The sequence below is a fragment of the Melitaea cinxia genome, chromosome 7 (genome assembly GCF_905220565.1).
Source record: "Melitaea cinxia chromosome 7, ilMelCinx1.1, whole genome shotgun sequence".
Lineage (NCBI taxonomy): Eukaryota > Metazoa > Arthropoda > Insecta > Lepidoptera > Nymphalidae > Melitaea > Melitaea cinxia.
Genome location: NC_059400.1, coordinates 2,413,586 through 2,485,674, shown reverse-complemented (window position 1 = coordinate 2,485,674; position 72,089 = coordinate 2,413,586). Strand labels below are relative to the sequence as shown.

The following is a 72,089-nucleotide window of genomic DNA, read 5'->3' as shown; positions in this document are numbered from 1 at the left end:
TGCTGGCTTTGAAATACACAGGCCGAAGACGGCCAGCAGCGTCTTCGGTGCGACAAAGCCAGTACTGCGGTCACCAACCCGCCTGCCCAGCGTGGTGACTATGGGCAAAACTCATGAGTTCACGTTATTTTTGGCGTAAACTTGTGGAGGCCTATGTCCAGCAGTGGACTGTATAGGCTGTAATGATTGTCTAGATAGCTCGCTACATTCACAATTACCATTTTTTTTGTTTCACTCTCCCTTCCAAAGGAACTGACTTTCGAGATTGAGTATCGTAGCTCTTAGTGTAGACGCAAATTATATCGAGTTTAATTCAAAGCTTTTTGGTCTATCTAGCTGTGTGATATCTAATATCTGTAAAGTATTTAGTATTTACTCATTTAAAATCCACGAATAATTATTTTAATAGTTAGTTTTAATCTAAGATCAGCGCTCATAATCCATGTCGATGCATATTGATATGCATATATCAGTATTGATTACTGGACCTCTCATATATCTTTTTTTTTTTTTTAAATCTTTATTTGTATAATGTAAGAGGCTTTGGTCGCTTAGCGACTATGTCAGCCCCATTGATCATAACAAAATCACTATACTCTTAAACTAACCAATCTTAAAAACATCCAATACACCTTAATCGCCAGTGCCGACGTAGGATCAGAAAGGATAGCATTACAAATTCCCACACATCTAAAGTCAATACCAATTTCCTTTTCCAAGCCTCTGCGTTCGGCTCCGACCCGAGCACACTCCACTAAAGCGTGGTATACATCTTCTCGCGTGTTACATACTGTACAGTTAGGAGACTGAACAATTTTCATCATGAACCCGAATGCATTTAATGGGACGTGCCCGGATCGAAGTCTTAAACTAGTAACCAACATTTGTCGACTTAATTTTGCATTATAAAACCAGGGTATCTTGGGCGGCTCGTTTTGAATTGTTTTATACCATATACCCTTTTCAACCGATCTTTTGTTAAAATACTCTTTCCAGTTGTCTAAACACTTAATTTTAATTTCTCTCAAAAAATTGGTAAAAAAAGGTACATGGTTCACAGATATACCGTCCACAATCCCCATTTTTGCCCCCATATCTGCCGCATCATTGCCAATCAAATTTATATGAGATGGGATCCACTGAAATTTAACATCCTTACCATAATCTTTTAAATTCAAAAATGTTTCCAATATACAATAAGCTACAGGCAGTCCTCGTTTACCTGAGGTGCACCGAGCTATATGTTGTAGGGCACTTTTAGAATCACTAAGTATAACAAATTTATTACCTTCGCACGAATAAATGTAGGATAAACATTCAGATATTGCAACTAATTCCGCTTCTAAAATTGAAATGTTGCTATTTAGCTTAAATTTTGCAGTTATATTAGCTTGTGAATCGTAAAATGAAGCCCCAATTCCATTATTATCCTTAGACCCATCCGTATAAATTTGATAGCAATCAGAATATTTTCGTTGAATAGTATTTAAAGAATTTTTTAATAATTTATCAGAGCTGTGGAATCTTTTAGATCCGTGTACGTCATCAATACATAAACATAAATGTGTCCTTATATCTATATTAGTAACCCAGGTTGGCAAAGAATACATTTCTAAGATTGGTGATTTTTGTACAGTAACATCAGACAACTCATTGAATAGAACAGAAAGCAAAGGTTTTCTTTTATTAATCCAATACCGAGAATTTTCACACACTGAAGCTAGTTTAGAAATTATTGCTATGGAATCCCCATTTTTGACAGACATAGATTTTAATAAAAATTTATAAGCCAGATAATTTCTTCGAAATAATAATGGTGGTAAACCTAATTCTGATTCCATGACGTGTATGGGACTACTTTTTATAAAACCACCTATAACTCTCATTGCCCGATTTTGGATCTTGTCTAATTTTACTAGATTACTTAGAGGACTGGTATTTAACAGAAAACTTCCATAATCTAACCTACTTCGTATAATTGAGATGTATAATTGTCTTAAATGCACAGGATGAACACCCCAAGATGCCCCAGCTAATACATTAAAAACATTTAAGAACCTACTTAACTTACTACATGTTTCTTTAATTTGTTTTCCCCATCTTAATGACTTATCCACCCAAATACCCAAATATTTAACCTCCTGTACATTTTCAAGATTGACATCTTCAATAGAAACCTTAACCTGTTGATGTATTCGACGCCTCGTAAACAAACATAACTTACTTTTATTTGGCGATAATTCTAATCCTAAATCTCTTAATATTATGGATAAGCTATTTAAAGCATTTTGTAATAAAGTCGTCATGAATCTTAAGTTTTGACCTGAGACATACAACACAAAATCGTCCGCATACTGAGAAATATAAACGTCTTTAATATTTCTACAAATATCACGAGTTGCGATGTTGAACAAAATCGGGGACATGGGATCTCCCTGTGCCAGACCCTTGCAAGTCCATCTTGTGATGGATTTATTTGTTCCTGATTCATATATAGTTATATGCCTTTCCTTCAGATACATCCAAATATACCTGCATATATACGACCCAACTTCCAACTCATCAAGTTTACGCGTAACCTGCACGATGTCAATATTATTATATGCATTGTTTACGTCAACAAAACATCCTAATGTTTCCTGTTTAGTTGAAAATCCTATTTGAATTTGAGAAACTAACCTGACCAAATTATCTAAGCTTGATTGTGTCCGTCTAAATCCTACCGTTTTATTAGTCAACAATCTATTCCTTTCTATATACCACTCAAGACGTTTTGTTATGATATTATGTAGTATTTTAGCCATACAGGATATAAGTGAAATAGGTCTCATAGAAGACGAACTATTTACGTCACAACCAGGTTTCGGGATTAGAACAATCTTAATGTCTCTCCATTGCGGTGGTATATGTCCTTCAAATAATATTCTATTTAATACATTTATTAATATTTGTTTATTGGGAAAATGATATATCATAGAATACGAAATAGCATCTATACCTGGAGCAGTATCTTTCATTTTTAAAGTGTTTGTTAGTTCTTGAACGGTAATAGGTAACTCTAATTGCTGATTATTCGATTGAAATAAAGGTGTTATAGGTATAACATAATCTGGTGTTAACTGTTTTAATAACATACAAGCTTTTTCCCAATCTTTTAACTGAGGTAGGGCACAGCAGGAATTTCCTGCTCAAAATCTGGAGCAGCCCGACTGGGGTAGTACCTCGACCTTACAGAAGATCACAGCAAAATAATACTGTTTTCAAGCAGTGTTGTGTTCCTGTTGGTGAGTAAGGTGACCAGAGCTCCTGGGGGGTTGGGGATTGGGTCGGCAACGCGCTTGCGATGCCTCTGGTGTTGCAGGCGTCTATAAGCTACGGTAATCGCTTACCATCAGGTGAGCCGTACGCTTGTTTGCCGACCTAGTGACATAAAAAAAAAAAAAAAAAAAAAAAAAAAAATCTAAATTACTTTTAACGCTCTTATAACCCTTAAGCCATCGCATTTTTTCCCACATTTCACGACTAGTGGCTACATGTGAAATACCATCGCAAAATTGATGAAACGACTTAGTAATAGACTTTCGGATGAGCTTTTGAGCACACGAAACCTTTTGTCGAAAATTTATCAAATTATTAGGTGTAGGATTTCTTCTTAGTTGTGCTAACGCACGCCTTCGTTTAGCCACAGCTTGTGATAATTCGGCTGACCAGTAGGGTTTTGGTCTAAATTTAGAAGTGGGTTTTTCATAAATATTTGTAATAGGTATTGATTCATCGGCGGCCAAGTTAATAAGGTTTATAAATTTATTGTAAATTTCTAAAATATCACCCGTAATATTAAAATTTTGTAATTTTTCTTGTAAAATACTTTTATATTTTTGCCAGTCAGCTCGTTTAAAGTTACGCTTTATAATATGATTCCCCGTATATAACGCCATATCTGTACTCATACAAACCATTAAATGATCACTACCCAAGCTTTCATTTAATATAGTCCAATCGAAACGAAGAGCAATATCTGAAGTAGCAAATGAGATATCAGGTGAACTTTTCTGCCAATTATTTAGTACAAATTTAATTCTGGTTGAATCGCCATTATTAAGGGAAACATAATTATATTCAATCGAGGCATCATATATTTGTAAACCCCTACTATTATTTTTAGTTGACCAATTAGAGTGATGCCCATTGAAATCCCCCCCTAAAATTGTTTTACTAGACCATTTAGAAAACAAATCTTTCCAGTCTTGGCCAGATGTACTAACGTTCGGTGGACAATATATTGCAATTACATTCTCTAGATAACAACAATTAAATATTTTAATATGAAGTGCTTGTATGTATCGATTAGGTAAAATAATATTATTACACTTCGCTTTAATAGATTTATGAACAACTATCGCGATCCCTCCATATGAGTCATCACGATCCTGTCTATATATGTTATACGCATCAATTTTTAAACTGCAATTTGGTTCTAACCAAGTCTCCGATAATATACATATATGAATTTTTTCCTGGATTAAAATATTTTCAAAAGCATTTAATTTCGGTCTTAAACTTTGGGCATTCCATTGTAATAATTTCACTTTAATAATTTTGGTGTTATCCATTAATAAACTTACTTATAAACTCTAAAATGCAATTAACATATGGCCAATCAGAAATATTACCAACTACGACAAGTATTAAATATTCAAATACACATTTAACACAGTTATGAACTTTTTCACCTAAAGTAAAGTTTTTAATAAACAATATATCTTTTAAGCGTAATATGAGCTCGCTAAACTGAACCTTACGATCGTTGTTTATATTATTACTATGCGCGTCGGTGTCATCAGATGATCGCTGTGGAATGCGGTCCGGTTGGTTGCATCTATCCTGCTCTAATTGATTTATATTGCTACTCGTATCGCGTTTATTGTTGTTATTACTCGGCGATGACTTAGGCCGCTTTGGAGTAAACAATTGTGAGAATTCCGGTAATAGTGGAGTATATTTATGATTCGTATTTTCATCACATGGCAGATTCATAAAACTGTTTGAGGTAGTGATATCTTGATTTTCCACCGAATTTTTCATGGTTTGGTGTGGCTCTGCTATTGACTCCGGGCGCACATATAAGCTGCATGCTCTTTTATAAGAACAATTAAACTCTGCCATCAATTCTCTTAGTCTCTTTTCTCTCAAATAAACAGGACATATTCTGTTCAATGCCATATGGTCACCATTACAGTTAACACACCTATATTGTATAGTTTCGCAATTTTCATGAGAACCACAGCATTTAGGACAGACGATCACGCGTGATGCACATCTAGCTTTAGGGTGACCGAACTTCCAGCATCTTGAACATTGTGTGGCAGGAAAAATATATGGCTCAACCCTAACTCGTAAATTATCGATGTAAATATATGCTGGCAAGTAAGAGCATTTAAAGTCAATACGCGCCACTTCACTCGGTATCCATTCACCAGCCTCGTTTCTTCGTTTTAACCGTTTAAAAGACAAAACCTGCACATTATTAGGGCACTTAATTGCTTCTAAAGCCTGGTCCTCAGTCAACTCAAGATCCACATGTTTTATAATTCCATGCGATACGTTTACATCCATCTCCCGATGTACTCTCCATCCTCTTTTTTCAAATTCCGAACAATTGATAACTTTAGTCGCATAATCCTCGTTAGGAACTTCCATCTTAATTCTATATGGGTTAATATATTTGATCTTAATTATGTCGATAAAGTTAAGAGCTGTAAATAACTTAGCAATCGCAAACTGTTTTGGCAACTTTTCTTTACTCGAAATTATAACTTCAATCTTATTTTGTCCCTGTTTCTTAATCTTTTTTTCCACCTTTGTCCATCCTATATCATCTTCCTCTCTCGTTCGCTTTGATGGTCTGTCTGTACTTAAATTCTCTTTCTCCTTACCACTATCCTGACAATTGTTTACTACCTCTATAAAAAAGTGCTCCTGTTTTTCTTTATTTTTCTCCGTCGAAATTGGTGATCCCCAATCACGTAATTCTTCTTCCTCACTCATGTCAACATATTTCACTTCCTGATCACACTCAGTCTCATTCATTCTTAAACTTCAGCGGCAACCTGTTAAACAGGTGCGCGAATAAAACTAACTTAACTCACTTATTATCTACGATACTTATGATCGGCCGGCGCGTGCGACATAAACGAGTATCGCGACGAGACTGCTCATATATCTTCTATAAACATAATTTGTTACAATTTTCCTGTAATTTTAGCTGAAATTTTGAAAAATTATTTTATAAATGACTGTTAAATTTTTGATTGCACACCTAGTTCTACACTAAACTCTTTTTTTATTCGATAAAGCTAAACAGGCCTTTGGGAAGAAATTTCAAAGTTGACTTGTTTATCGAGTGTTCTCTTCTAATTAGTTAAATACGAAAGTAGACAATTACGTACATTAAGAAGATACCAGAAGTAACCTGACATTTCGTGTGTCAACAAAACAACCTGAAACGATTATGAGACGAATGATTTGGGGCTTAACAGAAATCTTTAGATGGCTTCTGATACAAAACAATATTCATACGATATATTATTACACAGCATAAATAAGCTGTATTTTATTTATTTATTTATTTAACATTTTTTTATACGTACAAAATTATATACATAATATATTTGTCATGGAGATTCACGTATGATGGGTGTGCTTATCCCTGTAAGAGATTTCTTCCAGCACACCAAAAAAGAACGGTTACAGACAGAAGTTAAAGTAGGTAAACGTACACTAAGAAAACATTAAGTCATTGAAATATATATACATATATACGCATACACACTCACATGTACGCGTAAACATATACAAATATACACATAAATATATGTTATACCCACATAGTTAAAATAATAATAAGGGAAGAAAATGCTCTTTTAAATTTTTTTTAAGTTCTTTTTTTGTTAAGTTAATTTTTTTTAAGTTTCAGTTGCGCGCGCGCCGCGCCTCGAGACGGTCGTGTCACACGTGATTACAGTGAAACCGTTACGGCGGCGGCGTTACAAGTTTCGAAAATGACGTTAAAGTGTAATAGTTGTAATATAGTTATTAGCGAGTTATTAGCATACGTGCAAAACAAGCTGTCTGTAGCAGATGAGGACAGCATTGTTAGAATATGTGCTTCTACGTTCTCATCGGAACAAATTGAGGATGCAAAAAACTTGCTCGTGAATTCCCTACCGGCGGATCAGCGCAAAACTACGAGGAAGGGTAAAGGCAAAGAAAATCGCTCCATGAACGATATAATCGGCCTTTTTAAGGTCACCGACCCTGACGTTTTGCCAATTTTCGTGGCGAGAGATTTAGATAAATTGCCTCCGATTACATTTGATCACCTGGACGTATCTAAACTACTGAAGGACCTGGCTGTTGTGCAGGCTGACATTAAAAATATCAAGTCTTCATACGTAACCGTAGACCAGCTGGAAGAGCTTAAAAGGGAGTGCCAACATTTTAAGCAAACGTCGCCGCCCTTTTCGGCGGTAAAGGTGAATATGCGAAGAGGAGCATATCGGGACAGTGGTCCGATTGGATTGTCGCAATTCGATGATACGATTATTACGAATCAAAGTCAACATCTTAACGAGGAACCGTCATCTCCGAAAGATTGTAATCTGAATTACAGATGTATAAATTTTATGGAGGGTAATTATAAATCTCAAGTAACGGTCAGCAGCGTTGTCTCAGCTGGTGAAGGAGCGCGCGTCGCGGAACAAGTAATCGGTGCGGTAGCGGGTGCGGGCCGGCCGAGTATTGCATCATCGCCGACGCCCGCGCCGACCGAGCCACGAGCCAGCCCGCCAGCCAGCTCGGGGGCAGCGTCGAAACAGGCAGCGGGTGCAATTGCGCGGTCGTTCGCCGAAGTAGCGAGCGCGGAGGGGGAGTGGAGAGTGGTGCGACGAGGCCAGAAACAAACGAGATACCGTTATACGGGAGCCGCGGGTGTCTCCAACGAAGAAAGTAATTTTAAAGCGGCAGATCGAAAAGTGCCCATATTTATAACGATGATTCATCGGGACACGACGGAAAACGATATTGTGCAATACGTTTACAATAAAACGAGAGAAAAGATAATACTCGAAAAGATTTCCTTTAGTAAAGAAAACAAGGACTACAACGCTTACAAATTTTTTGTATCAGAGCGGAAAATAGATATTTTCTTAGATAAAACGCTTTGGCCCCAAGGTGTGATTTTTAGGCGCTTCGTCAACTTCAAGCGCAACCATAGCTCTGGAACGAACGGTACAGTGAATACCGTGAACGGCCCGACCCCAAATGGTAATGGATAAAATTTTCCCGTGTACTTTTGTCAGTTTTAATTGTAAGAGTATAAAACGATCAGCTGAGCATGTGAGGCAGTTGTGTCAGTCATCGGTTGTTATTGCGCTTCAAGAAACGTGGTTATTTCCACACGATATTCAGTTTCTTAGCGAGATTGATGACCGTTTCGGCAGTACGGGCACCTCTGCGATAGATACGGCGGAGGGCATGGTCTGCGGTCGACCTTACGGAGGTGTAGCGTTATTGTGGAATAAAAGTGTATTTCAAAGTGTGTCAGTAATAAACTGTGATAATCCGCGAATATGTGCGATAAAAATAGTGCTGGGTGATAGGTCCATCCTAGTGTTTAGCGTATATATGCCGACGGATACAGTGGTAAATCTCGCGGAGTTTACGGACTGCCTCAGCTCGGTGAGTGCTATTATTGATAATATTAATATAGAATGTGTCTATATACTCGGCGACTTTAACGCGCATCCAAACGAACGCTTTTATGAAGAGTTGACGTGTTTCTGTGACGAACAAAACTGGTCATGTATAGATGTACAGTTTTTAGGAGTGAGCGCGGACACATACACATTTGTTAGTGAAGCCCACGGGTCGAAAAGGTGGCTAGATCACTGTATAACCACGAAATCTGCGGTATCGTCTATTTTGAATGTTAGTGTAAAGTACGATGTGTTGTGGTCTGACCATTACCCTTTAATAATTAAATGTAATTTGGATATTGTTAAACCGAAGTATACGAGTACATATAAAGTTGTAAACGGGATTCTGTGGGGAAATAGAAAACCGGAGGATATTTTATTATATACGAAATTATGTCATGAAAAATTGAGATCAATCGATTTCCCCGAAGATTTTCGTTCTTGTAGTGATTTTACTTGCGAGTCTACCGATCACACTTTACTTATCGATAAATTATATGGCGAAATTATAGATATTTTGACGGTAGCCGCAACGGAATCCAACACTGTAAGATTGCGTGGCGGGGGGCGGCCGGTGGTTGGGTGGAACAGATATGTGCGCGATGCTCACGGGGAGGCCAGATCTAAATTTTTAATGTGGGTTTGGTGGGGTAAACCAGATAGTGGAGAAGTATATGAGGAAATGCGGCGTAGTCGCAATGTATTTAAGTCACGCTTACGCTGGTGTCAAAACCACAGCGAGCAAATTAAAATGGACATTGCGGCTACGCAGCATTCGAACAATGACTTTAAGAACTTTTGGAAATCTACCAATAAATTAAATGGTAGACCTGGCTTACCAGTGAGCGTTGAGGGTATTAATGACCATAGTATTATAGCGGACATGTTCAGAGACCGTTTTGCGGTGACGTCACCGTTGGGACCATCACAGCTTGGAAGAGATGACGGGTGTACGGGTGGTCAGGAGATTGAAATCCGATTTACAGCAATGGATGTCAATAATGCTATAGCCTCTATGTCCCGTGGCAAGTCTCCTGGCCATGACGGTCTGAGTATTGAACATCTAAGATATGCGGGTCCTCATCTGCCCGGAGTGCTTGCCATGTTTTATAACTTGTGCATGGCACACTCGTACTTGCCTTCAGCGCTGATGAGAACTGTGGTGGTGCCAATTGTGAAGAACAGAACGGGGGATGTGTCTGATAAATCCAATTACAGGCCTATCTCACTAGCCACGGTTGTTGCGAAGGTTCTTGACAGTTTGCTTAGCGTCCACCTTGATAAATATATAAGCTTACATGATAATCAGTTTGGTTTCAGGCCAGGTTTATCAACTGAGTCGGCCATACTATGTCTGAAGCAGACTGTTAAGTACTATTCGGTTAGACGTACATCTGTATATGCCTGTTTTCTCGACCTTAGTAAGGCTTTTGACCTGGTAAGTTACGATATCCTATGGCAGAAATTGAAAAATACTGGACTGCCTGAAGAAGCAACCAGAATCTTCAAATATTGGTACCGTAACCAGGTCAATGTTGTGCGATGGTCCGAATCTTATTCGCAGCCATATAGGTTGGAGTGCGGAGTTAGACAGGGAGGTCTAACCTCCCCTAAGCTCTTCAACTTATATGTCAATGCCCTCATAGAGGAGCTCAGTGGCACACATGTCGGTTGTCACATTGACGGAGTATGTCTTAGCAACATCAGTTACGCTGACGACATGGTGTTGCTGAGTGCTTCTGTTTGTGGCTTAGCGAAACTGTTGAGCATATGTGAAAACTATGCTCACAGTCACGGCCTTATTTATAATGTGAAAAAAAGCGAATGTATGGTCTTTCAGGCCAAAGGAAAAGCATTACCATCAATTGTACCACCCATTAAATTATATGGTACGCCGTTAAAGAGGGTGTCGCAATTTAAATATCTTGGTCATGTGGTAACCTTTGACTTGAAAGACGATGCTGATATCGAGAGAGAGCGCAGAGCATTGTCGGTTAGGGCGAACATGATAGCTCGCAGGTTTGTTCGTTGTTCCACCCCGGTTAAAGTAACGCTCTTTAGAGCTTACTGTACTTCATTTTACACAAGCAGCCTGTGGATCGATTTTACGCAGAAACAGTACAATGCTCTGCGCGTTCAGTACAATAATGCTTTCAGGATGCTGATGGGACTGCCTCGATGCTGCAGTGCGTCGGGTATGTTCGCTGATGCGCATGTTGATTGTTTTCACTCGACCATGCGCAAGCGGTGCACATCCCTGGTGCGCAGGGTTAGGGATAGTCCCAGTGGCATCCTGAGGGCATTTGCTGACAGACTGGATTGTCAGTACCTGAACCACTGCCGTATGGTTCACGTGCTGACAAATCAGGGCTGTATTAGATATAAGATATAGATTAAGGTAGTTTTAAGTTTACTAACATTAGACTAGTGTTTTTCTTATATATGTTACTAACAAATATGATCTTTAAGGTCGAAATAAATGATTTTTATTTTATTTTATTTATTTATTTAAAGTATATAATTATAGTCATGGTTGTATTTAATTATTATTTAATTATAATAATTTTGCTTATTATTATTTATTATTTTTTAGCTGTATCGATTATTATTATTTTTTGATTATTTTTCCGAATACGAATATAAAGTAATGATGAAGTGGATAAAACACGTGTATCAAAATCGAAATTTAAGTTCACAAATACGTTTCTGAATTGTAATTTGTTCGGAATTCATCTTGTATTCAGCTGTGAAAGTTTCATCGTAGTAATCATGCATGTGTCAAGGGAAATTCTGGGAATACAGATCCACGAAATTACAATGTTTGACCCAAGAGCTGCAATCATTTTAATAATATTGATGTCTCTATAGTAATATTTTTATATATATTCAATACTAACAAGATGTAGTGGAGGGGGAGATGACAAACGACGCTGATGCGGCACGACACGACGACACAAAGACACGATAACACAACGACGTAACGACGATAAAAAAATACTTTATTGCACACTTTAACAGTACATGAAATAAAAATACAATATGCATACTTCAAAGGGTGCATCCCTTTGAAGTATGCATATTGTATTTTATTTCACACTAACAGCGTTAATAGTGCACTATTACCGCTGTTATTGATTTGTAACAGACAACTAATGTCTATAGAGAAAATATTGGTAATGCTACAAGCTCACTCTGCGAATAGTTGTAGAATTAAAACACAAACTAATTCAAAACATTATAATGTTAATGTATTTTTTAAAAACATACAAACATTTTATATATTTAACATTTATTTATTAAACATTTTATATATTAACCTACTAGTGGTCGCCTAGTGGTCGAAATTCGACCATAATCAAAAATTTAAATTATAAAAAGACCAAAAAATAATGAAAATAAATAACCCTTTTTTTTTAAATTTCAATTTGACGTCAGATTTTAACAATAAAGAAAAGAGTTTATATATTTATTTTTTTTATTAATCGATATTTTATGTATAATTTAAAAAAAATATTAGCCTTCTGCACTCCTTTTCTATATAAACTATAAGTGTGCGAAATATATATATAAGATATTTTACATGCATATAATATCACTTCTCCTAACCTTTTTTTAAAGGATAAAAAGAAGTAATCCAATATATGTATGTATGCAAAAACATTTGCACACAACACAGTTGTTTGTCAGATAAAAAGGTGTCAGGACCTTCTTAGAGTGGTTATGGCACCAATTTGAGAAGAATCCTACCTCCATAAATCATGCGAAAACTGGAAGGTCTGTATAAAATGGATAAATCGTGCAAACGTGATTCATTTAAGCGCTTACGATGCTCGAATGCTTACAGAGAGAAAATGAATTTGCTTATTACTTTTTACCTTGTTACGGAATGATGTATATTCTTGTATACAAACAACTATAGATATATGGGAGATATAATAAATCGTATAAATTTGTATTACTTGATGTATACAAAAAGAGTTTCCTTTACGTATAAAAAAGGAATTAGGAACTACACAATTTTGAAAACAAATTGAAACAATTACGCTTCAGCCAGTAATATGCCACTACTGGGCATAGGCCTCTTTCCCCATGTAGGAGAAGGATCAGAGCTTAATCCACCACGCTGCTCCAATGTGGGTTGGCGGATATATCCCTACTATGAGTAACGATCGCTATCAGGTGTACATGATAACAACCGGGACCGACGGCTTAATGTGCTCTCTGAGGCACGGTGGGGAGACCCACAAGGACAAACACCCAGACCACGAACGTGAAACAATTATGTAACCTTACCGAAATTCTTTTTCGTTCTGTAAAATAAATTTCTTTTACATAATTATATAAACAACGAAATAAGCATAAAAGTATTCTTGATTTGTAGCCGACTTTGTTCGCAAATTCACAGCATCTGGCTGATACGTTAGTGATCGCGAGTCAGATCTATGAAAATGAGAATTATTTCTGTAATATGGATATTTGTTGTAGTTTATACGTTGTAATATGGATAATTATTGTGGTTTGTACGTTTGTGTTTTGTGTGTAATACGATTCATATGTTACGTATATAAACAAGGAAACACTACGTCCAGTAAACGCAAGGGAAACATCCTGCAATGCATCTTATCAATTGGAACATTCTACTGTTTTCAAAAGATAGAGAATATTACAAAAAAAATTGCGTGCGTACAAAGTACACATGTCAGAAGTAAAACTTCTTTGGCAAACTAATTTAAAAAAAACGAATTGAATAATTGAAAAAAACATGTACGAACTATTTACCGCCATCTATTGTTAACTAGACACATATCGTATCTCGAATTTCTTTAATACACTTTACTCTAAGTATCTATTCTAATATAAATTGAGTTTCATAATGTAACCTTTATTTTTTATGTTAAGCTAAATTACGAAAAACTTGCAATGAGAATAAATTATATTGTCATATTCTTGTAACGACATTTTATAAATATTTATAAATATTTTCAAAGTATTTGTTGATCACAATAACGTAAAACCAAAGTAATTTTAAAAAGTGTTAAACATAATCTAAATCTCTACTATGATAAAATTATATTTATAATACTGAATATTTTTCTCTAAATATAAAATCCTCTACAATTATTTGAAATCAGATCAGCATTTCGATATTAGAAGATGTTTATATACGTTGATAGAATGTGTGGGTAGGTAATACGTTCCAAATGGGCGTGGGAGTATGAAATCAAGCTGAAGTTACAACGATTTCATTGAACTATTTTTGTAATAATTTGTTTATTTTTAATGATGTTTAAAAAAAAATATTGATTAATTATAATCAAAATAAAAGAAAAAAAATATCTAAAATTATAAAGCTGTTTGTTTATTTAATAGTTTATTGTACAGAGGTCGCATATATTTATTTTGTATTAAACGATAGAAAGAATCTAGTTGCATTGTTATAAGATGTTAAATAAACCGAAAAATTCCCAAAACAAACAAGAAAACTCAGTAAATACTTACCCATGTACGGTATGTATGTATTGACGCAAATCATCATCATCAATATGGAGCAGCCCGACTGGGGAAGTACCTCGAGCTTACAGAAGATCACAGCTAAATAATACTGTTTTCAAACAGTATTGTGTTCCTGTTGGTGAGTAAGGTAACCAGAGCTCTAAGGAGCCAGAGCCAGAGAGATTGGGGATTGGGTCTGCAACGCGCTTGCGATGCTTCTGGTGTTGCAGGCGTCTATAAGCTACGGTAATCGCTTACCATCAGGTGAGCCGTACGCTTGTTTGCCGACCTAGTGATATAAAAAAAAAAATCTGACAAAATTTCTATTGTTATTCTATCACAAAAAAAACCCCTTCACTGAACACAAAGTACCTACACAAATAGCTAAAGATATATTTTTACAGAATTATAAATACGAGTATTCTCATAAAATTATGAATTTAAAGGCAACTTAGAAATAAATGCTGTGTGGTTACGGCAGCAAGAATATAGCCCCCCCCCCCCCCCCCTCCTCCCATGGGTGTCGTAAAAGGCGACGAAGGAATAGCACAGTTTCACTACCACCAACCTACCTGCGGTCACCAACCCGCCTGCCCAGCGTTGTGACTATGGGCAAAAAACATGAGTTCACGCCATTTTTGGCGCGAACTTTTGGAGGCCTATGTCCAAAGGTGGACTGCAATAAGCTGAAAGGATTAGAAATGAAACTATAAAAACAATATACTATTAATAAAACACTTGACTTTATTTATTTGAAATTTAATAACAAGAATAGAACTTCGTTTTGACGTGACAACGTCTTATAAATTGGTTTGCCGGGTGACACTTCAAGAAACTGCGTTACGCTCCGCTCACGTTATGCGCTCACAATGAGAGCGAGTGAGAGGCACGCGTCCCTTCCACTCGGGCATGGTTAGCCCGCCTAAGAGCGAGAGAGACAGACATAAAAAGTGAATGAAATTCAGTGCGAGATTCTTTGTATAAATTAATGTTTTAAATATAATTCTTTGTATAAATAAATGTTTTAAATTGTTACTATTATTTCATCCTTCTTCCTACTATACGAATGAATATTCACATTAAAATTATTTTACCACTCAAAGTCGTTGTCACGTAAAACTTTCGCCCGTATACCGACTTTACAGGCAACCAATTTTTTTTTTTTTTTTTTAATGTTACAGTTAACTTAAGCTGTTCCTACAACTAAAGTCTAGTAATAAAAGTCCAACAAAAAACTAACGAGCTTCTAACACTGTTACCAAACACTCATCCACTAATGACAGACAACAACAACATTTTTGATCACTCATTTATACAAATAAATAAAATTGGAGTGTATGTTTGTAATATTAAAATAACCGCTTTTTACTAAATGCATACACGATACATATACCAAAATAACATTTTTTTACAATTTTAGTCTGTCTGTCTGCTTGTTCCGGCTAATCTCTTAAACGGCTGGACCAATTTTGGACGAGACTTTCACTGGCAGGTAGCTGATATAGTAAGGAATAATTTAGGCTACTTTTATTTTAGAAATTTATTTATTTTATAACTCTGGGAACTGAACAATAACTTTTTTGTTAAACTCCACGCGGACGAAGTCGCGGGCACAGCTAGTCTATTTATAAAAAAAAAACCGTAACGAGAAAGCGGGTAACTAAGTTGCTTACTTACTTACGCTGTAACTTAATTCGTGCTCACGCAACAGAATAATTTTATTTGGTTTCGAACATATTCCCATCTACAATTTCGTGGGACGTAATATCGAAGAGATGAAAATACACACGACGAACAGACTTACGACAAGACAGTGGATAACAGGTCTTGGTATATTTCTGACAGACTTTCTGTTTAAGGTAATACTTGAAATAGCCTGAGGGTAAATTATTCTTTTGAAGTCTATTACTTTAAATACGATATTCGAAATAATTTTATACTTAACTGAGGTAGAATTTTCTGGAATATTCGTGTATAAGATAAACTAATTAGAAATTAATAGAGAAGAAGCTTTGTTACGGAAGAAAGATATTTAAAAGCAAATGTGCTTTTAGTAACAACCGTTCTGGTGTAGTGGTACGAGCCTGAAACACCGACGGCTGCGGGATGGATGTTTGTTCTTGTACAAATATAATTATGTAAGTCTATCATATCGTAGTTTTTATCTATTTATAATTGATCTTTACTCCTTAATTTGTGCCCACCTTAACCGCTGCTACTGTATCGTGTCCAGTTCCCAAAGGTTATCTGGAAGAAATCGCTATTTAGCGATAAGATCGCCTTTGTACATCTTGTATTGTATCTTTCTTTATATGTGTACATTAAGAATAAATAAATAAATAATAATCTGTATTTTGGTGTACATTAAGAATAAATAAATAAAAATAAAAAAATCTTTCCGGTTTGGATATCTGTCGTTGTGGGTCACCCCACCGTGCCTCGGTGAACACGTTAAGCCGTCGGTAAGGCCTGATAGCGATCGTTACTCATAGTAGTTTCCTACTTACATATCCTCCAACTGCTCCAATCCTTCTCCTACAAGGAGAAAGAGGCCTAGGCCCAATAGTGGGATATAACAGGCCAAATGCACACTTTTAATATAATTAGCGATTTTTTTGTTTTAATGAACTTGTTGAAACAAAATAAGATATTTACGGGTTAATTTGAGAATCGCAGGAAAATAGTGATAAAAAAATATTCAAAAATGGGATTTAAAAAAACGTCAAATCTTTGAATTTTTGTAAACTAACCACTGTCTGTAATTTGTATGATAGAGCAAACCAGACGGCAAACAACTAAATAATCAAACTGTCGCGCTCAAAGACTGAGCACCGCGGTTCAGACGCAACACAAGCGTCTTGGATACAACGCCACAGGGCAATTGAGTAAAGACTTCAATTACGTTATTTCTTAGCGAACTTAGAAAACCAAATATTCTTATTTAAATCTTTTTATTTTATTCAATAGATTTTAAGTACATAATTTAATTTAAATTCTGCTTTAACTGTTTAAGATTATACTTTTCTTTAATGGTGACTTTTTAATTTCAATCGTTTCGTACTTCATTATTTACCAATATAATTTATATTTAGGACATGTTTATCCTGTAAATAAGTTACGAATAGACTTTGACAATAGGAAGTAGAATAGGTAATTAAAACCTACTTCTCTTCAATTGACAAAATACACATTTATATTCACATTTGCGAACAGAAATATCTATAAGGTAATGTAATGGAATTCAATGGTATAGTAAATATAATGAAATTCAATGGTAAAAAAGATTAATAATCAAACAATTTTATCTGTTAGATATCGTTTTCCGTCAAATAACGTAACTGGTGAAACAGACCCCTACTGATTTTGCTTTTGTTGCATTAATAAAAAATAGCCTAAACAAACTATGTTTGTCTTAAGAATCATCGAATGGCTATAATTCATCACAATTCGAGTTATAAACCAAACACAGGCTATGAGTAGATATAATTAGTAGACTATTGTACGAGTACCACAACGTAGACAAAAATACGCATTACATATAGCGTAAGAAATATATGTAAAAATAAAAATACATACAAGCTATAACAACAACCAAAATATAAATTTTAAATCACTACTTAGTATAAAACAAAGTCGCTTCCCTCTGTCTCTATGCTTAGATCTTTAAAAGTACACAACGGATTTTAATGCTTTAATAAATAGAGTGATTCCAGAGAAAATTTTATATGTATAATACATGCATAATATTAGTAGAGGAACACTGATGGTTTTAGAGGTTTCTAATGTGATGTCGTAAATAAACACATTTTTTGCGCTTACATTGCAAATATTTATTTATTTTTTTATTTATTTTATTTATTACTTCTTGCATACATATAATCAAACACTTTTACGTATTAAAAAAAAGAAAAAAAAAAACAACAGAACAGAAATAAAATTAAACAAAAAGTAGTTACAATGACAGCATGCAAAGGCGGTCTTATTGCTTTAAGCAATCTCTTCCAGACAACCCCAGGTAAAAGGAGATTATTAGTAACAAAGTGCGGAATTGTGCAAAAGTAGATAAATATAAATAGAATTATAAATACATAAAGAAAAAATACATACATACACTTACAGAAGAATAAGATAAACATACAAAATCATGAGAATAAATAAATTTACGTAAACCATACGTAAGAATATAGGTACGCATATTAAATACTTACAACATACAAAAAATACATACATACATACATACACATACATAAATACATACACACACATACATACATAAATACATACACATACAACATTTATTTTATATTTTACTAACGAGCCGCCCCGGCTTCGCACGGTTGCAAAAACTACCAGTATTCCTCTACTATATTATGCATGTATTATACATATAAATCTTCCTCTTCAATGACTCTATCTATTAAAAAAAACGCATCAAAATCCGTTGCGTAGTTTTAAAGATTTAAGCAAACATAGGGACAGAGAAAGCGACTTTGTTTTATACTATGTATTGATATTTAGTATCAGCTTTGCACCTGTGCAAAGCCAGAGCGGGTCGCTAGCACATAATTTGCTTTGAATAGCAATAAATACGTTAAAGTAATCAAATTCCTGTACAATAATAGTTACTAAATGTTACCATAAGAACACAATTTCTGAATTCTGCACGCTTACAAACATCCGCTCTTGTACGTCCTAAGGCTGGCTGGTAAAGAATGCTTTTAGCATTAAGCCCGCCTTTTGTACAATTCTTTAATGTATTGAGCAATAAATAAATGAATATGACTTTTTCATACGAATGTTGAGTCTGCATCAAGAAAAATGCAAGCATTCATATTTTAAATTATTTCTTCATAAAATGTTCTTTGATTATTATTTCGTTTTGAGAAGCAATGTACAATAAAAAAGTAATGGTTCAAAGGTCACTGCTATCGCTTTTAGCGCTCGCAATAATTGAAATGGTTACAATTTTCTACAAAAGTTTTCTACAAATAAATACCTAATGTTGCTTTGATCGTAAAATGTAACACAAAGATATTCCAATATGAAAACAGTACCAATCACTTAACACGCTTCGCTCTTACTACACGTACGTACATAAACGGATATATGCACATACATTTGACGTAAATGAAAATCATTAGCGCGTATGTATACTAATTCCAAACATTCACAGGAAATTGTTGATATCACAAAATCGTTACACTTATAACTGAATTGAAATATCATAATATAATCTGGCGGGTACATCGTTCCATGCGCCGACACGGTCAGTCGGAGACGCGGGTTCGAATCCCGCTGGAGCGGTCAATTTTTGATATGATATTCAAAAAATGAATTGAAATAGATTATAAATATTTTTTTTTTTTTTTATAGAAGAGGGGGCAAACGGACAGTTGGCTCACCTGATGGTAAGTGAAAAACAACATCCATAGACACCCGCTACATCAAAGGATTAGCAGGCGCGTTGCCGGCCTTTCAAAAAGCAATATGCTCTTCTTTTGAAGGTCCCTAGGTCGTATTGGTTCGGAAATACCGTAGATTGATTGTTGTATTCATGTGTTGTACAATGAAGTATTTAATGATAATAAAATTATTCTAATGATAAAAATTTATTTAACTGAGGTAGGGTACAGCAGGAATTTCCTGCTCAAAATATGGAGCAGCCCGTCTGGAGTAGTACCAGGACCTTACAGAAGACCACAGCTGAATAATACTGCTTTCAAGCAGTGTTGTATTCCTGTGGTAGAGCTCCTAAATGGAATTGGGGGTAAGGTCGGCAATGCATTTGCGATGCTTCTGGTGTTGCAGGCCTTTTATGAGCTACAATACAATACAATACAATACAAATATACTTTATTGTACAACCAAAAACAATACAAATAACATAAAAGAGAAAGAAAAAGAAACAAGTGAGAAATAATAATAATAATAACAAAAAAGGAATGTACAAAAGGCGGTCTTATCGCTAAAGAGCGATCTCTTCCAGACAACCTTTAGAAAAAGGACATGAATAAGAATAAAGCGGCATAGAGGTGTACTTTAAAATAATATATGTAAACACATATAATTATATAACTATACATACACTTGAATAGATATAATTACAGGCATGAAACTACATATAAGAGTACATACATAAACATACATATACATACATACATACATACATACATACATAGATTCATACATACATACATACATACAATATAAACAACTAATAGATATTATAAATATAAACGACAGAGTACAAGAGAAATATAGCACTAAATCAGTAACGATATTATAGCAACTTTAAGTAATGGTCTTTCAAATGGCTCTTAATGAGCTACGGTAATCGCTTACCATCAGGTGAACCGAACGCTTGTTGCCGACCTAGTTATATAAAAATAAAAATAAAATAATAATTTCACCATACATTTTTGTTTGTGATGTTTGTCATACTTATATTTTTATATAAAAAAAATTGAATTTATTGAAATTATTTACTGCTAATTTTTTTTTAATAAAATATTTCTAAATATGATAATTCTTAGATCTCTACACGCTATTCCCCTATGGGCTTAATTTGAGATAATGTCCCTTAGCTAAGCTTTATATCCCCTCCTTAATACTTTAGGAGGACTTAAAAGTGAGCACGAAAACAAAAAAAAAACTAATACTTTTAAAAATATACATAATTTCCAAGAGTGGAAGACCGAATCAGTAATACCACTAAATCTGAAAGTTTGTCCGAGTACAATTTCTAAGATGTCAAATAATGCCCATGTGACAAACACATTATTATTTTTTTGAAATCATCATCATTACAGCCTATACAGTCCACTGCTGGACATAGGCCTCCACAAGTTTACGCCAAAAATAACGTGAACTCATGTGTTTTGCCCATAGTCACCACGCTGGGCAGGCGGGTTGGTGACCGCAGTACTGGCTTTGTCGCACCGAAGACGCTGCTGCCCGTCTTCGGCCTGTGTATTTCAAAGCCAGCAGTTGGATGGTTATCCCGCCATCGGTCGGCTTCTTAAGTTCCAAGGTGGTTGTGGAACCTTGTTATCCCTTAGTCGCCTCTTACGACACCCACGGGAAGAGAGGGGGTGGCTAAATTCTTTAGTGCTGTAGCCACACAGCACATTTTTTTGAAAATTTATATCTAATTATAATTTTTTACTTGACAAGAAATAAGTGATTAAGAATAAATAAACAGGTGACAACAACATGGACAATGTTTGTAATTAAAGTATTTTTAATTACATACACTGTTATCATAAATACCAATAGAACAATCATAAGAAAATCCATGAGCACGTGTATAGTAAAATGAAATCCAAGAGTAATTCGTAAAACCGACCTCTTGTAAAGAAATCTATCAATGACATCGAAACGTTAACAGACGTATACAAAAATAAAAATACCAATTAATCAACTTAATGATAAAAACTCGATGTTTCCAGCTCTTAATGAAATGTCCTTTACCGTGAGATAAGACTCAATATAATAATTACGCAAGTCTAGCTTCGAAGAATATTGTAAATTACGAAGTGTTACTGTAACGCTTCGGGGGTCTAATAATAATATTTCGAAGAAAAGAATACACACTGCGTTTGCCAAGACGCGGTATCCACTCCAGGACACGTCTGCTCCATCGGCCATCGGTCCTGCGACATAGGTGACCAACCCACTGCCACTTCAACTTGCTAATTCTGTGGGCTATGTCAGATACTTTCGTTTTCTCGCAGATAGTCTCATTTCTAATCCTGTCTCTGAGAGAAACTCCAAGCATAGTCCGTTCCGTTGCTCGTTGAACGACTTCAATCTTGTGGACCAGTCCCTTCGTCAGTCTCCCCGTCTCGGCTCCGAATGTTAAAACAGACCTTCTGTAACATAGCTTGAATGTAAGTCAAGTTTTAGTTTTTAAGAATCTATGTATAATTGTTGGAGAACCTTATTGATAAAAAAAGTGTTTTAATGAAATGACGAATGATGATGAAGGACTTATTAGGAATATCTACAATAATATCTACAGAAAGAAATTTTTTGTTTTATTTTGTACCACCTTTTTACCACTTAGTATGTCAATTTGTTTAACAGTAAAATTCTAAAAAGGGGCAATGAACGAAAAATTAAAACTCGAAACTTATCTTTTAAAATATGAGTATAAAGGTGACCGTAACTATGTGTATGACAGCTTTTTGGAAAAAAAATTGAAACTTACAAGCCCGAACGAACGTTACAAAGCTACAAAAACTATTAAAATTTGATATTTTGGACATACAGAAGTTGACTTCAAAAAACACTCACAGTATCATCATTACATCATTACAGCCTATACAGTCCACTGCTAGACATAGGCCTCCACAAGTTTACGCCGAAAATAACGTGAACTCATGTGTTTTGCCCATAGTCACCACGCTGGGCAGGCGGGTTGGTGACCGCAGTACTGGCTTTGTCGCACCGAAGACGCTGCTGCCCGTCTTCGGCCTGTGTATTTCAAAGCCAGCAGTTGGATGGTTATCCCGCCATCGGTCGGCTTCTTAAGTTCCAAGGTGGTTGTGGAACCTTGTTATCCCTTAGTCGCCTCTTACGACACCCACGGGAAGAGAGGAGGTGGCTAAATTCTTTAGCGCCGTAGCCACACAGCACCTCCCACTCTCAGAATCGGTTGAAATATATTATTTACAGTTCTATTAAATAACAAACAATGCTCGCTTTTTATCTCGCACAAAAGTAAAAGTAATAAGTAAGTTCGAGTAAATTTGAAGTAAGCTAAAAGCTAACGTAATAAAGATATTTCTTACTTTATACTTGATAACAAAATTCAGAAACAACATTTGTGTTTCTTTACTGGTTTAATTTCGACGATGATACAAGAGTATAATCAATAAGTAAGAATAGAATAGAACAATATTAGACGTAGAAGTCTTAGTTTAATAATGATTAAGCTTTATACAAAGCATTATACTTGTTTCAACTAGTGCAGTAAAATGCAAAAGTAAAAAAATACCATTTTAGTACAGATAAATGGAAGATCTAGATATCATTTATCGTAATAGTTTAATTCTGTTATATATCTGTAACAAAAATTCAGTGAAATTTACACTTTCTCCAATGTTGTACAACGGTAACTCAAACAGAAGTGAAACGGTGCGTCAACGGATTAAGGGTTATATTTAATAAAGCTCGCAAAATCAGGTACATAATTTCTATTTTAATATTAAACAATAAAAGATTAGCCGAAAATAAACGGCCAAGGGTCAAGCCTCAGAGGGTAGCTTACAATAGACGAGAAACGGTGACATTAAACAAAATGGCGTCATGTAATTTATTATGCTACTATACAAATATCCTTAAAATTATTATAGTCTATTCGCATAGAGAAAAAAGTGACTCGTGGCTGTCATATAGCGTAGACAGCTAAGCTACGCCCTTTGGAAAATTATATATTGTAAATTAGAACGCACCCATCTGAAGGGCTTACTTCTACTGTCTAATTGAAGACGATTCAGGCTTGTGTCATTATCTTCTTAACCCGAATATACTCTGCCATTATAGTGTGGCAGTTCATTATAACAATTTAACTTAGAAGATTTATAAATGGAATTAAGAATTTACAGATGCTTTACTATTATGATAAATGACATCTATATAACAGCGACTGCCACTTATAGTAAAGTGATCTAGATTTTACTCATCGTCCCCCGCGGCTTCACTCATTTGAACTGTTACTGCTATGCTCCTAATAAGAGTCACCAGATGTTTTACTGCAATAATGTACTTGCATTTTTTTTATAAAGAAGAGAAAAAAAGTTCATCTATAATTTGTATATACCTATTGTATAAAAAGGGTTAAAGAACTAAGTGGCCTCGAGAGAGTAATTTACCTGGTACAGTATTGTTTTATGAACCATCAAATTATAACGTACAGGATAATCTCAAGGGAAATATTAATCAATTTACATGTTTGGAGGGTTTATGAAACGCCTACATAAACGAAATCATAAGTAACTCTATATTGTACATTACGCCAAAAAATATCCTGCAGTATTCTTGAAATCCTTTAGGCTTGGATTTGAACGAAATTTAAGTCTGCCGGAAGCGCAACTTCTAACTTTCTTTACTTTTAATGTGCGCTATAAATTATTGAATAAAGAAAAAAAAATTAAACGATATATATTATTTCTATATAATCGCATTATCCCGAGTATTGTATCCATACCATAAAGTACATATTATTTAATCTTATAACGAGATTTTTATGTACAAGGGACGTAGAGATATGTAGACAATTTTCATCCCAACCATAAGAACCTTTTATTTTGTGAAGTAATAAATATCATAAATATTATACGAAGTTGTTTAGCCTTATTATAAAAAGGAAAATGGAAGCTAACGCTATTTTGCCCTAATCATATGAAAAATATGGACCAAGTAACCTTTAAAATGGTTATGTTTTAACTGATTATGTAAATCAAGTTAGTTAAGGTAATTTTGCTTTCTGTTAATAATAACTAGTTCTTTCTAGAACATTTACGTTCACAAAGGAGTATTGTGAAGTAAAAAGTTTAAAAGCGTAAGAGCGCTATGCCACAAACTTGGAAACCTTGGACGAAACGTTAACAAGTATGTTGCCAGTTCTCATTCAACTTTTAGACACACCATCGTAGAATAGAAGTCTGATATGTGTATTGCAACGTTTAAAGCCTGATAATGGAATTGACTGAAGCCATACAAATATTGAAATAGCATGTTATAAGTTGTATATCAATTGCTTTTCTAGTACGCGTTTCAGTATTTGAGGACAATCTACTTTTAAAGTTAAATTGAAAAAAAAAAACAATGGAAAGTTCGTCAAGCTACTAATTAAAAATGATTAAATACGTCTGTCAGCCTTTGTGAACAACTTTAAATGAGTGAAATGTGTTTGTGTTGTCTGTCATTTTTGAAATTAGAAACATGAAACTTTTTCCTTAGGATTTTGATCACAAATACAATAATAGGTTTTTAGCATTTTTTAAATTAAGGGAAAATCACTCACATCAAAATCATAGACATTGTTTAGGAAAGTCCGTCTTATTTTTACATAAACGTTTATTTCTAAACTGCTTTTAAAATTATAAAAATTATTTTAACCTTTATTTTTAGGCATTGATTAAAAATAAATAAATATGTAATTTTTACGCTTCAATATATATTAAATGTTTTCCTGTCACATCAGAAGTATAAGTTTTAGAAGCATGATTTTTTTTCGTTTAAGCTTTTACTTGTATATAAAATAAATAAGCATTTCAGCGAAATTCTATTTGCTAAAATAGGAGATTAGTTAGGAGATGAAACACGAAAGATGAACCATAAGTGTGGTACATAAAGACATTCTAAATTGTTGTAGAAGAATAATTATACACTACTAAGCCCCTTTTTGTTGACGCAGGCAGTGACGTGAAGACGCAGGCAACTGTTAGTTCATCATTCATCATCATCATTATCATCATCATTTCAGCCTATTGCAGTCCACTGCTGGACATAGGCCTACTCAAGTTCGCGCCAACAATGGCACGAACTCATGGGTGTTGCCTATAGTCACCACACTGGGCGGGTGGGTTGGTGACCGCGGGGCTGGCTTTGTTGTTTGTGTATTTCAAAGCCCAGCAGTTGGATGGTTATCCCGCCATCGGTCGACTTTATAAGTTCCAAGGTGGTAGTGGAACTGTGTTATCCCTTAGTCGCCTCTTACGACACCCACGGGTAAAGGGGGTGTAATAAAATACTAACATTTGTACGATTTTATTTTTGTGTTACCCACACATTAGGAAATTCTAAAAAAAAATATCCATAGCTTAATTGGCTAGAGCACCGACACGGTTAGTTGGAGATACAGGTTCGATCCCCGCTGGAACGGTTTATTTTTTATATGATATGAAAAAATATTTCAAATACTAACATGTTGATATTTTATGAAAAACAAAAAACAATTAAATAAAATGCAAATTACACAGATCGAGACAAGAGGGGGTGGCTATATTATTTAATAGCGTAGCCGCGTAGCTTACAACAAGCAAACAGTTAGTCATTTATATTATTAGTACACAAGACATTCTTCAAAGGTGTACTTACATCCTAGTTTGATTTTTGATGTTAAGAGAATTATTGAAACCAATTCATATCAAATAATGTTTTTTTTTTGAGAGAATTATTCGAAGAAACGAAAATTTGAATAGCGTAATCAAGTTTAATGTCCCTTCAATTTGCAAATAAAATGTTTTAAGAGCGCCAGCTTTGTATAGAAAGTGATTACCAGAAGTAGCGATAAATTTCCATTCAACTATTAAATTAGGTTGAATGTCAAAGGAATGTACTTAAAGAAGTTAATTATGGCCTTATCGACGGAAGAGGTATTTTTAATACTTGATTTGTTTTCTTTTTTAATTTTAATTGTGAGATTACTGCTTGATTCCTTTATCTAATTTATATTTTCATTTACTTAACTACAGCGTAGTCAAAAGATATTGAAATTAAAGTAATCAGTCACTTAAAATCTGTGACCCTTAGCTTTCACAGTTGTCGCAGTTTAGAAGATATTCGTACGGTAAACACACGATTATACGTAAATCAAACTTCTGTTCGTGTTTTAATAGTCAATCAAGTAACTATTTACTTCAGAAATATCCTATAATCATTACTATTATCAACAGTCTATGGTTATTCACCGCCATGAAGTTCCAGCTGTCACAATGATGCACTACTAAAAGTCGACGGCTTCCCACATTTGTTTAAGACCATCTGGGGGTGTTATCCCAGCATCCTAGACCACAACCAACCATATAATTGGATCGTTAATCATCATGTCGTTATGACGTAAACGTCGTGGAACTGATAATATTTAAAGTTCTGTAATAAGTTTCTATAACAATTATAGCAAAGTTATAACAGCAAAGTTTTATACTACACATTTTAAAGTTTGAAATAATCATCATTCAATTGTAACGTCTCATCTCATTCAATAGCAAAAAGCAATTCTGAGAAAAAAATTATAAGTACATTCTCAACGCTATGGAGATCAGTGCAAACTTATTCGAAGAGCGATGAATAATGCAGAGGACTCGTATACCGTCATTATACCCTAAAACAAGTTATGGGTATTTGTTTTTTTTTTTTTAATTTAAAATGAACATCCAAAGGCTCTAATATGCACATGTCTTTTATTAAACGTCGTGCATTATGTTTATGCTTATAAATCATACTACAGCAAGTCATTATCCTACAGGAGATTTATTATTTAATATAATTAATAATAAAACTAGGACAAACAAAAGTTCGATAAGTTTACTTTTAATTAAGACTGTTAATTGAGTTGTGAATTTCCATTTTGAGTTGAAACAATGCACAGAATATATGAATTAAGGTTTAAAAAGTTTATAGTTGAAGTGAACCGCCGTAGTTGAGAAACAAATGAAACCACTATTTGCGATTCATCCACGGCGTTGCGGAAGAAAAACAAAGAAAGAAATACCGGTGTATCCCTGGAGAAATTATAGGATACATTTATTGCTTGCAATCAACCCTGACTGGAATCTCCATCTTGGAACTTAAGAAGCCGACCGATGGCGGGATAACCATCCAACTGCTGGCTTTGAAATACACAGGCCGAAGACGGGCAGCAGCGTCTTTAGGTGCGACAAAGCCAGTACTGCGGTCACCAACCCGCCTGCCCAGCGTGGTGACTATGGGCAAAACACATGAGTTCACGTTATTTTTGACGTAAACTTGTGGAGGCCTATGTCCAGCAGTGGACTGTATAGGCTGTAATGATGATGATGAACCTTGACTGGCCATTTCCAAAAGAAAATATATGGTGTTTCACTTTTATTTTTGATATTAATTTATCCTCTGAGAGTCTCCGTTAGCTTTATTTTAAAGTTTATCTCCTCTTTTGAGGATCGGCTTACGCAGCGCTACTTAGTGTGAAGTCATGTTCTAGAAAACCTGCAAATATGGTATGAATTGGTGTATAAATTAACGATTGAAATGACTTAGTGACCTATTACGCTTTTGAGTAGTTTTCTACTGAATAAACTTCAAATAAACTCAGTGTAAAAAAACTGACAGTCTAGAATAACAATAACAGCGCTATTTATTCCAAATTATGGTGGTATTATGCAAGTAGAACCAGTCACCACTATTATAATATAACATATTTTTTATTATCAATATTTTTATTAACAAAATAGTTTATTAAACGTATTAAATAGATAAAAAGTTCTAATACCAATTTAATTATCCGCAACGTGTATTCAATTGTATCCTCAGCAGTCAGCAGTTCATATAAACAGCATTGATTGATCAATCTATACAATGAATTGAATTAGCTTCACGGTAGAATAACTGGAAACTAGTAGAAACTACGAGGAAGCTTGTAATTGGGTATAGTGCTCTAATAAAGTTTAGTCTCTTTACATACGCATATTATTTTGACGATAAAAAACAACAATTTCTCCCTTAATCGTGAGAGGAAGTCTTCTGAATTTAAAATTTTAAAAAATTCGAAAAAAAATCGAATCAAACATCGTAATTATGTTTTTACGATTATGGTGATGTAATATGTTTTTTTTTTTTTTCATTTTAGATACATTATAATTAAAATTATATTAACATTTGTTAACGCATGAAATAAAAAGCTTAATTTGATTGTACTATATAAGTGAGATAAATTACATTAAACTAAAAGAAACCTTAAGTTATATATACATAATATAATAACTAAAAAACATTATTAAAAGGAGTCCCTTTAGGCAAGGTTCCGAAGATACTGGCAGCGTTATAATTTACATTATTTACAGTATAATTTCATTTGTGAACCAATTTCAAGAAAGGAGTTTATTAGTGTAGCTTATTTTCACATATTTACGAATATCATCGTCAGTTCTAAATTTAATTGAAAAAAGTTTTCATTTATCTATTTTGCTAATTTTTTGAGCGGAAACCTAGATACAGTCTCCTTCGAATCCCTTCCCACTATTTCTTATTATATTTGTGCAAAAATATATTTTTAAAGTTGAGAGTCTATTTAAATGACATCTAATGAATTTTTGATGTCCTAAATTAAGTTATAGTTAATATGTTATCTAAGGTCAATCTTTCGACTTGCAATCGAAGCACTTGTCCCTTGAAGTGGCAGTACAAAAAATCACATTTAAATCAAAATATCAAAATTATTACTGGGTGTTCGGTACACCCAGTAATAACAGTTAGAAGGCACACATTAAAAAAATACTGTTGAATTGAGACCCTTCTACGTTTAATGAAGTCTGTTAACAGAAGTAGCCTCCACTGGTGACTGAAGGACTGGATCATTTTTGACCTCTATGACTAGAACTATTTTTTGGTGGGAAATTGCTACCAAAATATTTTATTTCAATATGTTATTAATATATGTTACAAAAAAGTACATTTTAAAAACTAATTTATAGTAAAAAGTATAAGGAATAAATATATTATTATAAAATTGATGTATTTTAATTCTACATATATTTTCATTCATGTAAAACACCTAGAATTATCGACGGCACAACCAACCTCAGCTACGGCACAACTTACCCCAAAGTGGGGTTGGTTGTGCCTTGCCGCCGCTGTATAAAAAAATCATTTTTTCTTAAAAACTATTAGAAATATGCAAAATCTGTAGGTAAATTCGTAATCTACACTAAATTTGGCTTAGGATGAACCACTACTTTCAGACATAGTACTTGTTTAATCCGAATTATATAAAGATTTGTCAAAATCGGCACTTTCAGCCCCGCTCTCCCCTACTTGCCCTCATTTTATACGGACATGACTATATATAATAGCAAATATACATTTTTTTTTAGTTTTAAGAATTCTGTAAAAAGTATACACAATACTGTATTTCTCATTAAAAATTTTTTTATCAGTTCTTAAATTAGTTAATTCAACCTCAATCAATCAAGCAATACACGCTAACTCGATAGGGTCGTTTCAGACTTCTAACCTTCATCGATCTTCATCCTGTGGCGTCGAGTGACAGAAACCTTTCCACGGTCTGTTTTATGTCTGGACAGTAGTCGACTTGAACGAAATCACTTAAAGACTTAAGTACTTAGAACATCTCGAACCGAGTCTAATCGAATGAGTAGATTAGATTACTAATCTGTTCTAGATGTGTATATACGTAGTATTTATTTTACATTCAATCCCAGAACGAGAATCTACTGACGCAATTATAATATAAATGTACTAGCTGTGCCCGCGACTTTGTCCACGTGAAATTAAAAAAAATATTGTTCAGTTCGCAGTTACAAAAAAAATTTGAAATAAAAGTAGCCTAAGTTACTCCTTATTACATCAGTTATCTGCAAGTGATAGTCACAAGCGGTCCAGTCGTTTCAGAGATTAGCCGGAACAGACAACAACAGACAGACAGACGGACAAACGGACAGGCGGACGGACAAACGGACAGGCGGACGGACAAACGGACAGACGGACAGACAAAAAAATGCACCGTGTATATATCCATATGCATTTAGTAAAAAGCGATTATTTTAATATTACAAACAGACACTCCAATTTTATTTATTTGTATAGATAATATAACTTAATCTAATTAAAGAAAAAGTAACTATATTTGTCTGTCTAACTCTTCACGATTATTCATACCTACATACACTGATCAGGAGGAGGATAAGCCCCGCAATCACTATTGTAATAAATTTTTCAACAAAAAAATTAATAATTCAAAATAAACTAAGGTCGAAACAATTTTAATAATCCTTAAAAAAATTAACACTTATAAAAGCGAGTTTAATAGATAACACTAATTTGTATGTTTTTATGTAGGTACCTACAATATACGTGTAACTAAAGGCGATACTAAATCTTCTACCAATGTGTAAAAATGATTGCAACGTATATAAGATATACTGTGTTGGATTTAGAAATACAATATGCAATGGATACGCAATATATTTCTTCAGTTAACTTATTCGATAGACATCACAAAAGAAAATGACATCAAAGGAAATATCAGCAAAAGCTTTTCAAAAGAGCGAAGTATCGGGCGTAGACTTTAAAGCACAGTTAACATATTATAGACTATCCATATAATCGCTAAGAATGTTACATTAATATTTAGGTTTAGTATTCTTGTTGACGGTTTTTATAAAATTAGCAATAAGCAATAGAAATTTTATTATGTCTAAAGAGTTAATTAATTAAATTAAATACTTTGTATTATAGCGTATTTTATTTTATTACTTCATCGATATTTAACTTACATTAGATACAATATGAAGTGTTTTTTTCCCTGTAACTCTTGGTTTTTAAGTTTGAATTTTCACCTAGGATATTTTTTTTACTCAATTAAATGATATTATGAAAATATTAGAAGGAGATTGTTTTATCAAATTATACAGAATTGTGTTAAAAAAAACAACAAATCATTTTCATTATCCACTTTATTTTCACAAGATCAAGAACATCAACAAATCTTAATAATTACAGTAACGAAGGTCTAGAATACAGTAGCAGCAACTGCGCCGATATATTTACAATTTAAGCTCTTTGGCCTGTACAAAAAAATATACACAAAAAAAAACATTCAAAAATTATGTGAATATAAACTCGCAAACTAAATGTCAAGGTAACGATTTTAAAATTATCAATAAAATTTCAACGAATCGGACAAAAATTAAAAAAAAAAAAACAAACTAACTAGTGTTTAACGGCGTACATTCTGTTGAATACTGGAAACGGTTTATTTTATACAAGAAATATATCTCGACCACGAAATACACAAAGAAACATCGAAAGAGAAAAAAAAAATAATTAAGAAAACGTAAATAATTTTATAATGTAAGACAAATCGTGTCACTTTATACAATCCGAGTATGAACCGAGTATGTATATCCTAATTGAAATTTCTCATAAAGTACGAAGTATCTACAACAGCGTATAGGCCGGGAGACTTATATCAAGTGGCCGGCCTATAACGTTGTCAGTATAAAGCGTAGACTACGTAGAACAGGCACAGAAGGGTTCAGTACATTTGGCTTATATGGGAAACCTTAGGAATATCACATCCACTATAATCCCTTGGGTTCAAATCATTTTAAAAAGAAATGGAATGTTTTATTTACCTCGGTACGTCAAATTCGATGAAAAATAACAATTTAAATTTTAAAATTACTCTTGATCATTATGAGGCGTAGTGTAACACGGAAGTTGAACTTTAAAAATGATAATCAAAACAGCTTTGATGCGGTATACATATATTGTGGGTGAAAGTAAATCGATTTTAAATCGAATTTTAGAACCAAGGCTTTACTTAGTTCCAATGCCCAAGGGATATCAGGAAAAAAGCGACAATAATTACCACTAAAATTATTATACTAATATTTTATCCTACGGATAGCGTTGAGCTGAGATCTTGTATACTAATTCAATAATTTATATTATATCTAATAAAAATTTCACTATATCTACGTTAAAATCGATAATCTATCAAAACGGAGGGTAGACAGATATTAATCGTGAGTTTTCATTTAGTAGTGATGTGCGTTCTCCGTTTCGATAAAATAACGATAAATTCGGAACGTTCCGCTAATATTAACATAGTGTGATGCGTTTTAAGGTAATTACGATATGAGACATGTGTCATTAAATTTAAGTAATGTGGTTTAATATTAAATATGGATATTTCGTTTGAAAGAACAATGATGTACTGCAATTTCATTTTTTTTCCTTCAAAATAGATTGTCGATAACTTACTATATTACTAGATTTTAATTTTTTTTTGTTGTAGTTAATATTATTAACAATTTAATAATAAGCTAAAAATTTGTTCTTCGTAAGTACGTTCATTGTTCTACTCGATAAACCATATGTTAGAATGATATCATTTATAACATTATGATAGAAAAAAAAAAATTTATTAAAATAAACGATTAAAGCAACTGTCGGTAATAATAGCATCAATAAATAGTACAACGACATTTTAATATAATAAATATTAAATTTGTCGATGGTGTCACATCATTGATACTTATTTGTGCAAAGATAAAACTTTAAGAGAAAATTGGCTCAAATTTCAAAAAAATATGAAACCAAAAATTCGGTTTCATTTTTTTCAATGAATTTTTTTGTTAAAAAGTGAACAATAACGTTAAGATGGATAATTTTAATATTTTTTTTATTAAAAAATTGATTTCAATCAATAATTAGGTATATAAACAATATTTACACATACAATTGAACAATTAAAATTGACCACAATTATTTCATGAAAAATGCACATTTCAATCACACAAACATATTCAAATCCCACTGGACAATATTAATTAAAAAAGAACTCTTTTAAATTATTTGAAACCTACTTCGTTAAAATCATAAAAATGTATCAAAATAACGAATATATGGTTTTAAAATTTTTCTAAGTATGTGTTTATACAACAGAGTCTGGTAAAACCACTTTTTGCTTTATGACAAAGAACAGCAAGAAAAAAATATTCAGTAGACAAAATCTCATATACAGACGACCTTTGTTTTAAATCTATCTTGTCTCGTAAATTAAAAAAAATCCTTGGAATAATTCGAAACTTACAAAATATTTAAAACCGAATCACCTTAACAGCACTTTTTAATTAAATAAAATTAAATGAGCACCAAAAAGTACATTTACAAGAAATTTTAGTACAAAAAAAAAAATCATAGCACCTAAGTACAATTATTAAAATATTTAATATGTATTGGTCGAGCTACTAGCAGCTCATCCAAGCCTAAACAAAATCACAAAAACAGTGTACTTGTAGTGTTCAAATTTATTGAAAAAAAAGTATGATCATGAACATCGGCTTTATATTTTTAGTCTGTACAGAATAAATAATTAAAAAATATATATGGACATAAATTATTTAGCTCTGTATGAAATACTTACATTAGTTTAAAAACTAAAAGCTTTTTTAAGCTATATTTTAACTATTAATTATGCAAATACTATATGTGTATACTCGGTGATTTTGGTAACTATGTATGATTTATTAGACATCAGTCGAATTTCGTATAGAATTCGTTATTAAAAACTTAATACATTTATAAGATTGAATTCTGGTGGCTTGAAGGTCAATTCTGTTTTGTGTTTTATTACTTATTAATAAACTGAAATAACCAGATATACAAGTTTATCAGACAATCATTTGATAAGTAGATTTGAACAAAAATGCTGTTTATTGGTTTTATACATCCTTGACAAACCTTTGAATTGTAATGATTAATAATAGACGAACATATGACATGGTTCATGTTTATGAGTAGTACCAACCAACCACCAGATATCAAAGCCATCAAAACTATACTACAAAACGTAGAATATTAACATAAAAACAATATAATTACACAATACTCCCGCATTTACCGTTGGTTAGAGATAGGTTAGGTCCTAACGGCCTTCCTAAAGTTTGACTGAACGAATCAAATCCATTACTCATGTACTGATTATTCTGTAGACCAATAAGTATTTCTACTAGCGCGTTCGAAGCACTTTGAGCGTTTAGAAGCTCGAAAATGACGCAATTGCATTCCGTTTCTGGGGTTTTTGTGCTTTTTGTGCTAGAATTGGAACTAGAATTTGTTCCTGAGTTATTTGGGGGGTTGGGGTGGAGGGGGCAGGTTATTTGAAGGTTTTTGGGGTACTGAGTGGGTATTCCTGACAAATGGTTAGCTGCTGCGCGCGCGTAGAAAACACAAGTGTGACCATCTGCGTCCGGGAAGTTAGGGTTGCCATTGTGCTGTGGACAAAAATGTTTTTATTATTATTTATCAAGAATTTATTTGGTTAAGACAATTATTTAATAATGTTTAGGGTTTTAAAATATTATTAGAAAAATAATTTTAGTTACATTTAAAAGAAATGTTGTGTATTTTAACATTAACACTTTTGTGTTTACATATGTGTTTATATGTTTATGTAGATAGTATACCGTTTAAATGTATTGTAATTAATTTAATTATATGTGCTAAACTTACGTTGTTGATTGCGCACTACTACCGACATATTTTTCTTATACTACTTTTATTAAAGGTTGCCTGGAAGAGATCGCTTTAAGCGATAAGGCCGCCTTTGCATACATTATTTGTTTTTGTATCAAATCGTTCTAAAATGTATCTTCTTTTTTGTGTGTGCAATAAAGTTTATTAAATAAATAAATAATAAATAACACTTATTTTTGAAATAAAAATATTCATTCAGTATATACATCTCTGAAAATAGTGTCGATTTCGGTTTCGTGCGACATGCGATAGATGAACGAAAAATTTTAGGGAGATAGAATTAAATTTTCACTTTAAAAAAAACTTCAATCGAATCGAGAACCTCCCCCTATGTTGTATGTATTGTTAACCCATCATCCTATGCAGTTGGTAATAAAACACTAACTATTACTCCGTCTGTACGTGATTTAGGTGTCATTCTAGACAAAAAATTAAACTTTATTGAACACATTGATTTAATTACGTCACGTGCCTGGAAGGTATCCGGTTTGGTTAAGAGAACATGTAAAGACTTTAAAAATCCCGCTTCTATCCTTACCCTGTATAAAGCCTTGGTGCGTAGTATCCTTGAGTATGCGTCCCCTATCTGGAACCCTAACTATAATATACACATTGACAGAATTGAACGCGTGCAGCGCAGTTTCACACGCTTTCTGGCATACAAAGATCCTAGTTGTCCCTATCGTGCGGACTATCACTCTAGATTATCACACTACAATTTAAGCTCCCTCGATATGCGACGAAAAATTTGTGACCTGAAAACGCTTTACAAGATTCTACATGGGCAAGTGAATTGTTCAAATGTCATCTAACGAATCAACATCAGCGTCCCTAGATCTATTCCTAGACATCCTAATAACAAAATTTTCTTTCCCTCTTGTACTAAGGACTAACGTTGGACAATATGCTCTTCTCAACAGATTAATGGGAACATACAATGAATTGTTGTTGAGAGGCGATATTGATATCTTTTCTTCTATTAATTGTAAAGAATTTGCTAAAAATTGTCTGTTTGCTTACAATTCGTTATCAATTTAAAACTGTAATATTTTTATCTGTTGGAATTTTGTGTATGTTTATAGGACTTACTCAGCTTTTATATTGTATTGATTCATACCTGTCAACTCTATGTGCTCACTAACTATTGTATAATAATGGCTGTATACACCTTAAAAGACAAATAATAATAATAAATATTTTATTTAGATGAAGATTACATTATGAGGAAAATAAGTTATAAGTAATTTTTACACAAAGTTTGACAACACGATTAGCGAAGGAATGGTGCTCAAAAAAGGTATAAAATACCTGTACTCATATAGTACACATATACCAGTAAATCATACTGTATTGTACCTATGTCTAGCTTTGTATTTCTATTTGCAATGTTTTTATGATGTGTCGATGGTGTGTCTATTAAATAAATAAATGTTGGGGGTCGGTGAGCAGAGAGCCAACGCGTACCCAGATGAGCAGCTGCGCGGCGGCCAGCTGTCCCGCGGCGGCGGCGGCCCGCAGCGCCAGCGCGCGCTCGGTGGCGGCGGGCGCGGCGGGCGCGGCGGGCGCGGCGAGCGCGCGCGCCAGCACGCCCACCGCGCCGCGCGCGCCCGCGCCGCGCAGCCCGTCCGCGCCCGCCGCCGCCGGCTCGCTCGACACGAACGCGCGCCGCTCGTACTTCAGCCGGATCCATCTGCCGACAGCGACGTCTTTTAATACTGTGTGTGGGTCTTCCTGACAGTCCCGAGGGTCTATCCGGGTACGGACCTCGAGGTTGCCCTCTTTACCCGGGCTTTCTTCTCCGGGGCTACGCCTCCGGGGTCGTATCCTTTCGGCCCTATTGGGCCAGGGTCGCAGTGCCCTTGGGATCATCGTCTTTTAATACTGTTGGATTCGTATAAGTTGTGTGCGAATCGAATATTAATATTGGATTCAAAATTCGAATCGTATATCTACGATTTTATTTTTGTATTACCCACACATTAGGAATTCTAAACATTTTTTAATATCATATCAAAAATTGACCGCTCCAGCCGGGTTCGAACCCGCGTCTCCGACTGACCGTGTCGGCGCTCTAGCTAATTAAATTCGAATAATTCGAATCGTATAATTCGAATTATTCGAAATTTGACGAATAATTCGAAAAAAAAATCGAATATTTCAAACAATTTAAAAAAAAAATCAAACATTTTTTCGATTTTGCTCGTATTTTCTACAGAGTATTAGTAAACTTTTTAAAAAATACCGATAGGCAGATATCGAGTTTTGCGCTTAGCAGTACACTTTTATTTAGATTAAGCATATTGAGCCTAAATAAATAAAAAACTACTATAGCATATAGACTGTACACAGAGTTTACTTGTACACAGATTTTATTAAAATCTTTTTATAATAAGGTCAAAAGTAACAAAAGCTTTTATACTAAATACTTGCGAATGAATTTCTTTCATTATTACTTTTGAGTACTTATTATATGAATTTTATAACAGTACTACTAACTGTGACCGCGACTTCGTCCGCGTAGAATTTAATAAAAAAGTTATTGTTCTGTTTGCAGAGTTATAAAATAAACTAAAATAAAAGTAGCCTAAGTTACTCCTTGCTACATCAACTATCTGCCAGTGAAAGTCCCGTCAAAATCGATCCAGCCGTTTCAGCGATTAGCCGAAACAGACAGACAGACAGAGAGACAAAAATTGTAAAAAATGTTATTTTGGTTTGCACCGTGTCAACATCCATTTACATTTCGTAAAAAGCGATTATTTTAATATTACAAACAGACACTTCAATTTTATTTATTTGTATAGATTATAAAACTTACCTCTCCTTTTCCTCTCTCGTCGACGTCGCTATGGGTTTAATGTGTCCGCGGAGATCAGCCTCCCATATTGAATTAGCCAGAGCATTACCCATTGTCACCATCACACTCACGTGACCCAGACTGTAAATAAAATACACATAATTAAAAAAAATCTAACATTAATCTCATACAATTTGTGAGCGCTTAATTCTTAAAAACAAGAAAATAAAATTTAAAAAAGTTTTTAAGTTTTGTAAGTAAAATTTAAAAAAATCCAACATTAATCTAGTATAATTTGTGAACGCTTAGTTCTTAAAAACAATAAAATAAAATTTAAAAAATGTCTAAGTTTTGTGAGTAAAAAATATATATGTATTTATATTTTTTTATGAAATAACTGTTTTAATGAAAAAGTACTAGATATAAAAAAATGCAATAAGCAGACTCAATAAAATTTAGTCTAAAAACTCCTTTGAAAATTTCTAGAATACGCAATCACACTTACGGCCACTCGTCTAAGTCCAAGGATCGAACCCGCGATATATGCGAGCCGAGGTTCCTGTGTATTCCAGAACACTCGATACATATCAGCACTCCCAAGTTTAGACTCGCCCAGTCGGGATCTGGAAATAAATGTAACATTGAATTCATATCTATTACGCGGTGAAATAAATATACCCATATAAGCCTAAGCTACTCAGTTAAATTTAAAATACATTTGTTTGATCCGTCCCAACTATGTTATGAACAGACGTATGATATAGTATATAGTATATTGATGTATTATAGCCGCTAACATGCAGTGGAGTAGCGTGCTGGATTAAGTTCTGAACATTCTCATATATGGTGAAAGAGTCCTAGCTAGCAATGAAATATTAAAGGCTGAATCATTAAATAAAGTAAGGCAGTAGTAACGTACCGGGCGCCCCGCAGTCACAACACTTGTCATTGCCCTTAACACGGCGAATGTAGTAGGTGGCGCGCACATCACCCGTTGAATTGGCCCCCGTAGGCATCGGCTGTCGGGACGTCTGAAAACAAAGTATTTATAAGAAATCTGTTTAGCATTCGGCCTTATTTACTATATTGAAATTAAGTTATGCATATTATTATAAACAGACTTTATTATAAAATTCTAGAAAGGAGCATACGTAATATATATTAAATAAGTGCAATAATGCTCAGTGCTCAATGTTCAAAGCTAAATCGGCACTATAATGCACTCGGCGGCCACTCACCCGACCCTGCAGCGAGGCGAGTATCTGCGCCTCCACGGCCGCCACCCAGGCGTCGCGCTCGGCGGAGGCGGCTGTCAGTTAACTACAATAGCTCAACACTCAACGCTCAGCGCTCAGTGCACTCGGCGGCCACTCACCCGTCCCTGCAGCGAGGCGAGTATCTGCGCCTCCACGGCCGCCACCCAGGCGTCGCGCTCGGCGGAGGCGGCTGTCAGTTAACTACAATAGCTCAACACTCAACGCTCAGCGCTCAGTGCACTCGGCGGCCACTCACCCGTCCCTGCAGCGAGGCGAGTATCTGCGCCTCCACGGCCGCCACCCAGGCGTCGCGCTCGGCGGAGGCGGCTGTCAGTTAACTACAATAGCTCAACACTCAACGCTCAGCGCTCAGTGCACTCGGCGGCCACTCACCCGTCCCTGCAGCGAGGCGAGTATCTGCGCCTCCACGGCCGCCACCCAGGCGTCGCGCTCGGCGGAGGCGGCTGTCAGTTAACTACAATAGCTCAACACTCAACGCTCAGCGCTCAGTGCACTCGGCGGCCACTCACCCGTCCCTGCAGCGAGGCGAGTATCTGCGCCTCCACGGCCGCCACCCAGGCGTCGCGCTCGGCGGAGGCGGCTGTCAGTTAACTACAATAGCTCAACACTCAACGCTCAGCGCTCAGTGCACTCGGCGGCCACTCACCCGTCCCTGCAGCGAGGCGAGTATCTGCGCCTCCACGGCCGCCACCCAGGCGTCGCGCTCGGCGGAGGCGGCTGTCAGTTAACTACAATAGCTCAACACTCAACGCTCAGCGCTCAGTGCACTCGGCGGCCACTCACCCGTCCCTGCAGCGAGGCGAGTATCTGCGCCTCCACGGCCGCCACCCAGGCGTCGCGCTCGGCGGAGGCGGCTGTCAGTTAACTACAATAGCTCAACACTCAACGCTCAGCGCTCAGTGCACTCGGCGGCCACTCACCCGTCCCTGCAGCGAGGCGAGTATCTGCGCCTCCACGGCCGCCACCCAGGCGTCGCGCTCGGCGGAGGCGGCTGCCAGTTAACTACAATAGCTCAACACTCAACGCTCAGCGCTCAGTGCACTCGGCGGCCACTCACCCGTCCCTGCAGCGAGGCGAGTATCTGCGCCTCCACGGCCGCCACCCAGGCGTCGCGCTCGGCGGAGGCGGCTGCCAGTTAACTACAATAGCTCAACACTCAACGCTCAGCGCTCAGTGCACTCGGCGGCCACTCACCCGTCCCTGCAGCGAGGCGAGTATCTGCGCCTCCACGGCCGCCACCCAGGCGTCGCGCTCGGCGGAGGCGGCTGCCAGTTAACTACAATAGCTCAACACTCAACGCTCAGCGCTCAGTGCACTCGGCGGCCACTCACCCGTCCCTGCAGCGAGGCGAGTATCTGCGCCTCCACGGCCGCCACCCAGGCGTCGCGCTCGGCGGAGGCGGCTGCCAGTTAACTACAATAGCTCAACACTCAACGCTCAGCGCTCAGTGCACTCGGCGGCCACTCACCCGTCCCTGCAGCGAGGCGAGTATCTGCGCCTCCACGGCCGCCACCCAGGCGTCGCGCTCGGCGGAGGCGGCGGCGGGCGAGCCCCCGCCCACCTCCCAGCGCCAGCGCTTCCCGTCCAGGCTCACAATCGTGAACTCACACGAAGTAGCGCTTTCTGCGTCTGGAATTACATTAATATACCTTTTATATAAATAAAATAAAGACGACCGAAGCAAAAGGCGAGTATTTACAGAAAATATAGATTAATAGTATCTTCTCATCAACAAATATAATCTCATCCCATCTTCAAAGATCATATCATCTTTTTAACTGTATTTTACGATGTGTATATATATATGCCGATTTTGTATGGTCTGCTTTCTGCCTTTAAAATGTCAGAGGTATATAAAAAGCATTCAATTAGTTCAACTTTTAAAATCGGTCCAATAGTTTCAGTTTATCTAATACAAAAAAAGTAAAAATATAATATTTCATCTTTACAATATTTCTATAGATATCAAACTTGATCCATAACAAGACTGTCATCCTGCTGGGTGCTTTAATATGAGGTGTTTATTTGAGGTTCAAAGAACTTAAATATGATAAAAAATATCAACATACCCTCATCCCCATCTTTCTTAACACCACTGCTTTTCATTCGTCTGTGCCTCTTCTTGACGTGTGGTGTATCTTTATCTGCTCCATTTGTAGAACAAACGTCTACTTCGGAAGCTAGAGACTGTCGGCTTGACGCAGGCTCCTTCATTGTATCAAACGCTGAGAGTAGCGCTTTATCGGTAGCTCGGGTTGGTTTTTCTTTATAACCTAAAATATAAAGAAAAATTTAGATTAATAGAATTCACAATAATTGTATCAACTGGCGTATACATGTAATTACTGTTCAGGTATTATGAGCATAGCGTGATATTTATTGCCTTACATATAAAAGAAAAATTTAGATTAATAAAATTCACAATAATTGTATCAATTGGCGTATACATATAATTACCGTTCAGGTATTATGAGCATAGCGTGATATTTATAGCCTTACATACATGGCTGTTTAACAACAACAAAAAAATGTTTTTTTTTTAAATGTTCTAGTAAAAAATTTCAATGTTTGTATGATGAGATTAAAAGACACAACATGAAACATAATAGTGTAATTACATTTTTAGTTGGACAAACAAAAAAATCATATAACAATCCTAAACCAGGTTAAAATATGTAGTTTCCTTTTTTCCTCTACTTTTGAATATATTTTAATTGCCCCCTTTTTGAGACCTTCACACTACTCATATACTAAAGACTACAAATAATGTATGTAACAAAGCAAAAAATAGTATTTTTGCCACATCTTACAACCATTTTAACTACTACATATTTGACAATGAAAGTGTTTAATCATTCATTCAAGAAATGTTATCTTTAATTTCACTGTTTGTAGTCAAAAGCTGGTCTTTATTTCTCTCACATGCAAATTACAGAAATTGCACATTTATTTATACACATACAAAAGAGACATGTACAAAATTTCACAAGTATACGGTGAAAGCAAATATTCAATATCACATTTACATAATATATTTTCTATATCAATATTATTATATAAATAGAGTTAGTTTTTGTCTTTTGGTCATTTCAGAATCAGCCTTATTGAAAATCGTTTCGGTGTTTAAAAGCCTGCTTACAACTAGATTTACTTTATTTATATTTAATTTCCTGCTCAAAATATGGAGCAGCCCGACTGGGGTAGTATCTCGACCTTAAAGAAGACCACAGATAAATAATACTGTTTTCAAACAGTATTGTGTTCCTGTTGGTGAGTAAGGTGACCAGAGTTCCTGTTCCTTGCTATTGGGGAAAGGGTCGGCAACGCGCTTGCGATGCTTCTGGTGTTGCAGGCGTCTATAAGTATGGTAATCGCTTACCATCAGGTGAGCCGTACGCTTGTTTGCTGACCTAGTTATATAAAAATAACAAAATAATAATTTCACCATAAATTTTTGTGTTTGTGCTGTTTGTCATACTTCAATTGCACAACACCTTAACAAATAATTCATCTACACCTTTCTCGTGAATCACTCTATCTATTAGTGAAAACCACATCAAACCTGCTGGACTGAAGATCTACATAAGATTGCCAGTGTAGGCTGGATGAGGATTGCAAAAAACTGGGATGTCTAGCGTGAACTTGGGAAGGCCTATGTTCAGCAGTGGACTGCAATAGGCTAAACTGACTGACTGACTGCCATCAAACTGCATTCAATGGTTCTTAAGTTTATCACAAAGATGTGATGTATATTTTTAAATAATATTTGGTGATAATTAGATCCATTTATTAATTACAACGCACTAATTTCATGATTTTGATATCATTCTGCTTTGTTTCATGATATTACAATTATTATCCCCCCATAAATAAAAATATTTATTGTTATAATAAAATGTGGACCCACAAAAATTTCTTCTAAGCAATCTTACAATATATATGACGTGATGTATAGAACACCCCCTTTTTAAATAAGTAACATACCTATAGACAACCCTCCAATACTGTCGTGTATATCCATACTGGTGTATCCGTTATAACCGGGCACGGTGGTTATAATTGACTTGGACCCCCGAGGCTTCTGCCCCGGAACCTTTACTGTTACATACTGCAGTGATATTTCTTTGCCGTTGACATCTTCCATGTAGTCCTGAAAGATTTTTACATTGTTTTTTATAATTAATGCTGTCAACATTGTTAAATGTTAAGAAAATAATGACTCTGGTATAAAAATTAAATTTTAACTAATTACAAACTCCTATCAAAGAATACAATTTATAAATGAATAAAATTAATATATAAAAAAATTTAAATTCGTAATATTTCACACTTTTAAGTAGTTTCACAGGTTAAGATTTTTTTTTTATTTATATAATTAAATTTTGAAAAAACTTAAAACGCCAAAATAAAATTTCCCTTTTTGATTCATGAGCAATGGAGCTCAGAGTCAAAAAACCAAAAAAAAACAACACAAAAGAATTGTGATCCTTTTCTTTTAAAAACCTTTTATAAAAAAGGAAAAATGAATTATTATTATTATCTACGCGCATCCAAAGGTATAAAACCCCTACAAATAAATTAAGTGTAAAATGTTTCGCTAATTGTTAAAGAATGAATAATAATACTTGGAATAAAAAATATATACTTTTTTTACATAACACATGCCTAATCTTTTATACTGACATATTTCTAATGCTCATCTTTATAATTATTATAATATACTGTTTAATTTTTAGCTTTTGTTGTGTTTTACGAAATTTAAACACAAAAACCAACTTACATGTAAACTGGGATGGTAAGTTAGTCGACCATCATCACACAACGTCACATATTTCTTCTTCCACTCTTTATTCAGCGCCTTGCTACTTTTTTTGTACAAGTAACCCTGTTTCAACGGAATTGCTCTACCGGAGCCGAGCTCACCATTCTTCAACCTGTCATCTCCCTTCTTAGATGGAGTAAAGAGATTCGATCTTCTCCTAGACTTCCTTGAGGTTGTTGGAGTAGACGAAGGCGTCGGTAAATCTTTTACGTCTTTCGACTGGAGATTGTCTAGGCAGTGTGGGGCTGTAAACTTAACGTTGTTATTCTCCGTTGCTATGGAAACGAGGCCTGATGAAGAACCGTGGCTTCCGAGGGAGTTTCCCCATCTCGATGAAGTATCTGAACCGTTTGTACTGTGTATTTCAACTACGTGGGTCGATGATATACCGCTACTGTTTGACGAGGCGTCAAAGGAAGACGCGCCTCGGTGTAGATGGTGCGATGACGCGGATAGTGTGTGGTGACCGCGTGGGAGGGAGTCCTAGAATAGAATTTCGATTATGGTAAATATTAATTGGTTTAATTATTCGAAAATTGAGTTTCATAATGATACATAATGTAAATTAATCGCGTCAGCCTGTAATATCCCATAACTGAGCATAGGCCTCTATCCCCATGTAGGAGAAGGATTAGAGCTTAATCCACCACACGCTGCTCCAATGCGGGTTGGCGGATATATTCCCTACTAAGAGTAACGATCGCTATAAGGTGTACATGATAACAACCCGGACCGACGGCTTAACGTGCTCTCCGAGGCACGGTGGGGAGACCCACTAGGACTGCACAAACACTCAGACCACGGCAAACACCTGTATGGCCAATACAAATGTTTGTCATGCGCGGGGATCGAACCCGCAACCAAGCGCAACAAGTACAATCCATGGCTGTGACCGCTGCGCCAACGCGGTGTCATTGGCGTCATGTAAATGAATACATAATGTAAATTAGTACAGTAAAGTACACTTAAAACAATTCTTATTACTTATTCATGGCATTACTTGCCAGTGGCAGATTAAGAGTAACAAACAATATAAGGTCAACAATAAATACAATATATATCAAGACTACTTAAAATAACTTCATGGAAAAATTATTTTTGATCGAAATTTCATCATAAGTGGATTTACCTTCTTAAAAGTTAATTTATTTGTTTTTTCAAAAATTAGATTTACTCTTCCTATAATATATTACAACTTTGATTTTAACTATCTTAAAATCTTTGGATTTTTTATTATGAATAAGGATTATTTATATAATAAGGATTTATGTTGAATTAACATTTAATGTTATTAGTTTATGAGACTATAAATGTCGGATTTATATCAAATGCTAGATAATTCAGATAGGAGTTACACTTGCTCTCTGTTATCGTTATCAAAACCTAATCCAGATAACTATTATATATGATAAACATTGTCTTGAATTGTGATTTTTTGAACTTTTATTAAATATTCAAAATGACAAATAATATAATTCTTTATATAGTACCTGTTATTGCTATTGTATGTGTAATTTAGTACAACGGTTAATCGATGGTTTAGCAATGAACATCATAACACTAGACAGTTTATATTTATAGTTAAAGTATGTATTTTTGTTACAAGATTATATAAATGAAAAAAACGTGTGATAGTAATTCTGGCACTCATGCAAGACATATGACTTAGTCTATAATGGTTTAAATCCAATTTTGATAATTTTTAAAATAATCTGTTGGAATTTCTTGCCAATTCTCCTCAACAGAATGTTTAATTTCATCAATATGTTTTTTAATTGATATATAATAAATGATACTGATTACTACTATACTGAAAAATTATAATTTTATTTAAATTCAAATCCTACAATTTTCCTTTTTTAAGAACTTTATTACTTAGAACTGAAATAACATCAAATACGAAATTATTAATTGTCATTTTGTTGATTATTTCGAATTCTATTACATCAAATTAGACAAAATATATGAAAATATTATATTGTAATAATATACTAGAGAAAGAAGCCAATAAAGTTTGTACCAATAACACATACAATATACATTTTGTTTTATCACAAAAATAAAATAAATAAATATGTTATAACATACACACATGGTCGTCTGTCCCTATGGTAAACAACATAATGCTAGTGTTATAGGTAACAGCCAACTGTTACAGCTAAATATATTTTTAATATATACATAGAAATAATAAATAAATACAAATATTACACCAAGACACAGGCGAGAATCGAACCCGCAACCCACGGAGCAGAAAGCAGGGTCACTTCAAACTGTACCAATGGGCTAGTCACGAAAAGAAAAAGATGTTTTGTTTTAAAGATTTAAATAAGCTGTTGGTCTTATTATTCATTCAACAAAAACACTCAATACATAAACTTGTTTTCTCAACTTTAATACTTTAATATGAATTAATTTATTCAACCAGATGTTTAGTACCAGGTGGCAAAACTAAAGTACAGTTTTTATGGAATAACAATGCAGCAGGTAACATTAGGAACCAAAGTTCAATTTTATTGGAAAAACGAAGATTAGAAAAGAAAGAAATGATAAGAACTATTTCATACATTTCATCATCAATTTTTATTATCACATTTATATGGTTGTTATGATATGATGTGATTCACAAAAAAATATGAATTCTAAGATAATAACATATATAAGAATTTTTATTTATAGAAATGATGCAAAAAGTATGTTGAATATTTCTATTAAGTATAACATTGATTATGTAGAAGTATATCTTTTTTTTATACAAAAAACTGATTTTTTATCAGCTTTCTTGCTACAAGATAATTATTTCAAAGTATTTAGCAAATTTATATTAGTGCACTTTTTATATCACTATGCAATATAGACCTCATACACATACATGAGTTCACGCCAAAAATGGCGTGAACTCATCTGTTTTGCCCATAGTCACCACGCTGGGCAGGCGGCTTGGTGACCGCAGGGCTGGCTTTGTCGCACCAAAGACGCTGCTGAACGTCTTCGGCCATCAGTTGAATGGTTATCCCGCCATCGATCGACTTTTTAAGTTCGAAGGTGGTAATGGAATCGTGTTATCCCTTAGTCGCCTCTTACGACACCCACGGGAAGAGAGGGGGTGGCTACATTCTTTACTACCGTAGCCTCACAGCGAAAAATATTATTGTACTATAATAAATAGAAATTATAAAAAAAAAGAGTTTTATGTTAAATATGGTTACAAACGAAATCTAGCAAATAGTCTTGAACTTATATCTTAAAGCATCAATGAAGCGTGTAATAACGTTTGTTTTAAATTAAACAGTGTTTTACCTTATAAAGGAATGTGGAATGGTTATGGCTTGGCGAGTTCGCTAGCGGCTGTGGAGTAACCGGCCTCGAACCACCAGATAGACACTGGGAGGATGACGATAGCCTCGTACCGACGATCTTCTGACAAGCTGCAAAGAAACATCCATGTAACAGCACATAAAAAAAACACGCGAAAACACTCAACGTTTTTACAATTCAAAACACGAAAACAATACATTCTAAACGGTAAAGATCACACAACACGCACATTCAAATTTAGCCGATTTTCGTCGGTCGCGTTCTTCGGCTCTTTGTATATTGTAGCACGAACTCCGACGCCTCAGGCTTGATATTGGCGACATGTTCGATTTAAAGATGAGAGTTTTATCCATTTCGCCATTCAGAATTCGATTGTTTTTCCGAAAAGTCATAGAGGAAACGACAGTTTACCGACGGAACGCCGTTAGAGGAATGTCAAAAAATGTAAACAATGCGGAACGAATGTACAACGAACGATCGAGCGAAACGACCGAACACCCGAGAGCCGGTGTTACCACTGCGCGATACGATCTCCCCACGCAAAACTTCATCCACTATCCGACATCATCACGCATGCCGGAGCGTCACGCATAACTAATTATACGCAAAAAAAAACAATATTATGTAATTGGAATGACATTTATCACAATTTAAACGAACATATTGGCTTGATTTCATACGTTAACGGATTAAATCTGTCTATTCAAAACAAGTTTAATTTTTTTTTTAATTTAAACTTCTTCACGCACTCTTGACTTGGGGAGTAAGCCGATGAATGCGTGACGAGAGCGTTACGAAAAGTGTGATCGAGCGGGATGTGAGAGGCGAATGAAAGTTGAGAGGGAGATATAAATTAGATGGAGCTAAAGAAGTTTTACTTCAGTCATGTGGTCTAAAGGACACTCGTTTTTTCATTGTTATTGATTTCCTAAGGTTCGGCTTAAGACAAAAATACAGTCGGCTACAACCGGGGCTATTTATTTTATAAATTATCATTATTGTGTCTAAATGCACACAGTTAAAAAAAAGAACAGTAAGTGAGATGTTTACCATCTTGAAACACCCGTTCAACGTTTAAGCCGTACGTTGCGCACGTCTCGTAGTAAGAGCACCTCCGTAGTTCATTCGACAGTTTACGAGCGCGGTTGTCGTCCACAACGCGCGGACTGCTTTCACTTATGGCATCTGGAAGAATAACCGATCATTAAATAGGAAATAATCGGTTAGAAACATCGAACAGAATTATAATATGTAAATCGGAATATAACGTTAAATATTAAACGCTACGTAAAATACATTTTAATAGAACTTTCAATCTTAGGTAAAGTAAATTAGAAAATAAAGTCAAGTAAATAAATTGTTTTATATAAAACAACAAGAATGACCAAACAGAAATGACCTATTTACTATAAATACATAAAAATAGAGACGCAAAACCATTATGGAGGAAAATAAAATATTATGATTACACGTATTGTATTTCCTAAAGATTTTCGAAAGAAAGACCTTTTAATAAATAGGTTATTTACTCACCTTGTGTCCCTACAAGTATGATCGGAATTTCAGCCGAATTCCGATAGTGGGACATCTTATTAAAGTAATTAGAGACGGTATTGTAGCTGATATCGTTTTCAAGACTGAATACGAATATTACAGCATCGACCCAAGCAGTAAACTGAAACAAAAAGAAAACACTGTAAATAAAATATAATTATACCATTCAGTGCTGTGTGGCTACGGCACTAAAGAATTTAGCCACCCCCTCTCTTCCCGTGGGTGTCGTAAGAGGCGACTAAGGAATAACAAGGTTCCACAACGACCTTGGAATTTAAGAAGCCGACCGATGGCGGGATAACCATCCAACTGCTGGCTTTGAAATACACAGGCCGAAGACGGGCAACAGCGTCTTCGGTGCGACAAAGCCAGTACTGCGGTCACCAACCCGCCTGCCCAGCGTGGTGACTATGGGCAAAACACATGAGCTCACGTTATTTTTGGCGTAAACTTGTGGAGGCCTATGTCCAGCAGTGGACTGTATAGGCTGTAATGATATACCATTCATAGAAAATATCTTACGATATAATTTAGGAAATCGACATATTATTTTTTTATCGCTGTTAAGAGCTTATAAAAGATTAAACGAAAAGATAATTCCAAAATAAAACAAAGAATAAAATCCAAATTCTAAGTAAGCTAAGCTATACATTTTTCAAAATGTCTTCAAAAATCTGTGTATCTCCATTCGACAATATTACTCAAAAATACGCAGCAACGGAAGGACTGCAAAAATTATACCTAAAGAAAAAGCCGCACCCCAGGTTTTACCCACAATAATTACGAGGGGTAATATCGTTCTGTAAGGGTTATGGAATTGAAGTGTAATATTACACATATGACATCATAAAGCCCTCGTGTTGAAGATTACAAAATACGCAAGCTAAATATTCCAAAGTAAAAACAACATTTCGCATTTGAATTATCATTTTAGTCATCTAATAAACGCATAAAAAGGTAAACTATTTGCCAAAGTAAATGCAGACACAAACTGCATTAATAACTCAGTTTCCACTTCAAAAATATATGTACGTAGGAGGGTGTCACCCTTTTTCTCTTGAATAGCTTTCAACTGTTCAAGTCGCGTCATCTGTAGTGCGTGATGCTGACGAAAGGAACTATAGTTTTTTTTTTTTTTTAATTATAAGCAAACACAATAATATTATCAATAATCAATAGTCAGTCGTAAGTTCTCATTGATAAAGAAAGCAACAACACTACACGATAAAAGGCTTTAAGTTTTTTAATTATATTAATTTAGTAATTGTTATAATTATAAATAGTAAATGTTAAGTATCGAAATCTAATTTTGTGTTTTATATAATTTTGAAAATCTAGTTCTAAGATTCAGTTTAGAAAATACGTCGCATAAATTTCATTCCATAAATAGAAATGCACTTTACGGTGTTAATTATAAACTATAAATTGTTAGTTAACAGTCAAAATTAAGAAAAAAATCTATATCAATCTCACCAATACATTTTAATTTTATCTATTCACAGAGAATGTCTTTAGCCAGTCTAATACTTTAAAGATAATTAAAAGAAACACTATCCAAATATCTGTATCGAAAAACAATCACGTTGTGAACAGTACTGAACACTGGAGGCGACTGGGCGGGCGGGCGGATTGGAGCCTAGTCGCGAAGCCTTCAAGTAACTCTATCTCGCTTTTACTCGCTGATAGACCTTTTGCAAGAGAGAAGAGTAACATAAATGCACCGCTCCTGAACCTTGCAATGCTCCTATGTAGATAAAACATTATATATGTTAGGTCAGATGATAGCTTATGGTCTCGTATGTTTAGTATCTGATAACTAATTTTGACTTCACAAAGATCGATCTGTGTGTTCGTTTACGTCGTTATCTTCATGACATAATATTCACAATCACATTTTGTGTTCGACCAATCAATCTAATCAAATGAAATTGACTAAGTGCTAATACACAAAATATCTAAAAAAACCTAAATCATGTTTTTTATCATGTAACACCAGTTTTTTTATTAGAAAAAAAGTAAATAAATACATAAGTAACATTTGAAATTGTATTTTATAATAATTTTTCAACAAGTGACGGTTCATCGCTCAGGAAACTAAATGAAAAGGAAATAAACGAGATTCGCCTTGACGTTCGTTCGAAGCTTGCGTGCACTCAATAAAACTCGACGAAGTGAACAAATTATTCAATATTTTGCCTCAAACAACGCAAAAAGAGCAAATATTGGAAAGATAAACGTTGTATAATATAAGATTCTTTGAGCAATCCCACATTACTAAAATTACCAGGACATTGCGAAAGGTAATTTAATAGTCTGATGATGTTATAACAAGGATTTATAACAACGTATCTCAAAATAAGTATCATACGATAAAATTCAGTAAATGTGCTTCGCTATCATTATATTACATTTAATAGAGGACATAATGTTGTACATTGCGGAAAAGGACGTTTTATTTTAGAACGAATTTCATTCATTTCGCCATTGTTCCGTTGATAGTGTAGTATTCATTTTATCTTTTGAGGGCAATGCACCAAAAGGAGCGATGTGTTCGTTAGTAAATAATTTAATAACTACTATACATTTTAACTACTAGTGGTACCTATGTTTCAAAATACCATTTATCGACCACTTTGGATACAGAAATAAAAATTACATCTATGATACAAAATTTACATCACATAAATATTTAAAAATATGTTTAAAAAGCTATATGATAAAAGGAACAGAGTTGCCAAAGTTGTTTTAGATTCCGTCTTCTCCTTTTTTCCTAATTTTACGTAGAGGGACATTATACATCTCTTTTCAATGAAAATGGATATCTCCTGACAACTTTGAGGAAGAAGCAGATTGAAATGAAATTGTCGCTTATAAATAATTCAGACCTTGTGACAACATGTTGACGGTAATGTAACGTACCTAACTTATCTTGGTATTCATTTACATGTGAATCATCTTGTACCATATACGCGAATTAGATTAAATAATAATGTCACTAATTAAGTAAAGAGTTAAATACACGAAAAGCACAAAACATTTTTAAGAAACGACTGAAAAATCAAAATTAAGTGTGACTTAATATGCATAACAAAGCAGAGCGGACGTAGTTGTGCATATCATCAAACTGGAAATCTTTTGTTATCTTGTAACAAGTAATCGGGAACAGGTTTCGAAGCCCTCACGAAACCGGGGTGTATCCCGAACAAAAGGACTCTACAATGTACGTAAGTACTTGTTTTTTTTTAAAGCATGAATAGAAGCAAGAATAATGCGGGCAGGTAACTTGATAGTGAGGTACCCTTGTGGCTCTTACCTACAATGTCATCCATAGTAGCGATACTGTAGCTAGGTTTTAGTTTGTGGTCAGACTACTTCCGTTCAATGTTCTCGCTAATACAATTAATCGTAAAAAAATTCTGAATAACACACATTTTTTAAATATGTTAATAATATGCATGATACAATCAAACAGTTTAGGGTTACTGACTTTATCCTAGACCTTGAAAACTTAAAGCAATATAACCAACCGAATTCAAATCTTAACTCATAGATGAAAAGAGTTATAATCATGTTAATGAAAGACATTTGTGAAGACGGTCCAGATGTATAAAGCTCTTAGAACGTGACCAACGATTGAAGAGACAAAAACATTGTACACTATTGGTCAATGTCTCATTAACTCTATTGAAGTCAAGAGAAACGTGACAATAAATGTTTAGTTATTTATTGCGGACATTTAAAACGAGTTAAGATATAAACAATACTAAATTAAGTAACTTTTAAACTAAAACTATAACATTAAATAACTTTTTAACTAAAATTTAACTAACATTATACGCGACTACATTTAGTATTAATTTAGTAATTGTAACAAGTTTAAAATCATATTTATATTTTGGAACTCAAAAATTTGAGTACAATAATATTGTTAATTAATTAAATATATCGATATGAATTCTCGATAACCACTTTGTTCTAAATCGTAATCGTGATGCTATAACCTTCGGCAACAAACAAATATTCTAACGCAAAAAATGATTGGTCAATTTACTAATATTTTCCATAATAGCGCTATCAAAAAAAAAAAGTCTGAACATTAGTAAAGTAATATGTAATATTTGTCTTTTTTTAATGATCTTGGTAACACTGTTAAACAAAATGCGTTATTAAACTACTATCGTAATAGGGTACGTAACAATTAATTCACATTCACGGGGACCTTAAAACAACAGATACTTCATGCAACAGCAACCGAGCACGTGTCGAAAATTACGCTCAATTAAATATTAAGCCGGCAGTGATGGAATTCATGTAGTTAGAATAAATTACATACGACCGTAACGAATAAGGTGGTCGTAATATCATTATGACAGTTATTTAGCTTTAAAACAAGATGGTTTTGATACAAAAGATCGTTTGACTGATATTGGCATTATAACAATATTATATAATACGTTTTTAAATTTTGAAATATAGAATATAAGATAACGCAGTACTAAATAAAAAATAAGACTAAAAGATTAAATATTTGTGAACTTCCCCAATTCGACAAAAGGTTAATCTTAAAATTCTTTCCACCTCATACTCGTCCTTAGTAGGGCTTTTCGGGAAACACAAAACGGGAAAACCCATTTTATCGAGTTACAACTTTATAACCGGGCGCCCTAACAACTGTGAGGGCGGAAAGTAAATTTGATAAGCAAATATATCGTCGGATAACTTGTTACGAGCATTGAATAATACTCTGTTGCATAATGCATGTACCACTTTATACTTTTGTATAACAATTCCTTGTATAGCATACACTATACTATATCACAAGTTTGAAAGTAATACTAAATATAGGGGTTACTATTTAGAATATAAATTTATTTATTTGCGAACTTAAAAGTGAATTAAAAATAGTGCTAATTGTAATTAAAAATATAAAATAAAATCGGGTAAATAATACGTAGCAGGCAACACCAAACTGAAAAGAACGATTAATATTTTAAATAATTGTGTTTGCTCGCAAACGAAAAAAAAACCGATTTCAATTACATCGACCAGTAATACAACGTAGATCGACGAAAAAAAAGGGCAAGCAACTACGCGTTATTAAAGATTACTCAAAAAGTAGTTATCAGATCTCAATAAAATTTATATGTGAACACAAGATAAGCATCAGCTTTCGATTAAATTAAAAATTATCAAAATCGGTACACCCAGTAAAAAGTTATTACGGATTTTCGAGAGTTTCCCTCGATTCCTCTGAGATCCCATCATCAGATCCTAGTTTCCTTATCACGATACCAAACTAGGGATATCCCCTTTCCAACAAAAAAAGAAATATCAAAATCGGTACATCCAGTAGCAAGTTATGAGGTATAATACAACGTAGGTCGACGAAAAAAGCGTCAAGTAAAAACACATTATTAGATATAACTCGAAAAGTAGTTGTTAGATCTCAAATAAATTTAAATGGGACCAATTGGCACACACCACCTTTCGATTAAAACAAAATTTGTCGAAATCGGTCCACACGGGCAAAAGTTCTGATGTAACATACATAAAAAAAAAAAAATAAAAAAAATAAAAAAAATACAGTCGAATTGAGAATCTCCTCCTTTTTTGGAAGTCGGTTAAAAAAGCAGTAAGTTAGGATACTAAGATATGTTATTACAACTTTTTTTTAACTTACTTGTGTTATAAAGTTTGGCTGAATATCGCTCAGAACTTACTATTTCAAATGAACATTAAAATTCATCTCACGAATGCCATACCAGCGACAAACTCGAGCGTTACATTACGTTTTCAAATATTTGACCTTCGCCGTGGCAAGCTTTAAGCTCACACAAATTGCTAAGTGCTAAAGTTGGGACTTTGTTAAAATTGTAGTAGCAAATTAATCGTTGTGTTAAGGATTTTTGGCTTTTTCAAACATTTCTATAAAAAAATGGTTACCAAAAAAAAATGTTTAAATAACAATCGAATTCCGAAATTGGTCGTCATTTTGAATTTTACACAGTGTTTTTCACTAAAAACACGATGTTTTATCATCTATCTCTAGAGTTCTTCATCAGATCATCACTATGTTTCTAAAAAAGCATCATGTATGATAGGACTATTAAGAAAGCTGTAGCAAATTGGCCATTAAACTTTAAAAAAAGAATGAATAACACGCACACAAAACACACGCGTTTACTTCTCCTTATTTTTGAAGATTTTTTCTATTTTTCTAAACTACGTTATTAAAATTAGTTTATGACTAAACTAAAACTGAAACAAATTTTAATAAAATTTTTACGTATAAAGTTTTGAATCACTAGCTAAACTCAACAAATTGCCTTAAAATATTGTCACGATTTGTCATTATTGTTAATCGTCTTAAATTAACATCGATATCAATTCACTGACCCTTGCTATCAAAATGCACAGCCATAGGAATTATATAAGAAAATCAATACTAACATCAAGTAAAATTGGTTCGTTTGTTTTGAATCGATATACTTTGAAAAGCTGCAAATCTCAACAAAAACCTTGGGCCTTAAAATATCACACCGCTCAGTATCAACCAATGTACACATGACAGGTAATAAAACACTCGGTGAAATTACGAGAATCATTTAAGTACCTTACACAAGCTTAGGTACCAAGCATCGAAGAACGTGTCATTGAACAAAGAACAGAAACATGTGAACAGCCTGTCAGAGTCCCTTTCTGTTGACAGCTGTTCGGAATGTTCTCGAAATAATTAATACAGTAGCCAGTTCATGTACCAGACGGTGTGACGTACAATGAACTGAAAACGTTTCATAGTTTCAGAACTCCAAACATTTTCTTATTAAAATTTTACTTGAATCGAAATTTACAGAGGAGATTTATAATTTAATATATTTCTTCATTATGTTTTCAAGTGGTAAGTTATTTAATATTGAGAACTTAATCTATATATAATTGCAAAAGTTTAGATATGATGGATATTCATCATAATTGTCACTTAATCACTCTAAAACAGCTGAATAGCTCTGCATGAAATTTGGCACAAAAACAGACTGTGGCCTATTTACATAATAGTCTTGAATACAAAAGTGTACTTTTTATTCCTTAGCAATGTACTATTCCCGTGAAATACTTAGTCATTTATCAGCAGTCCAGTAAATATCTATCTGTAAGAAATCACTACGCTATTACTGATAAGTCAAATTTTACACTTTCTTAAGTCTGAATATTGTAATTTTCTTTTTGGTAATTTCAAAATACGCAATAAAATAAATAGATATTCTGTTCATTAAATAACAGTAAGCTTTATTTAAATAGAAAATTTTAACAAGATTTGAATTACATAAAAAGTTTATTTGTCAGACTGGAGTATAGATTATTTAGTTAGTAAACACGATCAATAAGTTCATATAGGTGTTAATGTAGGTATATAACATTTTATTAAGTAAACACGAGGCAATGTTTGTTATTCATACAGGTGACAGACGGCTTTTGTGATAAATTCATGAATAATAATTTCCTAGATGGTAGGCATTTTGTATATTAAATAGCCATGTTGACTAGAATCACGGCATTGTATAATGATCTCTCACCAGACATAAACACACATAAACGTACTAAATTATATATATTTATGTGTAAATTCATTTATGATATGATTGTTTTCACCTGGATATTAAATGTAATACTTACTAGCCGACGCAGCGATCTTCGTATAGCCATTTTGTTTTTTCGTAAATAAAACGATTTTATATTTATTTTTATCTATAATAATTTAGCCTGACAATAACAAACTCAAAAAATAATCACCCGATTTGGTGCAGTCACTCATAAGTTGTGTGTGTACATACATTTCGATGTTTCTATTAATTTATACTCGTACTGATTGATATATGTAGATATAAAAATATGCAGTTACATAAGAATTTGATATCTTCACGTTCTTAACTGGTGTGAAATTATATATTCTGTGGTCGTTAGATTTATATTCTTCCTTCAAGAGATAAATCTTGGTTAATAGTAATGATTAAATGGAAAAATAGTGTAAATTTTTATTCATAATTATGATATATATATTTTAGAACGAGTCGTAAGTCACTGAATCTATATAAATAAAAATCTTGCTATGCGCATAACTAACACAGCCGTCATTTTTTGCAGCAGTCGATTAAGAAGCAAACTTGACTGGGAATTTGTACCTAAAATCTGTTACTCTGGGGTCCCAATCCCTTACTTTGATAAGGTTAGAAATTTGGGCCTTATAATGGACTGCAACCTGTCTTGGAAAGCTCATATTAATGAAATCAGCAAAAGAATACATTACTCGTCTTCAGTATTTACTTCCTTTCAAAACCAAATAAATGCTCGCGGAATCCCTTCTACTACCTATCCTTGATCATGCCGATGTCTGTTATCTGGATGTGACAGAGGAGCTGCTTAGAAAATTGGCGCGACTTCAGAATCTCGCTGTAGGTTTCATTTTTGGCCTGCGAAAGTTTGATCGTATCTCTCACTTCCGTGCTCAGATCAAATGGTCAAAGAGCTCCTGAGGGGATAGGGGATAGGGGATTGGGGATTGGGTCGGCAACGCGCTTGCGATGCTCCTGGTGTTGCAGGTGTCTATAAGCTACGGTAATCGCTTACCATCAGGTGAGCCGTACGCTTGTTTGCCGACCTAGTGAAATTAAAAAAAAAAAAAAAAAAAATGGCTCCCTATTCGCCTTCACCGTGATATGCATATCCTATCTACTCTCTTTCACACACTCCCAGAAAGCATCCAAAAAAGTCCTTTCCTTGTTTCCTTCAAACGTAAATTAAAGGAGCACTTTATTTCTCAAATCAACTTACAATCATCTACTTAGTGAATATGTAAGTATATAAATTACCTATACTATTGTGTTATATATTTGTAGGTATGTATGTATTTATACTTGTAAGTTTGTAATATATTACAGTTATTTAACTATTTTCTTTACGTTGTTATTTCTTGCACTGTGTCCCCGCTATATGATACTCTCTCTCATGACCCTTGGTTTACTGGAAGAGATCTCTTCTAGGGATAAGTCCACCTTTGCCATCAACTATAGTTGTAATTTTCTGTACATTCTTTTTTTAAGTGCAATAAAGTATATAATAATAATAATAGCTCGAGAATGGCCAGACCAATTCGTTTAATTTATTTTTTGGGTGTTCCTTAAGGCCCACGGAAGGTTTTAATATATATATATATAAAATTGCTATTAACTTTTGACAGAACGAAGTCTGTCCGGGCAGCTAGTCTTATAATAAAAATTAAATTGTAAAACAAAATCCACATTAGAGTTCTGGCTGTAACTTCGTATGAGCACTTATACCTAAAGTGCACAAATTTTAAAGTGACATTAAAAGTTTAAACACTTACACTCAGACCTCAGGTGGCATAACAAAAGGAGAAGAAAACCCTTAAAAGAAAAATAGACTAGAAGTTATTATCAAAGGATATTATTTCGTCAGTAAAGTGTATTACGAAAAAGCAATTCGTATTTGTCTTACAAATATACAAGCGAAATATTAAGCGAATGAATGTTCCTATGTTTTACGACCTCACGTAGCTACAGTTTTCTACCAAAAAGACGCATAAAATTTTACGCTTTTCGGGCACACATGCATAGAACAGTGTGTATCTGTAGAAGTGGTATATCTTGTTTAAGGCCTCACACGAATGCTGTTTTCTTTATAAGCAAATGTAGATCGTTATTTGAATATTTAAACAAACATGACGTCATACAACACGACGTAATATTATTTACTACTACTATCATTATGTCGATGACGCGTTTATGTAATTGTAACAGCCATTGATTAATGTGATAGCGGTTCAAGGTTCGATTCACACATACATATATTTGTGTTATAAAACATTTGTTTTGGCCATACTGATGTTTTCGTGGTCCGGACATTTGTTCTTGTGTGTTATATTTCTGGACTCCCGAAAAATAATTTTCATGCTACTGGAGACCGGACATTGCCTAGCGTTTATTTATTGGCTTTAAAACTTTACATTAATAAAATGTGTGTGTAAATTTCTCTTTCAAAACTTCGAATTCACGATCTTTAACTATAACTCTTTATTTTTAAAATACTTACATGTGGACATTTTATGTATAAAAAAACAAAAACAATAAAATAAAATAATAAACGCTTCACGTGTTGGGGGTCCAGAAACACACACAATACACAAGCACAAACGCCCAGACCAAGACAAACATCTATATGGCCAATACAAATATCTGTCGTGAGCAAGGATCGAACCCGCGACCGCCAGCGCAACTGTCAGTACTGTGACCGCTGCGCCAACGCGTCGTCAAATGCAAACGACATAGATCGAGACGAAAAAAAAAAACGTATAAACACTAAAAAATATGGAAATCTAAACCATTTCCAAAGTCCGCTCAACTCAACGGTAAAAACAAAGCTTTATCATCATTTACCGTGCAAATATAAAACTGAATAGTTAAATTTTTCGGCGAGCTCAACAAAAAGTTTTGAGTTTTTTAAGCTGCGGAATTAGATGTGTTTATTTTTAAAAATGAGAATAGCGATGAGGATGAAATTTATTTAGTGTACGTTTTATACACCTAAAGTTAATTAATGTTCTGTAACTGTAATTTCTAAATTACTGGGCAAGAACCTCTTCCTCTATTCCTAAAATAAGGCAATATACGCTAAAATATAAATAATAAGCTTACGTTCCGTCTGATTGTAAGCGATTATCATAATCTATAGACACCTTCAAACCTATGAGTATTAGAAGAGCGTTGTTGGTCTTAAACAGCATCTACTACGTTTTAGCGAATTAATAGGTATACATGTGGCTGTTGAACAAACCGAATAATTTCTAATAAAGAACTGGTGACTTAGAAAAATAATAATCATTTTCTGTCTGGTCTTCAAAAAAATATTTTCGCGATCTTTCATTTTTATACTTATTCCGATTAAATCTTTGATACAAAAAAAAAACATAAAAGTGTAAGGAAGAAATTTTGATGCCGTAAGGTTTCTAATTAAATGGTTTTTTTTTTCAACACTAATTATAAAACGCTATTTTATTATTCATACATACAGTCTTATCTTGTTTTATAGTAATGATAATTGAGACTAAATTAAGATTCATAATTATATAATCAAAACGAATACCTTAAAACATAAGGTATGTATTTTACCACTACTACTTACCTAATACGCGAAGCCCAACGAGTCGGTATTATTGCATAATTTTCCGATAGAAATTTTATGTTAGGTATTTAACTCTAGTTTTATTTTTAATATATTGTTCGACGCTAATAGTGGTATCGACTCACACAAATTCTATGCGATATATAATTTGCCGTTGCTAGAATATTCGTACGAAGTTCCTAACAAACTATTACTGTGTGCAGCATTGAATGTGAAGCGTTTGTTATTGTCTCTTAAATACCCACACATTTTGAAAGTAGGTTATTACATATAACGTACAATTGAAAATGAAATAAAAGTATTTTAATTTTGATGGTCTGTGTAAACGTACGCTATATATATAACGAGACAGAATATAAGGTTATATGGGATATTGGAACAAAGTTCCTTACGGCAGGCTTGACATTTGGCTGGGCGACCGAACTGAAAAAAAATGTTATACTAAAACCGTAAGAAAAATATATAACGGAAGTGATGTAATATCAGTCACACGACTGTATAATATGGCGTTTGTAAAACTAAAATATTACTAGTAAACTTTTTTTTTAAATTATTTATGTAATTTTATACTGTCGATAAAAATAAATAAAGACATAATTATGTTTTTTTTATTTCACTTAATAGTTTGTATTATTATTAGTTTTATTATGTTTGATTTATTTTATTTTACGGTATTTGTTATTTTCTAAAATACTAAATTTCCTAAATACTTTTATGTACTTAATTAAAAACCAATCAACAAAATTAAAAAAAAAAACAAGAACTAATATATATATACAATATATAATTCAACATTTTTTTTTCAAATTGTGTTGTTTCTATACTATCCGAAGGAACGTCGTTTCAACCTGGTTTAGACTCATGGGTGGCAATTCAAAATAACAAACCGAATCAATCAAAGAATCTCTATATCCAAGTAGGCTTCAAAACACTGAATGGTCATTTCGTTAATTATAATTATATTAACCAATAACAAACAGTTAAAGCCTCCTGCTTTACACATAATACACCCCGTATTATGAAGTTAAATTTTCTCGTTGGTATGTCACGTTTCAAGGCACAAGTTTAATTAAACAATACTCTGAAAGTGGAGTTGAAATCATTTCAATCATAACCTAATTGTATTTGTACATTTACAATTGTATTCAATTTCAAACGCCTCACACATCTCGTTGAGAGCTTTATTGGAAAATTTTAATTAACGTTTGTATACAATTCGATCGAATATTTAGTTGATAAATAGTTAACGAAATTATTAACTAGTTCATTGTGTTTGGTATTTGTTGAACAATTCTTATGCTATTTGAAAGGATTTGATTTCTGATATGAAAAAGTTGCAATGCAGTGTTTATGTGATTCGTTAGATTACACCAATAGCTTTGGATTGGACAGTATATATGTATTTTTTATATGTAACATAACCTAAACTGGCTTTGTAATACACAGGCCGAAAACGGGCAGCAGCGTCTTCGGTGCGACAAAGCCAGCCCTGCGGTCACCAACCCGCCTGCCCAGCGTGGTGACTATGGGCAACACACATGAGTTCACGTTATTTATGGCGTAAACTTGTGGAGGCCTATGTCCAGCAGTGGACTGTATAGGCTGTAATGAATGATGAAAAAACTTAAGTTACATGTTAAACTTTTCAGATATTTTAATTTAAGGCATTAAAAAGTGTAATAATTTTTCTTTCTACGGCCTTCTGTAATTTTTGATGAAAGCGTCAAAAGTTATATTTTAAATTTCGAATAGACTAAATAAGTAAATAACTTAATTGGATTTAAATAGGTATGAAAATTCGTTTGGAATTTTCTTCACTTTGAAGTTAACTGAAGTGATGAATATTAATTCTGTTATTTAGCCCTAATTAGCTATATTTGAAATGAAAATTTTAAAGCTACGCAAGTTATAATTTCTCTATTTAAAACCTTCAAAAGCACTTTTCACGTCCACCAAAACTGAAAAGTAGATTATACTGCTATATATACAGTATATACTGATATATCGCTTAGACCGAATATAAAAACATCATATCGAAAATTTCGATCTAGTGATTACATCGATCCATAGCTTAATTGGCTAAAGCACACGGTAAGTCGGAGATGCAGGTTCGATCCCCGCTGGAACGGTCGATTTTTGATAAGATATTAAAAAATTGTTTAGATTATACCGACAAGAAATAATAAAAGTTAAATTTATTTATACAAGACAGGTTAAGTTTTACAAGGATAAAAGATAGTATATAAAAATTAAATTATTACCATCAAAGAAAGACTCGTACACAAACCATTTGTTACACTGCAAAACCCAATTCAAAATAGGTAGTATACTCGCAAGTATACTAAAATAGAAACATCAATATTTTAAATGAATAATAATTTGACATAATTATGTATAATTATACACACATATACAACAAACAAAGGCGTTTTCATTACCTTACAATCACCATAGGTGTTACTAACACAGACATTTACAACTTTCACAAACACATCTAAATGTGTAAGTACTTACATGTACTCTTCAATCGATCAACTTTTAAAAACAAAACCAAACAAAAAAAATCCCTTTTGGCGCCGTGCAGTCGCCACGCGTGACCTGAAGGTTCGATCAATCTAAATATTCGGAGCCATAAAGAGCCCTAAAACAATGGACGGATGTACTTTAATCGCTTGAAACCATCAACTTGTACACACAGATCAATACATTAATGAAATGGCGTTGACAATTGAGTTTGCCTTGATTGAAATAAGAAAGCATCTAAAACCTAAACGTATTAAGTCTCCTTCAGACTATGTTTGTATAGTTATATTATAGCTTAAGCTTAAGTCTGAAATCTGACTAAGTAGATTTATTAACCGACGAGGCGGCATGTGTAGGAACGCCGTATTGAATAAAAGTAAAAATCAACGTCAATTTCCGGTTTTTTATAAGATTAAGTAATAGGGTAAACGCAGGAGGATAAGAGGGGTAAAATAGTGATAAGGTGAAGAATCGTTTTATTAATTATTATTATAATATAAAAGAAATTAATTGCTTATACAAATTGTTTAATTCTATTCAATCAGTTTATGAGATGAACACTGCCATTATTATCATTTCAAAATCAAAATCTAAATCTAAATCAAAAACAGCTTTATTCAAATAGGCTCCAAGAGCACTTTGGAATCGTCATTTTACAAATTAAAACTAAAAATAAATGATTATATTTGTAGAAGTAAAGCTACCATCGATTCGTAATGTAGATTCTGCAGAGAAGAATCGGCAAGAAACTCCGCAGTTACTCTTTTAAAATAATATATAATCTGTGTTTTAGTACAAAATGAGTAACATATTGCATAAAATACAGCGCCACTAAGTCCACACATCTTTATCAACTATGTAATCCTGCACCGAGTAATAAGCTTTATCTATTATTATTATTTTAAATAAAAACTTTCAAATGATGTTGAGACAATTTCAAAATTGTTTGTGGGATTTTATTATACATGCGAATACCATGACCCAGAAAGGAAACGTTTACTTTGCGCAGTCGGAAACTTGGAGTTACAATTTTGTTATTCCTTCTCGTCTTTACAATGCGATTATTACTATTTATTTCAAAACAATGAATATTTTGATAAATATACATAATATTGTTATAAATATAATAACAGCAAAACCCCTAAAATATTTTTATCCTCTGAATTTTAATTCTATAAATTCAGTATTAGCTTCGTTTGTAACAAATCTACGTTAAAAAGCATATCGATCTCTCTTAAATTATGGAATAAAGCTACATAAAAAACAAACAAAAAAGCATTATTATAAATAATTAATCAAATGACAAACCACACACAAGCGACCGTTGTGACTACACTCATCATTTTCGTATCGATTGGCCTCTGATAAGAAACGAATTATTCATGCCGTTGTTGTATCGTTTTTCCATTAAATATGTTAACTGTAGATAGTGATGGTAGTACCATAAATTATATATGCATTGGCATCAACTTTCCTACTGACAAATTATATATACAAGAGGAAACAAGGGGTAAGTACAAACTTGGGATCTCAATGAACAAATCTAAAACATATATGTAGCTTTTAAGACGTGAAAAATTAATAATAACATTACCGTAACGATTAAACAAAATACACAGCTATAACTTATCAACATCGCCAAAACTCCATGTATAAACTATAACTCCACAATACTAAATTAATTTAATTTTCTCTAATGAACGGATTTTATGTTACCTAAAATTTCCATCTCTACAGTAAATTCTTGTCATTTCTACATTCTGTTTCATCTTTGGAATCCTACCCACATTATGTACAAGCGAGCCATATAATTAACGTATTAAATATTCTTTGTGAAGTCGGAGACCATTAGCCGGGGGATTGAGGAACTTGGATTTATAGAGCCCTACAAATTAACTCTTGGCTAAGGGAAACTACGTGTCGTTATATTAGCACGCACCTCTTTTCAAAATTACACCTTATCAAGTTCGAAAACCTTTCAAATATTTACTTTATTACTTGTAGACATTCCTTGACTATTATCGCTTCTTTCTTTATATGTCAATTTTATTACTTATGTTTTATACCTGTCAGATAATGAATAACCAATCAATTGCTAGCATCATGTCGTCAACTAATTTTTCTATCCAATTCTTGCCTTGCATCAACAAACTTACTACCAACACTACTGGAACACGCCAGACACGGAACACGGAACTAGACAAAACTTGGCACAGAGATAGGTAGTAATGTGGATTACCACAGGATTAGATTTTATCCCGAAAGATGTACAGTCTCCAGACAGAGTAATGCATCAACATGATTTTATGCAGTGTGGTAACTTAGGGAGTCCGATAGACATAGACTACATTTCATCTAACAGTACGCTGGAATCGCTAAAAACTTAAAAAATCAAAACAAAAATACAAAGAGCCTAATACTTTTAAGTATATATTCATGTTAAAGCTGTATCAACCTATAAAAGTATGAAAATTAATAAATACATAGAAATAAGTTTACGCTATTGGAAGTTGAAATGATCAATGGAAAATGAGTTTCCGTCGGAAGCCGTTATGAATATTGTAAAATCCTCTATCTCGTATAGAACGAAGGTAATATTTTTCCGCTTAATACGGTATTCCTGTAAAGATTTTCAAGTAGAGTATATAATATCTGATAAAAGAAAACTCGTAGCGAAAAGGTAGCTGATAGAAATACTGATAACGACTTTTCAATAATTTATTATGTAATTTTTCAGTAAATTAATAATTATGTAAACAGCAATTTAACTCCAAGCCTTCTGATCTTTAAGCAACAATTTAGTGCTTACTAATAAAAACTTATACCAGATTATAAGCTAGGATCCAGAATCACAACTGAAAAAAAAAACTTATGTAGAAAAACTGGAAGGATATTATATTGCCTTTTATATTACACATCTTTCATCTTTTTTTTTCTGAATATCCTTCACATATGTATACATCGGTCGATTACGATTTTATTAAATTCGCAGATTAAGTAGTTATGTATTATTTTGTCTTTTTAACCGACTTCCAAAAAGGAGGAGGTTCTCAATTTGGCTGTATTTTTTTAACCGACTTCCAAAAAAGGAGGAGGTTCTCAATTCGACTGTATTTTATTTTTTTTTATGTATGTTACATCAGAACTTTTGATCAGGTAGACCGATTTCGACAAATTTTGTTTTAATCGAAAGGTGGTGTGTGCCGATTGGTCCCATTTAAATTTATTTGAGATCTAACAACTACTTTTCGAATTATATCTAATAATGCGTTTTTACTTGACGCTTTTTTCGTCGACCTACGTTGTATTATACCACATAACTTTCTACTGGATGTACCGATTTTGATAATTCTTTTTTTGTTGGAAAGGGGATATCCCTAGTTTGGTACCATGATAAGGAAACCAGGATCTGATGATGGGATCCCAGAGAAATCGAGAGAAACTCTTGAAAATCCGCAATAACTTTTTACTGGGTGTATCGATTTTGATAATTTTTACTTTAATCGAAAGCTGATGTTTATCATGTGGTCACATATAAATTTTATCGAGATCTGATAACTACTTTTTGATTAATCTTTGATAACGCGTATTTACTTGACATTATTTTCGTCACCTTACGTTGTATTATACCTCATAACTTTTTACTGGGTGCACCGATTTTGACGTTTCTTATATAAATTAAAAGCTACTATTCGTCTCGTGGTCCCATTCAAATTTAATTGAGATTTGATTCGTAATTTGTGAGTTATATCTAATATTGCGTATTTACTTGACGGTTTTTTCGTCACCCTACGTTGTATTATACGTTATATCTTTTTACTGGGTGCACTGATTTTGATCTTTTTTGTATAAATCAAAAGCTAATAGTTGTCATGTCGTCCGTTTTAAATATGATTGAGATATAATGAGCAATTTTTGAGTAATCTTTGATGACACGTATTTACATGACGATGATAAGACGACTGTGGTCATGTTCAATACTTTGCCACAACGCCATCTATCAAAATGTTATGAAATTACTTCGTTCACTATCGATCAAATTACAATATTCCACTAGAGTAGAGAGTAGCAGTTTATTCGTTATAAATATATTTGAGCTTTTAATTTTTGAGTTATTGCTAATACTGGGTATTTACTTGGCTATTTTACGTCGACCAAAGTTATATTAACCTCATTACTATTTTACTGGGTGGACCGATATCGATGATTCTTTTTTTAATCGATAGGTGGTGCTTGTCATGTGGTCCCATTTAAATATAATTGAGATTTGACTCGAACTTTTTGAGCTATATTTGATATGGCGTATTTACTTGACTGTTTTTGGAGTTTTCTCCTTAAGAATCGATTTTCATTTAAGGCCCCGGAATGAAAAAATTGAACAGTAAAATCTACTGAACGAATGACCTTGTTAGAGATGGCGTTCAGACGTTTTCTAATAACGCAATTAGGTTCCGATAGATGGCGTTATTGCATTCATTTATTTATTTACAATTTGATATAGTAATAATATATTTCTTAGACTAGTAAGCCTTTTTGTGCCTATTTAGACAGTTGATCTGAAGGGGTAAACTCCAGTCGTGCATCGGAGCTGTGTGAAAACATGAACATTACATATTTTTAATAAAAAAGACATAAACCGTAATTCAATATAAATCCGCTTCAACTAAAAAACCCGCCGTAATAAGCGATGTCAGCGCTTCGCGCGAATCGACGACGGGCCTTTTATGAAATTTCTGCCTACAATCGCTAACAAAATGTTAGAAATAACAGTAGGACATTATATAATTCTACAATTTTATAATGTCGCGTTATATGGAATACGAACAAAGTATTACTATTTTTTCGTCGATCTACGTTGTATTACTCTTCGATGTAATTGAAGTCGGTTTTTTTTTCGTTTGCGAGCAAACACAATTATTTAATGTATGTTACATCAGAACTTTTGACCGGGTGGACCGATTTCGACAAATTTTTTTTAATCGAAAGGTAGTGTGTGCCAATTGGTCCCATTTAAATTTATTTGAGATTCAACAACAAGTTTTCGAGTTATATCTAATAATGCGTTTTTACTTGACGTTTTTTTCGTCGACCTACGTTGTATTATACCGCATAATTTTCTACTGGATGTACCGATTTTGATATTTCTTTTTTTGTTGGAAAGGAGATATCCCTAGTTTGCTACTATGATAAGGAAACCCGGATCTGATGATAGGATCCCAGAGAAATCGAGGGAAACTCTCGAAAATCCGCAATAACTTTTTACTGGGTGTACCGATTTTGATAATTCTTTTTTTTTGGAAAGAAGATATCCCTAGTTTAGTACCATGATCAGGAAATCCGGATCTGATGATAGGATCCCAGAGAAATCGAGGGAAACTCTCGAAAATCCGCAATAACTTTTTACTGGGTGTACCGATTTTGATAATTTTTAATTTTATCGAAAGCGGATGTTTATCATGTGGTCACATTTAAAATTTATCGAGATTTGATAACTACTTTTTGAGTAATCTTTGATAACGCGTAGTGACTTGAGTATTTTTTCGTCGATCTACGTTGTATTACTCGTCGATGTAATTGAAGTCGGTTTTTTTTTTCGTTTGCGAGCAAACACAATTATTAAATAACAGAGCACAATGATAATATTTTGAACAGCAGATAAGGCTAGCAGAAAATTTTTAACGCCTTTATTTTTAAACATTAATCTCTAAAATAACTTCAATAGAACCCTATGCCTAGTTTCAGTAGCCGTATAATATACCGTTATATCAAAACATGGCGACACTTTTCGTATGTATGTATGCATATACCTTGTAATGCAAGCAATGCTAATTCCCATTGAAGACACCATATAAATCCAACTTTCTTCAATTAACTGTTTACGTATGTTACGTATCCGAAAGGGTAGGGGCTAGTTCACTGCAGGTTGGTTGATCAATTCCGTAAGAGTAACGATGTTTTAGGATAATAACATAAGCCGACGGTTTTACGTAATCTTAGAGCAACCTTTGGATGACCCACACAAGGACTTATATCCAGATAGGAAACAATATTTTTATCTATATTTATATCCACTTCGAGCGGGAGACAAACCCGTTGACTTAACGAATCTTCGATCACCACTGCATCTGTGCCTGATTAATTTCTCATTTTTTAAACTCTTATGACCCCAACCGCTGACACTGGTCTGGTGTAGTGCTGAGTATAGTCGCCTAAAACACCGAAGGTTTACGAGTTCGATTCCCGCTCGGCATGGACACTGTACTTCATCTTATAAAATACCTGATAGCGATCGTTACTCATAGTAGGGAACATATCCGACAAATCGCAAACAGCGGAGCAGCGTGGTGGATTAATCTCTTTTCTCCTATATGGAGAAAGAGGCCTATGTCCAGCTGTGGGATGTTACACGCTGAATGTTATGATCAAACCAACAACCCTCTCTTGTTTTTTCGGCCTTTTTTCTCCTTTTTTTTCTTTAATTAGATGATCTGCTTGCTTTTTTACTAGCATTCCAATAAAAGGTCAAGAAAACCGACAGTAAAACAATACAACTTTTAGGTAATTCTAAACGACAATATTGTCACAGGAAGACACCGAAAAATGTCATAGGAAAAACACGTTCAACCAAATCTATATATATTGTCGACCAAACTATGTCCTTTGTATCAGCTAGTAAACAACACAGAGCGCTCGCAATATCCACCCGTATTTACAAATAACATTTCGCAATACAGCGTTCCACTTTTCTCCCTACAGTAAATAAACCTCCGAGAATTATCGACAAAAACACGAAGCCTCAGGAGTTCGTCTATGGAACTGGGTCGCAATTACCGGTGTAAATGGGTACAATGCAGCCAGGACCCGGATGGAACACCTCAGGCTCAAATTCAAAGACTGCTCCACATTCCATCCTATTCATCAGTTTTAACGGTCAGTTATTTAGCATCTTAAAGGACGGACGACAGAAGGCTTAGATGAGGGCTTAGAGCATGTTTATCGTCTATTCTAGTTTTGATTTATCAATTACGTATACTTCGGAAATTGGGAATCAGCAACTTTAATAACGCATAGGATACCATTACTTTTCTAAAGTGAATTTTAAATGAGCTGTTGTATTATTTTTAATTGAATATGGCATTTTGTAAACATCAGATTGACATTTACGGAAACTGTGTCGCCATCTGCGAAGAGTTGTATCATGAGTCTATAGTCTGTAACGACCATCAATATCCAGGGTTTCCTAAAATAAGAATCCTTTAAATAGTATCGTTAGAACCTAAGATCTACATATGGTCAAAACGCAAGTGCTACAGTTTTCAATTATTAATGATAAGTAGAGTAACCCATAATTTATGGAAACTAATTAAAACAGACAGAAATAAGATCTAAATTATTTTTGTTTATTTTAATCAGAAAATAGAACTTTTTTGGACTTCTTTTCTTTTGGATTAGAGTACATTCACAATAGTAACAAACACTAGTGTTTCGCATCGCCACATAATACTATCGTTCAATTGAAATCGAGAAAAAAACCTTAAATATATTTTTAGTAAATATCTTATTGCAAAATACAACATACCTACAATTTTTTTTTTAAAGATCAATCGTGTAATTAACAAAACCGTCTAACAACGCAGCTATTCTCGTCGCCTTTGTTTTCAACCCTATCGTTGCGTGAAAGTGACGTCACAATATTACAATCTGACCCGGAGGGTACAACCTTAATATAGCACTCTAAATATAGGTCCCTGGAGAATGACTTAATGAATACGCTTTATTGTTTACTGGAAAACAATGCGACGATAGCAAATTATTGTGTCCCAGATGAAACGTAATAGTTTAAAAGTACAAATAATTTAATTTACACATTCGTACAGTTTTATACTCTTAACGTGGTTTTATCCACTTTGACACTTATGTACCCTACAGACGTGAATGTTAGTCTATTGATCATATGAAAAATTTTAACTAATATTTTTTTACCAAACGACTTGGGTAACTTTACCCTCGTTTTCCTCTCCAGAGACATTAGCTACATCGGGTCCGGTAACTTAAAAAAATATTTTTTAAATCAGCTACCGAGATTGATGAATTTTATCGTAGCTAGTTTTTTTTTTTTTTTTTTTTGGCTAATGTATATTTTTTTCACCGCGTTTATTTTATTTTATTTTATTTGGATAGCTTACAGCTTATTATAACTATAACTAATACAGAATATGAATAAAAAAAAAACATTTGCTATTCTCATTAACAACTTGTTATTCTCAAAGACGTTCCTTCTTTCGTTTAGTTTTCATCTGATTTCGATCTTTATTTATGACTATTTAAAATTATGTAATAGGTAATGGTAATATATAAAGTAAAAATAAATAATGGATTAAGCTCTGATCCTTCTCCTACACGGAAGAGGCATATGCGCAGCAGGGGGATGTTACAGGCTGAAACGTAAAAAAATAATAAACTTAACAAAAACCAACAGTAACTATGTAACCAAAAATCAATAACCAACAGTTATAAACGAGCAATTTTATTATCTCCAACTTCCATCAATATTCGATTCCCGAACGAGGCGCCTCAGTTTAGAGTTTCAGCAGTTTTCAATAGCCGTTGTAAACCAGATTCAAACAAGCTCGAACAATACCCCCCGGATACCCGTTTAATTAACTCGCAGGGACAAAACTGCCTGATTGTGCTTTAATTGTTTCTGGAGAAGAGTACCGAGTTTTATTTTCAGTCAGTTTTATTATAAAAAACTAGCAGTTCGCTTACCAATGCACGCAAATATAAAAAAAAGAATTGTGTAACAAAGCGTCGACATAAGTTTTAAAAATTCAATAATTTTTATACATTTAAAATTTATTTATTACTATTAGGACTATACATACATTACCCAAATATATAGTACATATACAATACATTACCAAAACACATGAGTTCACGCCATTTTTGGCGTAAACTTGTGGAGGCCTATGTCCAGTAGTGGTCTGCGTAAGGCTGATGTGATGATACCCAAATAAAACTTAGTGGATTAGTTACTTAAAAATAGTGGATTTGTATACTTAATATTTGGTTTCAGACATGTAACATCCCACAGTTGGACATAGGCCTCTTTCTCCATATAGGAATAGATCGGAGCTCTTAACCACGCTGCTCCACTGCAGGTTGGCAGATTATTACCCGACCGACAGCTTAAGGTGATCTTCGAGGCACGGTGGGGAGATCCATAAGGGCAGACAACCAGACCGGAAATAATTATTTGTACAAATGCTAATATCAACTCCGAGCGTATTCGAACCCGCGACCGT

At 34.1% G+C, this 72,089-nt stretch overlaps 2 protein-coding genes across 2 annotated transcripts; both read right to left on the bottom strand.

The window, feature by feature from the left end:
- Positions 1-4,605: 4,605 nt before the first annotated feature.
- Positions 4,606-6,090, bottom strand: LOC123655087. The gene has a single exon (XM_045590924.1). The coding sequence runs from the start codon at positions 6,088-6,090 to the stop codon at positions 4,606-4,608; it is 1,485 nt and encodes a 494-aa protein (XP_045446880.1).
- Positions 6,091-31,690: 25,600 nt separating this feature from the next.
- Positions 31,691-49,114, bottom strand: LOC123655204 (centaurin-gamma-1A). Its single transcript, XM_045591037.1, has 12 exons — positions 49,045-49,114; positions 48,562-48,696; positions 47,494-47,621; positions 44,152-44,676; positions 43,356-43,521; positions 41,441-41,644; positions 40,840-41,000; positions 39,014-39,125; positions 38,600-38,717; positions 38,116-38,235; positions 36,762-36,987; positions 31,691-35,035 (listed from the first exon to the last, which is right to left on the bottom strand). The coding sequence occupies exons 1-12, from the start codon at positions 49,097-49,099 to the stop codon at positions 34,640-34,642; spliced, it is 2,346 nt and encodes a 781-aa protein (XP_045446993.1). The 5' UTR covers positions 49,100-49,114; the 3' UTR covers positions 31,691-34,639.
- Positions 49,115-72,089: the final 22,975 nt, after the last annotated feature.

Excerpts from the sequence above, each read along its gene's own strand:
- LOC123655087 (XM_045590924.1), bottom strand. The coding sequence starts at position 6,090 with ATGAATGAGACTGAGTGTGATCAGGAAGTGAAATATGTTGACATGAGT.
- LOC123655204 (XM_045591037.1), bottom strand. The coding sequence starts at position 49,099 with ATGTCCCACTATCGGAATTCGGCTGAAATTCCGATCATACTTGTAGGG. Across the intron at positions 41,001-41,440 it reads TAAGAAAGATGGGGATGAGG|ACGCAGAAAGCGCTACTTCG; the intron begins GTATGTTGATAT and ends ATGTAATTCCAG. Across the intron at positions 36,988-38,115 it reads ACGAGAGAGGAAAAGGAGAG|ATGGATCCGGCTGAAGTACG; the intron begins GTAAGTTTTATA and ends CGCTGTCGGCAG.